At 41.5% G+C, this 60,948-nt stretch overlaps 6 protein-coding genes across 9 annotated transcripts; 2 read left to right on the top strand and 4 right to left on the bottom strand.

Annotated features, from left to right (window-relative positions):
- The first annotated feature begins 12,793 nt into the window (after nucleotides 1-12,793).
- On the top strand, nucleotides 12,794-21,754 carry map2k1 (mitogen-activated protein kinase kinase 1). Its single transcript, XM_079162473.1, has 11 exons — nucleotides 12,794-13,024; nucleotides 18,460-18,670; nucleotides 19,048-19,194; nucleotides 19,406-19,483; nucleotides 19,655-19,706; nucleotides 19,984-20,108; nucleotides 20,459-20,666; nucleotides 20,868-20,929; nucleotides 21,019-21,077; nucleotides 21,188-21,233; nucleotides 21,317-21,754. The coding sequence occupies exons 1-11, from the start codon at nucleotides 12,942-12,944 to the stop codon at nucleotides 21,428-21,430; spliced, it is 1,185 nt and encodes a 394-aa protein (XP_079018599.1). The 5' UTR covers nucleotides 12,794-12,941; the 3' UTR covers nucleotides 21,431-21,754.
- Nucleotides 21,755-21,843: 89 nt separating this feature from the next.
- Nucleotides 21,844-26,009, bottom strand: LOC306698313 (large ribosomal subunit protein uL4-like). Of its 2 annotated transcripts, XM_079162561.1 has the most exons (10): nucleotides 25,100-26,009; nucleotides 24,812-24,895; nucleotides 24,493-24,613; nucleotides 24,277-24,404; nucleotides 23,989-24,072; nucleotides 23,717-23,823; nucleotides 23,350-23,488; nucleotides 22,989-23,054; nucleotides 22,673-22,792; nucleotides 22,568-22,584 (listed from the first exon to the last, which is right to left on the bottom strand). In XM_079162561.1, exons 2-8 carry the CDS (start codon nucleotides 24,886-24,888, stop codon nucleotides 23,042-23,044), a joined length of 669 nt encoding a protein of 222 aa, XP_079018687.1. In that variant the 5' UTR covers nucleotides 24,889-24,895; nucleotides 25,100-26,009; the 3' UTR covers nucleotides 22,568-22,584; nucleotides 22,673-22,792; nucleotides 22,989-23,041. The 2 variants fall into 2 exon arrangements, with proteins under 2 accessions (XP_079018688.1, XP_079018687.1); XM_079162562.1 differs by lacking the exons at nucleotides 22,989-23,054; nucleotides 23,350-23,488; nucleotides 23,717-23,823 and adding exons at nucleotides 21,844-21,970; nucleotides 22,169-22,252 and having other exon boundaries at nucleotides 22,457-22,584.
- An 81-nt stretch (nucleotides 26,010-26,090) lies between these two features.
- Nucleotides 26,091-29,628, bottom strand: rpl4 (ribosomal protein L4). The gene is made up of 10 exons (XM_079162560.1): nucleotides 29,566-29,628; nucleotides 28,648-28,819; nucleotides 28,392-28,498; nucleotides 28,025-28,163; nucleotides 27,607-27,731; nucleotides 27,293-27,422; nucleotides 26,922-27,078; nucleotides 26,634-26,717; nucleotides 26,319-26,439; nucleotides 26,091-26,231 (listed from the first exon to the last, which is right to left on the bottom strand). Exons 1-10 carry the CDS (start codon nucleotides 29,566-29,568, stop codon nucleotides 26,145-26,147), a joined length of 1,125 nt encoding a protein of 374 aa, XP_079018686.1. The 5' UTR covers nucleotides 29,569-29,628; the 3' UTR covers nucleotides 26,091-26,144.
- Nucleotides 29,629-30,142: 514 nt separating this feature from the next.
- Nucleotides 30,143-34,919, top strand: zwilch (zwilch kinetochore protein). Of its 2 annotated transcripts, none has more exons than XM_079163767.1 (18): nucleotides 30,143-30,229; nucleotides 30,401-30,443; nucleotides 30,549-30,641; nucleotides 30,983-31,122; nucleotides 31,253-31,443; nucleotides 31,564-31,643; nucleotides 31,716-31,871; nucleotides 31,969-32,040; nucleotides 32,130-32,223; nucleotides 32,319-32,371; nucleotides 32,459-32,558; nucleotides 32,660-32,739; nucleotides 32,837-32,993; nucleotides 33,130-33,158; nucleotides 33,269-33,372; nucleotides 33,471-33,566; nucleotides 34,012-34,127; nucleotides 34,239-34,919. In XM_079163767.1, exons 1-18 carry the CDS (start codon nucleotides 30,180-30,182, stop codon nucleotides 34,325-34,327), a joined length of 1,743 nt encoding a protein of 580 aa, XP_079019893.1. In that variant the 5' UTR covers nucleotides 30,143-30,179; the 3' UTR covers nucleotides 34,328-34,919. The 2 variants fall into 2 exon arrangements, with proteins under 2 accessions (XP_079019893.1, XP_079019892.1); XM_079163766.1 differs by having other exon boundaries at nucleotides 33,236-33,372.
- Nucleotides 34,920-34,924: 5 nt separating this feature from the next.
- On the bottom strand, nucleotides 34,925-38,976 carry lctlb (lactase-like b; the record flags this gene model as incomplete). Its single annotated transcript, XM_079163768.1, has 14 exons — nucleotides 34,925-35,040; nucleotides 35,219-35,263; nucleotides 36,122-36,185; nucleotides 36,352-36,551; nucleotides 36,653-36,779; nucleotides 36,919-37,196; nucleotides 37,277-37,438; nucleotides 37,537-37,591; nucleotides 37,724-37,819; nucleotides 37,974-38,102; nucleotides 38,199-38,308; nucleotides 38,410-38,497; nucleotides 38,598-38,758; nucleotides 38,850-38,976. The coding sequence occupies 14 exons, from the start codon at nucleotides 38,974-38,976 to the stop codon at nucleotides 34,925-34,927; spliced, it is 1,758 nt and encodes a 585-aa protein (XP_079019894.1).
- Nucleotides 38,977-40,282: 1,306 nt separating this feature from the next.
- snapc5 (small nuclear RNA activating complex, polypeptide 5) lies at nucleotides 40,283-42,544 on the bottom strand. 2 transcript variants are annotated; one of them, XM_079163620.1, is made up of 4 exons: nucleotides 42,406-42,544; nucleotides 41,729-41,947; nucleotides 41,561-41,641; nucleotides 40,283-40,833 (listed from the first exon to the last, which is right to left on the bottom strand). In XM_079163620.1, exons 2-4 carry the CDS (start codon nucleotides 41,816-41,818, stop codon nucleotides 40,648-40,650), a joined length of 357 nt encoding a protein of 118 aa, XP_079019746.1. In that variant the 5' UTR covers nucleotides 41,819-41,947; nucleotides 42,406-42,544; the 3' UTR covers nucleotides 40,283-40,647. The 2 variants fall into 2 exon arrangements, with proteins under 2 accessions (XP_079019746.1, XP_079019745.1); XM_079163619.1 differs by having other exon boundaries at nucleotides 41,729-41,856.
- Between the last annotated feature and the right edge of the window lie 18,404 nt (nucleotides 42,545-60,948).

Genomic DNA, 60,948 nt, shown 5'->3' with positions numbered 1-60,948 from the left:
ACTGGAAATGGGCCAGAGTTTGCTTGCCAGAACTGATCGGACAGGCTGAGAGGAGCTATGCAACATTTATTAAACAGGAGTAGCACAGCATGTGGCTGAGATGTGACATTAATACGTTATATGTAAGTTATCCGTGCAATGTAGCAATAAAGCTGCGTGTACGCAAGTAAACATCTCTGTCTCTGAATCAGATTCCACAGAAGTCAGCTGCATTATATCAATAGAACAAGAAGTACACACAGACAGACAGAGAGAAAATACTATGATGAGGTCTCTTACTGAAAGGTGCCAGAGGCAAGGTATCACACTCTAATAGGCATAACACTACTAATGGACAGTTGAGCACACTGAATCATTTGTCCACTTAAATCATCAATCATCAATCAAATATAGGCAGCCAAATGTGGCATGACCACAACTCTTCCCTGTCTGCATTTATCAGGACAATGATCGTCCATCATCGATCATGCTGCAGAATTTCTGTATAATCTGAATTATGAAAAATAATTAGTGTGTCAGTTAGCCTACTCAGACATACAGGAATAATTGTGGTACTTGGTGATACGGTCTACGTAACAATCTTGTAGCCTCAAGAGGCCATGTTCAGGTTGCCTTTCCTGTTAATTACATTTTTATATTAATATAACAGTATTTAATCAATTTTACCTTTCAAACCTCACACACTGGATCTTTCTTTTGCTAGCAGGTGACATTTCTGACTAAATCGTGTTTGATAACAAGGAAACAATCTGAGAAGTTTCAACACATTTAAGAGCCATGAAATGTTCACACCGCACAGGATGCTGCAAAATGAGTTTGTTTTATAGGAATGGGTATTTAACTTAATTTAGCATATATTAAACATGGCCTCACTCCTTGATCACAGTGCTACGTAACATTTCTTGGGACTTTTATCAAATAAATCACAGTAACTGATTTTCTTAACATTTTAAAACCCTCTTAGTGCCTCTCAGGACCTCTTTGATGCTGTCAAATTAAAAAAAGCATGTTTCTGAGAGGACTGTATTCCGGTTCGTCAGCTCAACAACATCAGTTCATAAAATAAAAGATTAGCCAAAATTGAAGGTGCCCCAATGAATATCTTTGGTTTATCTACAGTATAAATATGTGATTAAATCATTTATAAAACTTTACAGTCGTCAGTCATAAAAGCCGTACAACTCAACGGCAAATGTAAATCCGTGAGCATGAAAAGCATGTGCCTGAGATGACGAAGTGGTTTTTTGCCGTCTAAAGCATAATGACGAATAATAGCCTTATCAACAAAGCACAACACATCCCACCATGCTGAGATCTTATCACTGCTCATTTCCTCAGCTCCTGTATTTTCTGTATCTCCGGTGGAAAATGTGTTGTGTGGTTCCCTGCGCTCCCCCTTGACAACCTAGTCATGTCAAAAGACTCAGGATTTATGGTAACGGTCTTTTCACAAGACAAGAAAGAAAAAAAGTGGCAGGTGTGAGCAGATGCATCAGCAGTATTTGCAAAAAGTCACCAGATTCCCACAAGGGACATGCTTGTCATTAAAACAAACAAGAAAAGAACTGATGAGTGCATTAATCAGAGTGCGGCCAAGCATCGGTGCTGAGCTGTAGTCCGTGGCGTTCCTCCCCAGGAGCGGCTGCACCTGAGGGAGGGGGGATTAACGCAGCTCCACACGGGAGCTTCTGTATCTGAAATCTGCCTGAGCTCATCGTTTCTGCTCCTCGCTAAGAGGCTGTGGCTGGATATCAGGCTCAGGCAATCTATTCCCCTGCAGAGCGTTGGCTGACCGACATCAATGCCGTGCATTGTCGAATTATTAATTAAATGCATGCAAGCGTAATCAGATGCAGACATGGTCAGACCTTTGGGACAGCTAACATAGCATTGAAGCTGAATCTAAATTGCAGATTTCTTCTTATTTTCCAATACCAGCTAGCTTTGCTGTTTTAAAAATGTAGCATCACTTTGCACTTGTTTAACTGTGGTGTGATGCAAATCATGCACGGCCATGACTTTTCTGTACAGTCCAGACAAAGACAAAAATGCCTTCACAGTCAAACGTAATACAGTAGGCTGCAGCATTAATACGTTTACATGGACACATAAGAGATGTGGGTGTAGGCTGTGTTATATTGTTTTTATTCCCTCTCCACAGACGTGCAAAATGTAAATGCCATAGCTTTCAAACGTAAAGCAAAGTCCAGGTTCTGCCACCATATATTTCATTAACTTTTGTTAATGTAGTTGCTGTGGCTCCAGGGTATTTGCTCAATGCTCAATGTACTTTTCCTGAAATAAGATCCATCAGTCAGCGCGAAGCAAAAACAGCTTAATTTGCAGAATAAAGGTCATTGGAGCTGTTACTTTTGAGGGGCTTTGACAGAGAACAGTGTTAAAAACAACAAACTCTGGAGAAACAATGCCTGAAAATATTACAGTATACTGAGGCATTCACTTCACTTGTAGTTCTCAAAATCAGTGTCAAGTTGATAACGCTGAGCTGACTATTATGATTTGCCCTTGTGAACTGGACCCAACCCACTCATTTTCCGACAGCACACCGAATATACTGCTTATCTCAATATGCTGCTGGAGACTCCTCACACTGCCAACAACATATCTGGTCTGTGGAGAAAACTATTTCTCAGCATATATGCTGATGAGTGTTTCCCAAATCTTTTAATTTGAATGTGAATAAGTGATTATTGAGCGTGCATGGGTCCAAACCAGCATCTGATCAAGTGGTAATTGCATTCATTGAATATTTAAAGAATGAATTAGTGTGTCCTCTAAATCCAACAGATACGTAAATTGTACTTACGCACCGTTCTCGAATAGTCTTTCATGAGGTATAATCTACATTGTGAGTGGTTATAACTGTGTAAAATCACATTCCTTCCATGTTTGCCGATAGTACGTGTCCTTGTGAAGTGAGTCTGCCTTCCACAGCCAAACTCTTTTATTAATCAGCAGTAATTAAACGTATCGATTGAGCCAAACATCAGGATTTCCAGTAGAAAGGCTTTACTAGACTGTAAAGTGCACACAAAAAAACAAATGGACAAGCCACTTATGTGCCCTTGAAGGCGCCGTCGCTTTGGAAGAGCTCAGAAAATGAGACAAAGATGTGTCCGCTCACTTCTCATTAAGTAACATCAGAATTCACGGCGTCTCAGAGGCAAACGTCGTCCTTGGCTCGACCAAGAGCGGAAGTCACTGAGGCTGAACTGAGTTTCAAATTTGTCTTCTAGCAGCATGACCTCTCATCCCAGGAAAAAGTTGTATGAAAAGAAATCACAGCTTGAACCAACCCGGGAGGACCACCGGCTGGTATACAACAACAACATACAGATCGCAAGTTTTGATGAATAGACACATTATTAGGAGGGGGAGATAACTTTAAAGCTCACTGAACATGTTACAGCACTTCAGCAAGTGCATGTCATCCCGGACTGACTGAAGCTACAGTATCTGATAAACAACAAATACATCTAAAAGTCTTTTTCACCACTTAAATGTTCTGCACACACAAATAAATATTTAAAAAAAAACATATTCAATATTTTTTGTTCCAAATTTTTCACATTACTTTAAATACATTTTTAAAAATAGTTTTGTAAATGTATATAATAAGGTGAGGAAATTACTTCCTAGACTCATTGACCTCCAGAGATTTGGTGATTTTGAATTGAATAGATAAACTGATGGATTGAGAAAATTACAGTACTTCTTAAGCTAAATAAACAATTGGCTTAGCTGACAGTTGTCACAAAAGCAGAAAACCATGTGGTTATTTATGTTGAGAGAAAGTAGGACAGCAACGACATATAGAAAAGGATTTAGTGGATTTAGTGGACTTGTTTGACAGCCTAAATACACCGACATAAAAGTGATAAATGAAAGAAAATAAAAACGTGATGAGAGCTGTTAGTCCACATTATTTGCTATTCTGAAGTCCATGGTGGTCCAAAATCCCAACTGGCTTTGTTTGTTGCTTCAGTGGATTCAAAATAGTTTTACTCCTTAATATAAAAGACAAACATGAGTTTGCATGCATGTGAATTATTTATTTGTGTGTGGGATTTGTATCGTTATAAAGGAGGGAAAGAGAGAAGGATGTTAAGCTTGGGAAGTGATAAAAGACTAAACGAGAAGCCATTATACACCCAAAAACAAAAAGGAAAGCAGAATTCTTTGTAAACATGGTCTTATATGTATATCGTGTATTCACAAAGTGTCAGTCACAGGGTCAAAACAAAACCTGCATTGCTGTAGTGCCATGGTACATTTATGATGAATGACTTGATGACAAATTGCTGTAATGCGGGGAACCCATGCAGAGCGAGGGGCTACAGTGTATACAGCTTCAACAGGGCAAAACAACAGTATAGGTCTTCAGTTGCTCCAAGTAAAACAAGGTGTGTGTGTGTGTGTGTGTGTGTACCTAATATAACTCCAAGTGAAAAATAATCTTACAAATGCCACACTGGTCTGTTTGTTTTTTCCACAGAAGGAAATCAACAGCAGTAATGATTTCATTATTAAACCATGGAGCAGATCGGCTCATTGACTAATAGACTAATGCAAGTTTGATCAGCTGCTTTAGCTTGCACTCTGTTGTCATCTAGTGGCTAAGAAATGACATAACATACTGCATGTGGTCTTTCTGGACTGAATGAAAATGTTCATCAGAGAAGCTGGATTCCTCTCGCATCCTCGACATTGAAGTACACAAAATTGTGTAAAATGCTGCATGAGAAATGCATCTTTGATTGAGACGGACAAAGTGACTTTGGCGTTAGACAGGCGTCACTTAAATCAATCATAATATTAAATCTAATAATTTAATGTGAACCAAAAAATGCAATATTGTGATCAGCTACAGTCAACTACTTATCAGAAACAGTAAAACCCATTAACATAAATAATCTGAACTTTTAATAAAGCAGTTCAAACTGATTGCTTATGCGTCCCGTAACACAATTCCACATCATTAGCATTCACTGCATCACAACAACTGGCTTTTAAACCTTTGTTTCTTCAAACTAATAGTTTTCCTGGCAGAACATGCAGCCTCCGAGCCGTGCAGAAACAAAAAAAATAAATAAATACATGTCTGCAGAATTATAAAAGTCTCCGGGATGATACAGCCCTTTTCTTTGGCACAGCACGCACATTTCCACGGGATAGACTCGCCAATAGCCTAATTAAATAGAAAGCACAATTTGTCACATCAACCAGCCAACAGCAGCGCTTTGTATAAGCCAAAGGACTGCGCCTCAAGTTACTTCTGTTCATAATAGTACACAAACAAAAATATAACAAAAGCCGTGTCTCTTTTTGACACACATCTGCAAAGCTGTTTATCACCCAGACAGGGTCGATGGTGGTGACATACCTACTGCAGCATCATTAGCCCCCTCTGCAAATTAAATCAAAGCCCTTTTTCGTTCAGTTTTCAGGGGGAAACGCGTTTGAACTCACCCTTCGGAGGACTTGAGATTTGAAGTTATCGCCCTCGAGAAGACAGGGTTCAGCGGGATCACGGTACAACACGGTCTTCCATGTTTAATTAGCGACAAAAGTCAAAAGGTATAGAGGTAGGTTAAAGCAGGTAGTTTGTGGAGTTCAGCGGTTCAGTCCTCGGCGCCGAGCAAGAAGTCATGTGCTGTGAGGGGAGCCGCAGCTGCTTCCTCCCTCTTCTCTCTCGTCTACTTCACTGGGTGAAGCGCGGCCCACTTTAAACTCTGGTGACGTCATGGACGGCGATGCTGATGATGCATCCCCCCCCCCCCCCCCTCCGTCACCCCGGCCCCACACACACACACACACACACACACACACATACACAACAAACATCTCTCTCCTTAGATATAATCCCACAATATTCCCATAACAATTTGTGAGATATTACACAACTTGTAAAATGCACCTTTAACAGTAAGCAACCTGTAGGACATATTCCATGAAAGGTTCTGTCAGTTTGCCCCATGGCTGCAACATTATATGAGGAGAAAGTGGGTAAATTGCCCGGAATGGCGTAATTATTATAATTACATCCTATATTTTTCTGCAAGAGTGAACACTTCAGTTCTCCTCTGAACCAGTCAGATCAGGTAAGGTTTTTCTTCAGTATTCAGATGATTGTTCAAACCCACCCGTACTGACATCTGCCTCGGACAGATTTAAACTCCAGTTTAGAGATGAAGTTGACTGATGCTTTGCAAAAAGTCTTTACAAAGTTAACCTCACACCTCACAATCCCCTTTTCCCAGAATTGCCACGATCCCCCTTTTGATTTTCCACATGGAAGGTTTGGAAATCTAGCACTGAATCTAGTTTCTCACTGTGACATTTGATGGAGGTATATGTTTCTTAGTGGGAGGTCAGAGGCTGTGTGTGTAGTGAAGAGAAAGACTAAGGTAAATGTTCCTTTTTGTGCTACCTGAAAAACATTTCAAGCACCATTTTACAGCATAAGTCCTTAAATATCTTCCGTTTCCAAAGAAACCAACAATGAACTGATCCTACTAACAATATAATAGATTAATTCCTCTCTGCCATAGACCAAAAACTAACAAAAACACATCAATAATCCACTCCGTTGCACACTGTGACTTGCTCTTTATTATAATGATCATGAGCACTTTAGTTTGTTTTAAGTCAATCCCAAATATACTGTTTTGCTGCTGTGCAGAGCACCAAATGTGTGTTAATGTGCAGCTGAAATTAGTACCCAACACATGCACCTTTTACTCTTGTTTGATTGGCTGAAAACTAACATATCCACCTGTTTTAGCAAAGTAAGCCTTTTTATAAAAGAATTAAACTATGTAAGTGAACCTTTTGAAGATATACATCTGCCAGCAGGAAAAACAAAGGACAAATGTGTTGCACACAAAGTAGGAAGTCAGAAAGAACTGAGAGGCGGACTGAGATATTTGGGGTTTTGGACTTTTCATGTATTTTATTAATAAGAGGAAACATATAGTACAACACAAGTGTAAGAGTTTTGTGCAGCGCCTCTGCTGTGTTTGAAACTGTTCTGCCTATATAGGCACTAGGTTCCCTTTTAATTGGGCGCATGCATTTTAATGTATTGACTGTTCGTTTATTCGGTCTTGTATTGATTAGGCCAATTTCTTTCTTGGATTAGCCCATTGACAAAAGGAATGTTAGTAAGTGCTGCTGTTTTATCGCTAGACTTGTGTGTGTGTGTGTGTGTGTGTGTGTGTTTGTGTGTGTTTGTATGTGTGTATGTGTGTGTGTGCCTGAGTATAATTTTGTGACTTTTATTGCATGTTTTCTTGGTTTGTTGTTTGAGTATTTTTCACCATGTATTATGGGTAAAGCAGAACATTTCATGATGGTATTGTCCACAGCTTAATTGATAAATGTTCAAGATCTAAGAAAAGCACACATCCAGGATAGCTCTCGACACTGAACAGATCTGAAGCCTTCTGCAACACCAATTAACAACTCTGCAGCAACTCAAATCTTCTTATTGGCCCCAGCCCAACTCTGCTGAGCCACAAATCTGTATTCAAATGTATTTTTTAACATTTCTTAACCTATTACTTTCCAAGACGTACCACTTTTTCACATGTTGCTCAGTGATTATGTGTAGTGTCAAACACCCCAAATCCCTGAAATAACAATTAAAAATCTTTCACACGTTATATTCTAAATATAGTCTGATCTGCATTTCATTGCAATTAAAACAGGATTAGAACATGACGACACAAAGACAGTGGAAGAGGAAGTAAAACTGTAAAAACATTTCAAGCATGTATTATAAACTATTAGCCAAATAGGCTACTTAATGTATACAATAATACCTTTCCGGTTTTTATATAGGGCTCTTAAGTAATGATTATCTTAGTTATTGATTGTCATAGTCGTTAGTTATTTCCTGAATTAATTCATTGTTTGGTTGGTAGATGTCAGAAAATAGTGAGAAATACCCACCAAACCTTCCCAGAGACCTCTAATGGCATGCACGAAATCTCCGTGTGTTTTGTATGTTGAATCTTAATTTGTAAAGTAGCCTAACCAGTAACTATTCCTGCACAATTTACACTGAAATGAACTACAGAGGCATGAAAAGGCAGTACTCAAGTAAAGTGCAAGTACAGCTCAGATGTGTACTTAAGTACATTAGTTGGGTATACTTAATAACTTTACAGCACTACATTTGAGTAGCTCTGAGGTGGATGCTGTCTGTGTCTGTTTGCTTTGGGTAAATTCAACGTAGTCCATGCTGCTAAACCAAACCTGCACTATTCCCGGCGGTGTACCCCACTTGTGTCTCTGTGCTCATGTCTCAATCGTTTACAAGTATTTGTTCTGCCTCAGAACAGCTGAACGTTGGACTTTTGTTTTTCGGGCTTTATCAGAAATGTGTTTGCAGCCACATTCGGCAGTCCTCTGTGTGCCGTCTTTGGCACGGCTCCAGATGAACTACATATGCCCTAAAGTAAAACAAGACACAGTTGCCTTTGCTTCTGTATTAGCCCGCTGTAGTTATCTTACCCAAACAGAAGGGCCCGGCTCCACCTTCCCGTCGCCACTGGCTAAGCGACATTGTGCTCTGTATGAATGAAACATGAAAATCCATTACACCGCCCAAGAATCTGCAAACAAAAGATTATTTATTTTATTTTGGTAAAATCTTCTCTTTAAGTTATTTGTATTTTCCCTTCTTGATTTCTCCCTAATGTTCATGAATGTTGTCTTTGACAGCTATCTTTAAGAAGTCTGCTTTAGTCTGCACCTGAGTGGACTCCATTCTGAACAGGAGGCCACTCAGCGATGTGAATTTCATTCTGTAAAAGAGATTAAATTGAAAAACACTTGAAGAGGAAGTCTGTGTGTTGCATATGATCACTTTGAGATAAAGAAGGGGATATCAAACAAATGAGATTCAACCACTGAATACAAAGGAAATAGTATGCTTATTAATGTAAAACAGTTTCTCCAAGCAATGACGTGCAACAGAGTATCCACTTGTCTACAATAGCTGTCCCATCCTGTGGCTAAATTTGTGTCTTGCACATAATTTGCATGTTTGGGACCCCAACTGTTGGCCTCTCTCTTCAGCCGGCGCAACTGGCTGCTGTTATCGTCTGCTTCAGAAGCTGCCTTCGTGGCCTGCTGTAATCCCCGACCACAAATCCCTGACTCCCCAAACAAAGTGGTGGTGGATGAGGCAACAAATCCGCAGCATCAAACAAGACATGGCGTATTCTGTTTTTACTGCACTGCTGCTTGTCCTCGATCAGTGCATCTGAGTTTGTTCCTTTTATGTCTCATCTGCTGTCTCCTCCAGACGCAGCAACATCTGGGGAGTAACAAGTGGTGGACTGAAACTGAGTGATGGTTGTTGTAATTCTCAGTGATTTCTGACCCTTTTGCCTTTCCTCTTCTGGCAGTTAAAGGATCAGTCCATCCAAATCATTTCAAACAGTAGAAAGAAAGGCTTGAAAAGAAATGTAGATATTTTCATGTGCACAATAGGAAATGTTGAGGACATAGCATTCACAAACATTCAATTTGCAGCTGATTAGCTAAATAATCATTATGTATACAACCATGGATTCAGATAAGGATACTGCACCGTCTACACACAGTGTGTGTGTGTGTAAGCACAGACCGCTCAAACTATTGTTGGAGAGTTACATCAGCATCGCAATACATGCAACCAGGTGATACAACTGTGTAATTATTTGAAATTATGTTTAACATTAAAAATAAAAGTGGGAAGCCAAAAAATACCATAATATAAAGCTGTGGGGTATTTGTTTATTTCAAGTTTGACAGCAAAGATGAATGCCTCCCTTTGAAATTGAGGCAACATCTGATTGGGTTCAACTGAGTTCGAAGCAGAGAGAAAATAATATTTTATTTCTGCTGCCACTATACATTAAAATGGAGATGATTGTAATTAATTTTGTGGTGTTCACAGCTTTGAAAACTGACATTTTGGAGCTACAACAGTTTTCATTCAAATATGTTGACAGCAAGGTTCCAGAGGCACTGACTCTGGAAAGAACTGTTGCTGCGGAGATCCCAGATATGTTAAGATATAAGGAACAAATACAGGAAAAATACCCCACTTTGAATAATAATTTGAGTCTGATAGGGTTTTGTCCACATAAAAGACTCAATCGCTTTGTTAAAAAAATCGTAAAATTTAATTCGCTCCTCCACCCTCATCGAAAAAAATCCAGAATCTCTATTATTCATATCAAAAGAATATTGGACCCAAGATTTCAGTGTATGCCCTGGAGGTTTCAAGTTTCCACATCACACTCATGAAAGCTGCTGGACCAGGACTTACAAAACGAGACACCACAAAACCGTGCTCATACGTACGCATCAGATTAAAGGTGAGCACAGAGACACGTTCCCCCTTCAGCACATGAATGTGTAAACAAACTTGGTGGAACTCCAACTGAAGAAATACAACCAATACTCATTTTTGATTGGAGGAGAACTATAAGTGTAGCGCAACACAAATTAAATTGCATTCATCTCATGTGTTTTGTGATGTAGGAGAAATCTCAGTGACCGATTTATCTCAAAACCTCATGGGTAAATGAAACCAATCAATAGAAGTAAACAAATAATATAAAATATTGTAGTTTCTTGAATTGATCGCTTTGAATAACTGCAACACCTCCCACCGAGGATGGAAGACCCCTTGCTTACAGATCAAATATGGTGGAAAAAACGTTATTTTTGAGAGTATAGATCAGTGGTTCCCAACCATGTCAGCTTTTATAAAATATCTACCGTTCTTGCAGCTCCTAGACCCCCAGGGAGGAAAATCACTGGTGTAGATGTTTTATGGTCCATTGGGGGGACCGGGATTGTAGTCAGGTCTGATATGCTCGAGTGCCCACAACCCAATTTGTCAAAAGCAACTTAGAATTCACACGGTTCCTGTTCATGGGCTCGAGACAGGACACGACCAATCTTTCCTCTCTGTCAGTCTTGGTTTATGGAGAAAAAGATGATTTTGGCAGTAAGATGCTTTTGGTAAACCAGGCACGGCTCAGTGGCCTTGTGTCTGTCAGGACAATGTGTAGAGACTTCAGAGCAGATTGTAAAGATGGCAGCCAGTTTCAAGTTGGGCTTGATGACTAATCTGCAGGGTACGGTTAGGCTGACAGCTGACACATCATTCACTAAAAGGAGGGAAGGTGATGGGCTCCTGTCCAAAATGTGAAACCATTCATGTGGTGGTTCTGATTCATCTTTTACACAGAGGTCGAACAGCCTGACTGATACAGTATGTGTCCTAAATTAAAGAGATCAGAAAGTCTAATAAATTCATACATTCTGTTCAAATCGTTGAACATCAGAGATTAATCCTAATGAAACTGAAAGTGTATAAATGGTCAGCAGGGCATTGATGGAAAAAGAGAAGGAAGTTCGGATTGTTGAGCATAAGTCTGAGTTCCTGTAAAAATCAAACCGTGTGCATAATATAAAAAACAGCTTCTTTTAATCCTCTCAACAGCCACAGAGAGTGTCAACAATAATAAAAGATACCAAATGTGTAAAGGGAAGTATTAAAGAAGGGAGGGTATTGCTGCGGGTGAAATCAGACAGTGAATCCTTTGTGATTTGGGACTGAAATACAGAGCCTGCACAGAAAATCCTCACAGGATTTATTGTTTTATTTGAAGTTGTTTTGCATAAAATGGTGACTTAAATGGTGTCTGTTTATTTTCCATGGATCATAAATGTATTCCATCATAATTATATACAAATTACGTTAAGTCAATCACGTGAAGTGGCCTTCAAATGTGTTCACATGAGTCTCCTTCATTAAAAGTATTTACACTATTCCCATACAAATTACACACAACTCATGAAAGTAAACTCAGATTTGATGCCCTTCACATTTAATTTTACTAGGACATTCTTTTGGGCATTTGATGTTATTCTAGATTTTGGATAATTAAACATTTAAGGGAATATAATGGTGGGATGAGAGATCCTGAATAAAATATTAGATTTTATGAGAAATATAAGGTTTTCAGCTTTTTTATATTGCTTTGATTTTCCTCATTGTTATTCAGTGTTAAAACATCCAAATGTGCATCTCATTTCTTTTGATCCACATGAAAACATACAGTTTTGGGCTAACGTTATTGACTCTGACAAGACAATCTCGTAGCTGTTAGAATGAGGAAAGCAAAGTTAACACATCTTTGAGTATTCATTATACTCCAACACAATGTTTTATTCTTTGCTCCACTACATCTATGTGTCACGTTTAGTTACCAGTTATTTTGCAGGTTCAGATTAATAATACAAAATATTATCCACAAATAAATTATGATGTAGGCTTATTGTTATGGATAAAGATAAGACACTATTAACGCTTTGATACAATTTGCAACTTACCAATGCAGTATAGATATTAAAGTATAGGCATATTCATATCAATGAATAAACAATTACAATGTAATTATATAATTTGCATTATTCTATAACGGCCTATTCTGCATAGTGAGTATTTTTAATTGTTGTACTTTAAGTATAAATTGATGCTAATACTTTGTACTTGTATCGTAGTATTTCTACACTGTGGTATTGTTACTATCATCTCCACCGCTGCTGGTAATACCACCCATCACCAGCAGAGGGGGCGCTGTCCCAAGCACAGCCATGCTGTCCGGAAGACGAATGTAAATATTTGTGTGACGCTGCATCTCCCCCCGTATCCTTCACATCCACCCATTAACAAGAGCATCAGCCCCTCCAGCTCATGGCTGCACAGCTGTGTGTCTTATTCTGTCGGTCTCTGTCGAGTAACCTGACTGAGTCCTGTTGACACCAGAGCTCTTCTTCTCCGGGGCTTCCATTCATTCTGCTGGAGCTCGTGTCTTTCTGCAGCAGCTTGTTTCTTGTTGAGCTCCAACATGCAGAAGAGAAGGAAACCGGAGCCGATCCAGCTCAACCCGATCCCCGATGGAAACACTATCAACGGTACCGGAGCCACAGAGTGAGTGTCAATATGCATCAACTGCTGATGTGCAGACTAGTGAATGGGTAATATTGATAAGTGCGCTCTGATCGATCGTTTATGTCGGATTTACGTTCAATAAATATGCTATAAAGGCTCGTGACAACTGCAGTAACATCGAGGTAACTAAATAACTAATTTACAGTGTGTGTAAGCTTTTGTCTTCTGTTTAATATGAGACACAGGTGTGTGTGTAGGTGTGTGCGTGTGTGTGTGTGTAGGTGTGTGTAAGTGTGTGTGTGCCTGCGCACGCCCACTCACTGGTTTACACTTTCATTGTAATCATTCATATATTGAGATGTTTGTCATAAAACGAATAATTCTTTATAAGTTCCCAAATAGTGTAATCTTTAAATATATCTTATTTAAAGACCACATCTTCAAACAGCACTGTTGGTCAGACTAGATGTCCAAAACACAAAGCACTGTTGCTTGACAAATGACTCACATGATTGATCAATTATCATAATATTTGCAGATTCAATTTCTGTCGATAAATGCCAACAAATAATCAATTATCAATTTTTTTGTTTTGTTGATCAACTTAATCGTTCCATGTACTGGCTTACACTAAATACTGCAGCTGCGAAAACTTTCCAAAAAAAAAAATGAATACATGAATACATTCAGACATCATCATAGTCACAGAAGACATTTTGGCATGTCATAGCAGGAACAGCACATCTGTAATTATTAACTTTATGACTGCATTCCATCTAGCTGAGCTAGATCCTGCGTGCTGCTGGCATGACACGTGATGGAACTGAGCCATCGTTAACGAAATTAGTATCACCTGTGTGTCTGCCATGAAACAGCTCTAAAGTGTGCGCAGCTCTCAGGTCACCTCCTCGTGGTGTCATGGTGTCCACTTTGTGTGGACAGTGGTTAGTCAGAGCTTGACCTTTGCAGGGAGGCAGCGTGTAGAATAGTATTTCTGTGTGTTGAGAGAAGTTTCGCGTCGGCCTGTTCCCACCACCGTTAGACATAAACACAGTGATGGAGATATTAAGTTGTTGTGACTCCATGCTCTAGTAAAAGCGGTCCAGCAACAAGCTGCAGGATGAGAATTACATAACATGTCATCCCCTCGCGATGGCTGCTTTTCTGATGTGATGTAGAGGTGGAATGTATTTCATTGTTTCATGGTGAGATCATACATCTGAAGGCCATTTATGTCTTCTGCAATGAATTACTTCAAAAGTAATAGACTCAAATATAATTTGTCACTTTCGTAAGCTCAGCATTTTAGTTCAAATTCATAGAGCTGCAGAATTACTTTCAATAAATCTGCCAAGGTTTTTCTAGATTTACAGAGTATTCGTTTGGCCTATGTACCGTCGGAAAACAGGGACAAATTCGTAAAGCTTGGTGACGTCTTCCAATTGCTTTTTTTTTGGACTGACACAAAACACAAAGATGTGCAGGTTATTATTGTTCAAGATAAAGAAAAACGGCAAATTCTCCAATTTAAGAAGCGAGAACCCTCACAGGAGGAGTTGTGCCTCGGCGTTGTTTTTAAATGACATAATGTTTGTCTGGAGCTGAGCTGTAACGGGCGAGGAGCAGCATGTCGGGATGAAGCAACAATCAGGGAATCTGAATCACATATTTATTTAAGTCTCTGGAGGGAACTCCCAATGTCTGTGTGTAATACTGCTGTATTGTGCGCTGTGCCTGTCAGACTGACACACCGCTGACAGAAAACCACGCTGCACCACTTTTCCATGGAAAGTTTTATCTGCGTCCACACGCTCGGCTGTCTGAGGCTCTGAGGGAAAACAAATCCCATTTCAGGCCAGTGATGGTAGATGACGGGTCTGCAGGCTCACAGTTGTTCCTCACACTCTGGACACATTTTGTTCCTTAACATTGCATTGCATTGCACTCCTCTACACCCGCAAGAAAAAGGAATTGGGGGTTTGATATGTGATAGTTATGCAGTCACATTTCAAGTTGAATTTTATTTAGATAATGATGAAACTGTATGTCAGATACCACAGGAACCAAATACATTTTACAACCAATAGGCATCTGAACTCTATGTATTATGGAGAAGTTGTATGCATAGCCACTAACAAAGTCCAAATGTCAACCAGGACAAATTGTAATATTTCCTCATTTGAGCTATTCAGGAGCTTCAAGGAACCAAAAGGTGGAAGGGTTGTTATTTGTGGAGAGCTGGAGCTTTGCCAAACATTTGCAGACCAGTGAAGGCGAGGACTGAATTTAAAGAACCAGGCTTCTTTGCTCCACACGTGGTCTAATAGGATGGGTGTGTATGTTTTGAGCTTGGAGATTGGAGGAAGAGGCATATGTGGGTTCTTACAATGTCAAACTAAGGGATATCTTTGTCTGGGAGCTAGACTTTTAATGGCAACAAAATCAACAAATGAGGCTCCCTAATGGTGTTTGCAGTTTGTCAGGACAGGCGTTTTATATTTTGTCTGATTGTGCCTCTTCTCAGCTTACACCTTCATCATTCTTATCGGTACACTGAGTTTAATGACCTCATTTGATTATCAGTGTATACTCCATCCAAAAGGCCCTTTTTCACAGCAGACATTTTGATTTGTCAGGTGGTACTTTTAACATTATAGATGTTCTGTTTAAATGGTAAATGGACTCTGTGCTTGTATAGCGCTTTTCTAGTCATCCGACCATTCAAAGTGCTTTAACTCTACATGTCATCGTTCACCTATTCACACCCATTCCTACACTAATGGCAGGGGCTACCATGCAAGGTGCCACCTGCACATCAGGATCTACTCATACATAGCCATTCATACACCGCAGGAACAGCCTTTTGGGGTTAAGTGTCTTGTCCAAGGACACATCGACATGGACTAGGGGAGCCCGGGGATCAAACCGCCGATTCCTCTGATTGAAGGACGACCCTGCTCTACCACTGAGCCGCAGTCGTTTAAGTGTCCCAGTAAGCCGTGAAAGCAAACCAGGCAGCAGCGTTAGAGTGAAACCGCTAAATGGAAATTAACCAACATTCATTTAAACATCTGCACCTGTGGTTTTTACTACTGTAGGCGTGTGTTCTGTAAAAAACGTACCGTAAAAGGATGTTAGATAGCAATGATCCCGGATCCCATCCAGTCTCATAATACAATACCAATATTATAGCTTCAAGTAAAGAAAACCCAGCCGCTGTTGTGAATAGAATGAGGGGACAAAATGATCAGAACAGATACATAAATTAGCACATTATTTGCACAGGTGTTGCATATTGGGTGCAGAAGAGCTTAATGCAATCGATGAGCCTCTTATTGAAACCAGACTATTCCACTCTGGTGAAAAGGAATTACAGCCGGCAAAATGCTCTCTCAGCGTGAAATGGCTGGCAGCCATGGGAGTAGTGTACTGAGTGGCCCACATAATGCCAGCCAAGCATGTAATATTATCAGAGGAGATCTGAGAACAAATAAAAAACAACCTGTTCTGGATAGACCTCTTCAGGCAATTTGCCATTTGCTAAAATCCTGGATATGATCCCATTACTTGAATTAAAACTTACAGAATAGGCCTGCATCTTTACAGCTTTGTTATTCAGGAAAATGTTGTGGTTCATTCTTTTGCATAGGCGTGCTGTGTTTAGAGAACTGAATGTGCAAAAATAAAATGAATGATTAACCCATAGCACATATTTGACCATAGTTTGAGATGCTGATTCCTCTCTGGTTGGATAACACTTACTTTATCCTGTTTTACCACAAAGGAGTCGCTACTTATTTACTCTAGACCATTTCACAACTACCAAATATGTCCCAGCTTATTTCCTGTTGCAGTGATATTATGTGAATGACATAAACTGCCAGGAAGTAAAAATGGACCAAAGCTGTTGCGTAGCAATGCAATTCCATAGATATGCACGCTTGGTTGTAAAAGCATTAGTTCCCTTCACTTTAAACACTGTTAGTGGTGCCTTCCTTGTGATACATCAAACTATACTATTCATGTGCATTTTTCCTGAGTTTAACTTATGGAAATCAGTGTTAGAAAAAGCTACAATCAAAGTCCTCTGTATTAAACAAGCAAGGGTGTAATGATGACCTATTTCCCTTGTGAACATGTGAACCATGTTATAGGTTTGTTGGGAAAACAGCAGATTCACAGCAGTCTTAAAGGGAGGCCTCACAACTGCAGCCTCTTCAATTGATCTGGTTTGATTTACTTCAGTTTAATAACTAATAATGTCACAGAAGCCTCACTGCAAAAACAGCGATGCCATCTTCTTTTCCGGCGCTTTGTGGCAAACTGTGTGAATATTGTGTGTTTTGCATTTAAATTCCACTAGGTGTCCTTGGGCAGTGGAGCACAAAAGGCCAGCGTCGTGCTGACTTCGTCCAGCAGTGTGTAGCTGTTGTAGTCCCTCACACTTACGTATTGTGTGGAGTGTGTTTCAGGCTGCTCCTCCAGCCTCCTCCACCTCCAGCTTTTGTCGACAAAGCGCCCACGCTACCAACAACCGCCTCAGAATCAGCACTTCGTCTCCATGGATATGCAGGCCTTCTCTCAAAAATAAAAGCACTTAAAGCCTCTCGTTGCTGTGTAGTGGAGCGGCAGAGAGAAGAGCCTACTTCCCTGCCATAGCTGCTCTCCACCGAGTCGTGATTAATATTCAAAAATGAAAAAAAAAAAAGCATAATTACCACTGAGCAAGAAGAAAACCATCTTATTATCACCAGATAAGGGTGCAAATATGAAAGACTAGCATTTAAATTACAGATTTTGTTAAAAGCTAAAGATGGAACACCTTACAGCCTGCAGGCATATGAAATATCCGTGCATGCTTTTGTTTTTTTCTTTAACTTTGCATTATGAAACCCCAAAATACTCATATTTGCCTCGTTTCCATCAGTCTGCATAAACAGAAATCTACTCTTGTTGGTTTTGTCCCCGTTTACATCTAACCAGTTGAAATAACATGGTGACTCATTGGTCTTCACATCACCTTCTATTCAAGGGAAGGAAAAGGGCTTTGAGTGGCTTTGAGTTACAGTACTGCAGTGTTTGGAGACAGTGGAGTGGGAGGGGAAGAAGAGGTCAAACAGCAGCGTTTCAGAAGCGTTTTGCTCCACAATTGATTTCTCAAGGAAATGCATCGCCATGACAACAGCGCCAGGCGAGCGCCGTCAGCGCTCGGAGGATCTCTGAGCTTCCTCACACGGGTCTGGGAAGAAACACTTAAACACACCCTGCGACCCTTTCTGTCTTCCTGCTGGTCAATTGTAATTGTTCCCCCAAGTAACGTGCGCTAGTAGCTGTCATACGAGGCTCTATCTTTTCTCCGAGGTTTCAATAATATGAGAACATCCGCAAAAGTTCTGTCTGAATGGGCTCAAGGGCCTTTCTGTTTACAGAATACATGAACAATATATCATCTTTCTCTCCATCTTCCTTCTCAGAACAAATTTGGAGGCACTGCAGAAGAAACTAGAAGAGCTTGAGTTGGATGAGCAGCAGCGGAAACGCCTGGAGGCCTTTCTGACACAGAAGCAGAAGGTGGGAGAGCTGAAGGACGATGACTTTGAGAAGATCTGTGAGCTGGGTGCCGGCAACGGAGGAGTCGTCTTCAAGGTCTCCCACCGGCCCTCTGGTCTGATTATGGCGAGGAAGGTAAGCTGTGGCCCTGAAGGTTTGTCGTAGGAAGGGCTTAAAAGCTTTCAGAAAGCCACTCTGCCTAAACTTTATCTAGTGGAGATGTGTACAAAGGAACTGCATACATGATATATAATAAACATAGTTCTCTCCTTCAGTATGTCAGACAGGCAATGTTTTTTTACAGGCATCATCAATGTTTGGTGTGGAGTCAAATTTGTCATTTTCCAGTATTTTGTGAACATAAAATGTGGATTAATGAAACAAGTCTTTTTTTTTTTTTTTGGATTTTAACATATGTAGTATATGATGTTCTGTAAAGATTCAATCTCCTATTATTTATGCTCCGTGTGATCTGAGAACATAAATACAACCTGATGTCTGCTGTGTTCCAGCTGATCCACCTGGAGATCAAACCAGCCATTAGGAACCAGATCATTAGGGAGCTGCAGGTGCTGCACGAGTGTAATTCCCCCTACATTGTGGGCTTCTACGGAGCTTTCTACAGCGACGGAGAAATCAGCATCTGCATGGAGCATATGGTACTCATCTTTAATAAGTTCTGGCTCCCAGTGTGTTTATACAGCATTTACTTTGAGTGCCGCTTTACAGACGGTGCTGACGGGGAAAAAAATCCTTCCATGTAACTCATTAGTATTGAAAGAAACTCATTTCTGTTTAAATGATGATGTTGAATTTCAATGAGTGCTTTCAGTAGATGCTCTCCATATTTCCCCTCCCTGCTGGCTGTAGGACGGTGGCTCCCTGGACCAGTCGCTGAAGAAGGCGGGCAAGATCCCAGAGCAGATCCTTGGCAAAGTCAGCATCGCTGTGGGTAGCGCCAACACCTCGACTGCCAGTTCCGTGCTCTGATCGTCCCACTGCAGCTATATTTGTTTTGTTCTTTGGATATAAAACTTGGGTCATCACTGAGCTAATACACTGTGACTTTTAAATATTCTAAAATGACACTACGCTGATAAGCAATATTTGTCTTTCCAGGTCATTAAAGGGCTCGCCTACCTGAGGGAGAAACACAAGATCATGCACAGAGGTCATTAACTACTTAATTTACTAAAAGATATAAGGTTTTTCCCTTTACAAGAACTTTACATTTATTAATGACGACTGTGTGCTTCAGAGTATTGAAATCCCTATTTGAGATCGTTGTCGCTCTGTGTTGTACATATGAATGATGAAATTAAACGTAAGACACAGAGTGCACCACATGCACCGGGCCTTTGCAGCAGCCCCTTCTTTTGTGCTTACTGTTCCGTGTTAAATACGTGCCCGCCATGTCCTCCTAAATATACCGCATGTCCTTCTTTCAGACGTCAAGCCTTCTAACATCCTCGTGAATTCCCGCGGTGAGATCAAGCTGTGCGACTTCGGAGTGAGCGGACAGCTCATAGACTCCATGGCCAACTCCTTTGTGGGCACCCGCTCTTACATGTCGGTGAGTTCAAATGGACGCACTTTCCTGCTGCTGTCATTCACACATTAGCCTTTCCCATTCCGGTTACAATTGAAGTGTCAGATTTAATGTGGTTGGCAACTAGCGTCCCCAACTTTGATGACTCTGAAATGAGCTCGGACGAGCTTTATACACAGGCTTCATGTCAAGCATGGACTGTGTTTAAAGTTAGCCCTGCATACTGCACTGGAACATGCAACAATCAAAAATGTCACAAACCACTGTTAGCAATGAATTTCAGTTTTTAGCCTGTTGTCTTTTGCTATGTTTTCTAATTATACAATCCACTCGTGGTTGTAGTAGTGATAACATTGCATGTGTGTGTTGTGCAGCCAGAGCGTTTACAGGGAACCCATTACTCTGTTCAATCGGACGTCTGGAGCATGGGTCTGTCCCTGGTTGAAATGGCAATTGGGCGCTTCCCAATCCCACCGCCTGATGCTAAGGAACTGGAACAGATTTTTGGCTTCGCAGTAGAAGGGGAGGCAGCCTGCAACGAGTCCTCCCCAAAGCCACAGCCCCCCGGGCGACCAGGCTGCTGTAAGTCTGACATGACACTGGTTTGTCCTGTGATTATGCAGAGTGGCCTTCTCTAAATATTTCAAAGTCTGTTGAAATATTTCACGAAGAAATCAATGACAGCATTGTCATGACGTGACATCTATTAGTGACCTGGAGTGATGAGTGCAGAGGACGTAGTGAATTATTAAAGAAGCTGAAATTATTTTTTTCCCCCTCCAGCTTACGGACCTGACAGACCACCTATGGCTATATTTGAGCTGCTTGATTACATAGTCAATGAGGTGAGTGTGCCCGTTATACGACCACATCCTAACATACCGTTGCCACCAGCTTCATCCAATCAGTGCTGACTTCATATTTACATTTTCAGCCTCCACCAAAGCTGCCCGGGATATTTGGCTCTGAATTTCAAGACTTTGTGAAGAAATGGTATGTAGGAGAAATAAATTCACAAACACCATTGGAATATCCACGTCTGCCCGTCAGACTTGCTGCCACCTAGTGGTTTTAAAATGCACTACACTCTGTCTCCATTGCAGTTTGATTAAGAATCCTGCAGAGAGAGCGGACCTGAAACAGTTGATGGTGAGTGTTCAAACTTAGCCGCATGCTCGTTCTCTGAATATTTTTTTTCACTTTTGTTGCGACCGTACACCTTTTTCCTTCAGGTGCATTCTTTCATCAAACTGTCTGAAGCAGAGCAGGTCGACTTCGCTGGCTGGTTGTGCAGCACCATTGGACTCAATCAGCCTGTGACACCCACCCACGGTACAGCAATGTGAGGCCTGTTGAGTTTACTACAAATCCCACAGTCCTCTGATGAATGGGTTGGTATGAGTAATAGATCAGTTTATACTGATCACTAAATGGGTTTAAAAGTTGTGCAATCAATAGTTGTATTAGTGTACAAACCTACATGCCAAGTGAAATTAACTGTATTGAACAAGTCCTTGGGCTACATTGCAGGCCTGCCTGAAAAGCCATCTTTTTATAATGATCGAATAGTTTAATCACGACAAATGCTGCTCAACCTGTGTGCTTGATATTCCTCTTTGCCTTGTGTCCTTCAACGCCAACAGATTAAAGTCTTTGTTAGCTTATGTGAAATAAATGGTCTTGTGAATTAAAATTTTGAATGACAGGTCTGACTCGTACATTTGAAATCAATTATTTATTAAATCACTGAACTCTTGTCTGCAAGTATAGAGATTTAGGGTCATGCTTGAGGATGGCATGACGTCTTGCCGTACGGGTTCAGTTTGAGCATTATCCTCAAGTTCTTCAGAGGATTCTTCTCCAGTACTCTGCGGTTGATCGTCTTGCTGTAATGACAGAAAAAAAAAAAACATCTTAAAATTGTGAACTTCTGCTTCGCTACAAATTAGTCACAGACTTCATGTGTTGCTCAGGACTTCCATATAATCAGGATTCAGAAACACGGACCTGAAGTGGGAATATCATCATAATTGACATGCTGCGTAAAGATAAATGTTAAAGAAGTTAAAGTGAGCAGTTCTTACGTTGGTGTACGAAGAGCTTTCTGGATCTCCTCACTCTTCAGAATCCTGCTCAGGTCTGTATTGGTCATCTTGTGCATGGGAAGGCTGAAATAAATAAGGTATTGAGAGTTTAATTCATCATGTTGTAAATTATGAAAATAGTCAACTGACAAGTCGTATGATGCTTAAACTCAGAACTTCTTTAAATATCACAGAGTTTCAAAAACACGGACCGAAGTGGAAGCTCATCACTGATGTGATCGACAGGTTTGACTTGTGCAACAATGAGGTCGCTTCTTAAACACTCACTTGTAACCAGTCTTCAGGGAAGCAGGTTTACGCCAGGTGCCGTACAGCTCATCCAGCTTACGGAAAGCGCTCTCAGTCCAGATGCAGATCCCAGGCTGCTTCTTGGGTTTCAGCATCTTGGCCGTGATCTATAGAGAACAAGCAAGATTTCAAAGTCATTATCAATAATTTAAGGCAACAAGTTTTGCTTCCAGCATTAGCGTTTGTGGTTCTTACCGTAGGGTCATGCTTGAGGATGCATGACGTCTTGCTGTCTTGGCATAAGGGTTCAGTTTGAGCATTATCCTCAAGTTCTTCAGAGGATTCTTCTTCAGTACTCTGCGGTTGACCGTCTTGCTGTAATGACAAAATATAAAACATCTTAAAATTGTGAACTTCTGCTCAACTACAAATTCGTCACAGACTTCATGTGTTGCTCAGGACTTCCATATAATCAGGATTCAGAAACACGGACCTGAAGTGGGAATATCATCATAGTTTACAAGCTGCTTTAAAGATAAATGTTCAAGAAGTTAAAGTGAGCAGCGCTTACGTTGTGTATGAAGAGCCTTCTGGATCTCCTCACTCTTGACCTCTGGGATTTCCTCAATGCGGTGTCCTAACAGACGAGAGAATCGTGTCAACCACCTTCTCCTCATCTCGTCACAGACTACAGTGTTGCCCGAGCTTGCTCAGAATTATAGACTCATCAATACCTCGTGACAGCTTAAAGACGGCAGGCAACCGTCACTGTTCACAGGCTCAGACGCAAATTACACCATCATGGCAAGACAAACATTAAACTACTTTAAAAATAGTAGCAGTGTAAATACGCAACTATGAGTATTTCATTATAGAAATATATATACATTGTAACAAACTGCTTCTCATTCTTGACAAATGTTTGCGCTTACCTTTGGCCATCACGAGAGCAGGAATAGCAGAGGCAGCCACAGCGGAGCAGATGGCGTAGCGCTTCTGGGTTGTATTGATTCTGCGGTGCCAGCGACGAAAGGTTTAGGTGGGGGCGAACATGCGACCTCCACGACACATCTAGACCAAAGTCAAGGAGGTTTACTACTACTGAATGAAATACAAAGTACTGATCTAATACCTGCTCAGACTCAATGTTCTTCAGCCATCTGTGCCAGCATATGACAGCAGGCATACCGTCACTGGTCACAGAGTCAGTCGCAAATTACACCATCACTGCAAGTCTTGTGCCTGTCCTAGTTTTCACAATATTAAAATGTAAAGCTGTAATTTTGGTCACAAGGATACATTTCCAAAAGCACCCTGGCCAGAGCGGTGAGTACCACCACCCCTCACACGGGGGATACGAGCGACAGCTCTTCCGGTACCCCAAGACTCTGCACTGGTCTGGTGGCCTGTAAGAAAAGAAATACACCTAAATTACAAACAAAATACAGACTTTTGAATGCACGAGCTCGCCATCTTAAAATATATTTTTTTAACTATGATGGCCAGTCATGGTGAGTGTGACAAGCTGCGTAAAAATAACTGTTCAAGAAGTTAAAGTGAGCAGTTCTTACGTTGGTGTACGAAGAGCTTTCTGGATCTCCTCACTCTTCAGAATCCTGCTCAGGTCTGTGTTGGTCATCTTGTGCATGGGAAGGCTGAAATAAATAAGGTATTGAGAGTTTAATTCATCATGTTGTAAATTATGAAAATAGTCAACTGACAAGTCGTATGATGCTCAAACTCAGAACTTCTTTAAATATCACAGAGTTTCAAAAACACGGACCGAAGTGGAAGCTCATCACTGATGTGATCGACAGGTTTGACTTGTGCAACAATGAGGTCGCTTCTTAAACACTCACTTGTAACCAGTCTTCAGGGAAGAAGGTTTACGCCAGGTTCCGTACAGCTCATCCAGCTTACGGAAAGCGCTCTCAGTCCAGATGCAGATCCCAGGCTGCTTCTTGGGTTTCAGCATCTTGGCCGTGATCTATAGAGAACAAGCAAGATTTCAAAGTCATTATCAACAAATTAAGGCAACAAGTTTTGCTTCCAGCATTAGCGTTTGTGGTTCTTACCGTAGGGTCATGCTTGAGGATGGCATGACGTCTTGCAGTCTTGCCGTACGGGTTCAGTTTGAGCATTATCCTCAAGTTCTTCAGAGGATTCTTCTTCAGTACTCTGCGGTTGACCGTCTTGCTGTAATGACAGAAAAAAAAAAAACATCTTAAAATTGTGAACTTCGGCTCAACTACAAATTCGTCACACACTTCATGTGTTGCTCAGGACTTCCATATAATCAGGATTCAGAAACACGGACCTGAAGTGGGAATATCATCATAGTTTACAAGCTGCGTAAAGATAAATGTTAAAGAAGTTAAAGTGAGCAGCGCTTACGTTGGTGTACGAAGAGCTTTCTGGATCTCCTCACTCTTCAGAATCCTGCTCAGGTCTGTGTTGGTCATCTTGTGCATGGGAAGGCTGAAATGAATAAGGTATTACGAGTTTAATACATCATGTTGGAAAACATGAATATAATCAATTGACAAGTTTTATGATGCTCTAACTCAGAACTTCTTTAAATATCACAGAGTTTCAAAAACACGGACCGAAGTGGAAGCTCATCACTGATGTGATCGACAGGTTTGACTTGTGCAACAATGAGGTCGCTTCTTAAACACTCACTTGTAACCAGTCTTCAGGGAAGCAGGTTTACGAGAGGTGCCGTAGAGCTCATCCAGCTTACGGAAAGCTCAGTCCAGATGCAGAAGCGTCCGACGTGACCACCAGGATCGAGCCTCAGGAGGTTGTTTGTTCTGCATTGATGCTTTCATGACAGGACAGCAATTAAACACTCACGGGTTGAATTATCTAGTTATTTAAAAAGTAATTTAGTCTATTCAAAACAGATATTCACAGATGCTAGAAGATTCAGAAACTAAAGGACAGTTTTACTGCCCATCAATGTCATTTAAGTTTGCAATACCTACTGCACATAAAATATACATTGTTGGCATTAAGGACCATTAAGATAATGTACAACATTTAGCAAACAGTGATGACTTGTACATTTTAACAAATTACATACCTGAGATATTGCAGAAGACTAGGGTGTAGATGGTCCTCTGCTTACGATCTGCCTGAGACTCATCTTACCGTTACCAGCACAAAGGGCTCTTTCCACCACGCACTCTTTGGCTTCATGCAGTCATCGAACTGAGGAAGAGCAGGTCGACTTTGCTGGCTGGTTGTGAAGCACCGTTTGACTCAATCAGCCTCTGACACCCACCCACGGTACAGCATTGTGAGGCCTGTCGAGTTTACTACAAATCCCACAGTCCTCTAGATGAATGGGTTGGTATCAGTAATAGATCAGTTTATACTGATCACTAAATGGGTTTAAAAGTTGTGCAATCAATAGTTGTATTAGTGTACAAACCTACATGCCAAGTGAAATTAACTATGTATTGAACAAGTCCTCGGGCTACATTGCAGGCCTGCCTGAAAAGCCATCTTTTTCTAATGATCGAATAGTTTAATCACGACAAATGCTGCTCAACCTGTGTGCTTGATATTCCTCTTTGCCTTGTGTCCTTCAACGCAAACAGATTAAAGTCTTATGTGAAATGAACGGTCTTGTGAATTAAAATGTGCAATTACACATCTGACTCGTAGATTTGAAACAAATGATTTATTAAACCACTGAACTCTTGTCTGCAAGTATAGAGATTTATGCTGTGGGTTTGGCAGCTGCTTCCTTCTTAGGCGCTCCCTTCTTCCCAGGCTTCTTCTTGGGTTTCAGCATCTTGGCCTTGATCTATAGAGAACCAGCAAGATTTCAAAGTCATTATCAACAATTTATGGCAACAACTTTTGCTTCCAGCATGATTTTTTTGGTTCTTACCGTAGGATCATGCTTGAGGATGGCATGACGTCTTGCAGTCTTGGCGTACGGGTTCAGTTTGAGCATTATCCTCAAGTTCTTCAGAGGATTCTTCTTCAGTACTCTGCGGTTGATCGTCTTGCTGTAATGACAGAAAAAAAAAAAACATCTTAAAATTGTGAACTTCTGCTTAGCTACAAATTTGTCACAGACTTCATGTGTTGCTCAGGACTTCCATATAATCAGGATTCAGAAACACGGACCTGAAGTGGGAATATCATCATAATTGACATGCTGCGTAAAGATAAATGTTCAGTTAAAGTGAGCAGTTCTTACGTTGGTGTACGAAGAGCCTTCTGGATCTCCTCACTCTTCAGAATCCTGCTCAAGTCTGTGTTGGTCATCTTGTGCATGGGAAGGCTGAAATAAATAAGGTATTACGAGTTTAATTCATCATGTTGTAAATTATGAAAATAGTCAACTGACAAGTCGTATGATGCTCAAACTCAGAACTTCTTTAAATATCACAGAGTTTCAAAAACACGGACCGAAGTGGAAGCTCATCACTGATGTGATCGACAGGTTTGACTTGTGTAACAATGAGGTCACTTCTTAAACACTCACTTGTAACCAGTCTTCAGGGAAGAAGGTTTACGCCAGGTTCCGTAGAGCTCATCCAGCTTACGGAAAGCGCTCTCAGTCCAGATGCAGAAGCGTCCGACGTGACCACCAGGTGCGAGTCTCAGGAGGTTCAGTTTGTTTACGTTCTGCAGAGTGATGCCTTTATAATACAGCACAATAATTAAACACTCACGGGTTGAATTATCTTATGGCACATTTTTCAATACAACTTTGATAACCACCGATGCCAAAACATTCAGGACTAACGGGGCAGCACAGTGTTTCTAGCTATGGCATTCAGGTTTACAAGAACTACTGCATATGAACTATACATTGTTAGTTATTAAATATTAAGAGCTCTTATCTCCATTTACCTGGGATATTTCTGAAGGCTTTGGTGACCCCGGAGTCTTGGTTGTAGATGATGCATGGTCCTCTGCGTTGGATCCGTCTGCGATTCCTCATCTTACCCTTACCAGCACGCATGCGCTGAGAGGCGTAGACCTGAGAATAGAACATTTACATCATTGCTATACACCATTAAAAAGACACCAAGTAAAGCCTAATATACTAAACTTTAGCAATTGTCACAGGCTGAAATGTTACCAGTTAATCCTACTGAAAGCAACAGTCTAAGATCTTTGTGCAGAGTTAAGCCAACAGAGAAAATGTGAAAAGTTTAGATTACCTTCTTGATGTCATTCCAGGCTTTCAGCTTCTTCAGCAGGAGCACTGCATCCTTAGTTTTCTTGTAGCTCTCAACTTTGTCTTCAACCACCAGCGGGACCTCTGGGATTTCCTCAATGCGGTGTCCTAACAGACGAGAGAATCGTGTCAACCACCTTCTCCTCATCTCGTCACAGACTACAGTGTTGCCCGAGCTTGCTCAGAATTATAGACTCATCAATACCTCGTGACAGCTTAAAGACGGCAGGCAACCGTCACTGTTCACAGGCTCAGACGCAAATTACACCATCATGGCAAGACAAACATTAAACTACTTTAAAAATAGTAGCCGTGCAAATACGCAACTATGAGTATTTCATTATAGAAATATATACATTGTAACAAACTGCTTCTCATTCTTGAAAAATGTTTGCGCTTACCTTTGGCCATCACAAGAGCAGGAATAGCAGAGGCAGCCACAGCGGAGCAGATGGCGTAGCGCTTCTGGGTTGTATTGATTCTGCGGTGCCAGCGACGCCAGGTTTTGGTGGGGGCGAACATGCGACCTCCACGACACATCTAGACCAAAGTCAAGGAGGTTTACTACTACTGAATGAAATCACAAGTACTGATCTAATACCTGCTCAGACTCAATGTTCTTCAGCCATCTGTGCCAGCATATGACAGCAGGCATACCGTCACTGGTCACAGAGTCAGTCGCAAATTACACCATCACTGCAAGTCTTGTGCCTGTCCTAGTTTTCACAATATTAAAATGTAAAGCTGTAATTTTGGTCACAAGGATACATTTCCAAAAGCACCCTGGCCAGAGCGGTGAGTACCACCACCCCTCACACGGGGGATACGAGCGACAGCTCTTCCGGTACCCCAAGACTCTGCACTGGTCTGGTGGCCTGTAAGAAAAGAAATACACCTAAATTACAAACAAAATACATAAGATGTTTTTAATGCACGTGCTGAGTCGCCATCTTAAAATCTTGTATTAAACTATGATGGCGAGTCATGGTCAACAGGCCAGTTCAATGAGGACGTATACACTCACCTGCCAGTTCACTGACTGCATAAGGCTGGCGACTGTTCTTGCGCATGTTGGTGTGCACAAAATTCACAACATCAGGGCGAATTGGAGCCCTGAACACAGCAGGCAAGACAACATTCTTGCCAGCAGCTTCTCCTTTCTCGGAGTAAACCGAGATCAGGGGTCGGGCACAGGCCTGGGAAACAAAAGCAACATTTAAAACACAGGTAAATATATATGTTGGATTTGAGAAGGTAATGAATACTCTTAGATGCAGTGGCTTTGGTCGGGAGAATATCAATAAATACAATGTGCTTCGAACAAGCCATCAGATCTCCTGGTGTCTAGGCCAAGAAACTGTTAACCAACTTAAGAAAACAGTTTGATCAAACTCGGTGCAGCTTGTACGTCAAATCAGGTGTACCTCATATTTGACTATATCAACGGGGACTACTCATTAACATTACGCATTTACACATTGTCGGAAAAATCTGCTGCTCCTAGCTTAGCTCGTTTATGCTACCGTGACTGACTTTAGCAAGCTAGTCTAACACGTTGCGTTGTCTTATCACAGATGGCGTTAGCGCTGTTAAAGAGCATAACTACACTTAAAAATACCACACGTGATATTTATGTCAAGAAAATATAACATATGATGCCCTGTAAATGTGTCACAGGTGCTAAGCTACGTGTTCCTGATCTACCACTTTGGCGACAGACACACGTGTAACTGGGTTGAATTACTGAGCTAACGCAACATATCCAAAATGGCTCCTCGTGTTAGCTTCGTTAGCCGGGAGCTTTCCCACTCACTGCTCTAATAAATCTATATTCAAGCTTAGCACAGACACCGAACCAAGGTTTATTTGATAGGTACACATCAAGAGACATAGCATACGTATTATATAGCGTCTTAATAACGAGCTGAGTGTATTTTCTCACCATTTTCAGTAATTATTTTTCGGCTCGCCGGGAACCACACTGCTCACGGTATGGCGGCCACAGTGAAAAAGGAAGTCGGTACGTTTCCCTGAATGCTTTAAGCCTCCGCCTCAACGAATATCACTTCCGCCGACTGATGTTTTTCACTATTGTTTTGCTCACCACAAAAAAAGATATATTACAAAATGTATATGATTGAATCAAACAATTGTGTTCGCAGTGTCAATCAAATGCTCTCAACAAAACTGTATTACATTGAGTTGCTTCAAATGGGACTATTTCTTTACGCCATGTTGGCGCAGTATGAACGTAAAGGCGGAACTATTTTCTAAGAAACACTTTCTTTTATAAAATATTATTTTATTTAAAACAAAACATTTTACATTTCATCTATGTTGAGATCATATAAACACTTTGCTGACTTAATTCGTTATTTTCTGATGTATAAACGTATAACTGATAGAAATGATGACCTGTGACCCCATGACGTCACCGCCCGAGTGAGCGCGCGACAGTCAAAACATCAACAGTAGCAACCCGTTTACCTCTGTTAACTTTTGTATTTTATCCATGTGAATCGCTCTGTAACAGGCGGTCTGTTGTATGATTGTGTGATGGGCTCAACGGTGGTATCCAGTGCGAAGGAGTTTTATAATGTTCTTCGGTGAGTTTACTTGTGGATGCTTGACGTAAACGAACGTTACCAATTGTTTAGCTTTTTATATAAAGTGAAATGGACGAGTTGTCAGCCTTTAGCTTAACTTTACGTGTTAGTTATTCGACTTATCTTGCCGAGGTACGGTTAATTTATTTGTGTGTTATGTGTTGATCGAAGGTCTCTTCAAGATGAGGAAGGCAACGACTCATGTACATATGAGGTAATTTGATTTAAGTAAAATCCATCGTAATATGGTGTATGTATGCATATGTATCTGTGTTACACCGTAATGAATAATGGTGTTTCTGTATCTGATTGGTTTTAGGAGGACATACAGATGTTAAAGATGAATGGAGACAGAGTCCCTGTGCTGAATATGTACTGTGGCAACCAGCCAGTCTTCATCTGTGAAAAAGCTGTGAGTAAAGTGAATGCTGTAAGCACTACACACGTATTACTGTGTAACATGATAACTTAACAAACACATGGACATTGTCTTGCATTTTTAGAAGTCTATGATTTCATGGTGTATGTGTCTTCTGATACATCAACAGTCACTTAGGATTTTTTTGACATGTTGATGTTGGTTTGGGATGGCGTACATACCTTCATAACGTAAAAATAATTGTTTATTACAACCATAGACCATTGTAAAGCAAAGGATATAACTCCAGATACCCGCAGGTAGCCCTTTTTATCATACAATTTTATTAAAACACCTCATTAACTAACTTTGTTTTTATTTCTTGGTTTCTCAAGGTTCCAAAAATATATGAACCTGATGATCAACCAATGACTGAAACATCAAACTGCGCTGACAACGATGATGCTGATGATGCTGATACCAATGCTCTCCTGACAGAATTGGGACCACAGCCGCTCACAATCATGAAAGCAAGGTGACCAACTAAGAAGTTTAACTCTTCATCCAAATGACTGAAGTGCACAGAGTAGGATTACATTACCAGTGTAACTAATACACTGTTGATGACAATCAAAATGCTTTTTTCTTTCTTTCATTTTTTACAGGCAGTTGCTGTCTTGGTACACATTATCTCAAAATGCTAATGTGTCATCTGTGGACAACAACCCCGCCTTACACCCTCTATGGGTGCGATGTGACATGTCTGATCCAGCTGGAACAACCTGGTTTGGAGCTGAAACGGTCTGCATGGGCAATCGAGTGTCTGGTGTCAAATTATACTCTGTCACCTGCAAAGGTAGGCTTTCAATAATCCATCCTTGAAACATTATCAGTATAGTGAATATTTTTTTTCACAACTCCTGTGTGAGTTTTGAAGTTTCTGGCATTTGCTTTGTTCCAACTTACATTTTGTTAGGCTCAACTGTGGACAAAGGATCCCTCGTAACCTTAGACGAGCTAAAACATGAGCACAAGAAGAGGCACCACTTGTCCTCGGTGAGTGTGCATCCTTCCTTCTAAGTCAATGTGAATGAATGTTCGCTCACTTACATCCGTCAATGCTTCCAGATGGCAATCAAAGGCAGTGCCAGGTTCAACTTGTTTGGCTCCACTGTTGTTGAAAACACCATGATTGAGTCACAGAGTAGTGTCACGGTGGATTTCAAATGGAGTCATGTGGAGAGTATCCTTGAGACCCCACCCCTGTCCTCTATAGCAACACTGGTAAGAACCAGTCATTCACATTCTAAACAGACTCTTAAATACTGAATAAATTGGTGCATTTTGTGTACTTGGCTTGATTATTTCTGTTCATGTGCAGAATATCAAAGTTGCCAGCGGGGACATGAAGAGCCCAATGAATGAGATGTACAGGGAGCTAGAGTTTCTTCAGGTTGGTGTCCCACAGTGATCTGACATGAATGACCGTGGGCAACGTCACACAAATAGGCATCGAAATATCTCCGATTCCTGTTATTTCAGACTCTTGCTGATGGTTTGAGAACTGGTGAGACTGAATGGGTGGAGCCTTTGGAAAGCCTGTCAGCTGTAAATCTGACCAAGGCCTTCCTAGAAGGTATCTGCTTCTTTTTAAATCAATGCACATTTGCTACGATTTAATGCTAACAGTTAGTTCAGAATATTATTTAGCTTTTTTCATTTGTCTTTCAGAGCTTCAGGATACTGCAAAGACACTACAGGACCAGGCTGCCAAAAAAGCTAAGGTATGACAGAAGAAAAGGACTTTTCACAAATTCATTCATTTCTGAATACATGTGGTAGCTTTCTTGCTTCTTCATCTTTTCTTAAAGACCGCAAAGCCTAAAACTGAGACCGCCGACATTTTCAAGTCTTTCTTGGAACGAGGCGATTTGGATTTTGTGGAGCAGCTGTGGGTTCGGATGAGAAAGAGTGAGTCAGCTCCTCTATTAAGGACACTAGGACTCACTTGATTTAGAATTACAAACGGACAATGACAACCATTTTCCTCCATATTTTTTTTTTCATTACAGGTGTGACTTCATATCAAGACATTGGAGACTGCCTGAAATTGGTCACGGAAGCTCTAAGATACGGTGACATCAAACCTTGGGTATGAAATGATGCAGCGCTTTAAAACTGTTTATTGCCGAGAAAAGATTGAGGGATGTTTTGTGTAAAAACATTTAGTTTTGTGTTATTTCCTCTAGATTCACAGAGACAGCAGCAGCTCCCTCAGCAAGCTCATCCTGCAGTCTTACCACCAGCAGATTGACCATGTGTCTCTCACAGGAGTCACCCCTGTCCACATGCTGCTGGAGATGGGTCTGGACAAGATGAGAAAGGATTACATCAACTACCTCATCGGTATCCTCTTAAACATCACTCTGAAGCTCCGTATAACTCTGTGTCCTTTACATGCGTTTCAAAGTTTTACAGTGATGTTGAAAGCACAAACTTTGCTTTGATATTCGACTATTCTGCTCTTCGTTTTTCCCCTCAGGTGAAGAACTGACGACTCTGAACCACTTGGTAAGACGGTTTTACTGACAACTATTTTGTGATGACTGCTAACAAAATATTCTAAGTTTAAATATTTTACTCCATAGTGTTATTACCTGAGCACAGAGGTCGATCTGCAGGAGCAAGTGATCCGACTCAGAAAACTGCACCATCTGCTGGAAATAATAGTGACCTGCAGTACTTTCCTGGGCTTGCCCTACGACCGGCTCTTCCTTCTCACGCAGTAAATGAATTTGCCTTTTTTTGCCAGTAATGTATAAGAGTGCAAAATGTTCTTTCTCAAAGATGACATTTAAGTACACACTTTTTCTTTCCCCTTAGATCATGTTTGCAGCACTACAAAACACACCCATATGATGAGGAGCATGAATTCAAACTGCAAATCAAACCCGCACTGATCAGCCATTTCTACCAGAAGTAAGGAATACAACCCTTTGCACACTTACTGCTTCATTACATCCGAAGAAAATGGTAAACTAAATTGAGACGTTTGTCTTTACGTTAATGTTTTTAACACAAAATAGTCATTTGTTTCACCCACAAAAGTGTCGACAAAGTGAAACAGAAAGTAGGAGAAAGGTAGTGCGAGTCATTTTCACTTTGCGTCAGATATGATTTGATGAATTTAAAAACTGGCCTTTTTTATTTGACAGAAGCAAGTCGGTTGTATTCAGATGTATTCAAGGGGTTTGTTGTGCTTAGTATTTTGAGAAACACACTTGCTTCCACACAGTTCTCCTTATGTGGTCATGCGTGTCTGCCTGTGATTCAAACCCACTGTATCCTGTGTATTTTTTGATCACCTAAGTGCCAACTGTGAAGGTCTGAACAGGAGCTATTGTCTCATCGTTGTGCTCCACAGAGAGCAGCCGGTCCTGTGGGGGGCTGAGGTGTCCAGTGGCCACGGTTCTCGTGAGGTGAGGACATCCGTACAGCTCAGTGACAGACCGCTGGTGGATCATGTTATCTTTGAAACAGGTGACTTCAATGCGCCACTCTAAAATATCGTACATGCCATATAGTTACAAGTGGTTGTTATCCCAGTAAAGTACAGATAACATTGTTCTTCTTTAACTGTTCTGTCTTTAGATTACCCAAATGAAACCATGAATGGGGACGGTGAGAATCCTGCCTTCTTCTCCACCACGGTGTGCTGTAGCCTCGTCAACTTTGCCTGAATTTACACAGAGCACCGCTTAAATACAAAGGAGGTGTTAATTGTCATTTTTGATGTTCTCATCAGCGATTAACATGTTTTAGAACTAGCCAAATTACCTTATACTACATCACAAAGTGTATGTTTGTGTTGATATACTGTCATTTTGTCAAAATGTCTTGAATAAAAAAACGTTGAGTCCGTTCCGTGACGCTGCCATGGGTTTTCTAAATGCATCTTTATTATCATATTTGCTGATTTGTTTTATGTTCAATATAGCAGTTGAAAGACTGTTTTTGCTGAACAACTCAAAACACAAAGTACAATAGATCACAAGGGCTGTTTGCAATGGTAACATTCCACAGCAAAATTGCAATAAGAAAATCCAAAATGTTGCAGGGCTATCCACACTGTTTGAGTGTCTGGTTCTACATTTATTATAAAAGGCTAAACCAATGTTTTTACAGCACTGTATGCACATCAAATTAATGAAGTCACTAATTCTCTTGAAATTCAGTTCAAATAATGTATTTATGTTCACGCATGATCCAGTAAATAAATGAAGCACTTGCAGTATGTGTGTGTATTGATGTTTGTGATTGTAAACATGCACACATGTCTAGTTCCGCCTCCGCAGCAGGAACATAAGGAAGACGGCGCTGAGCAAAATAGAGAGTGTGCAAACAGTGGGAACAACAATTTCAGTTACCATCTCCATGTGGCTGGTCAAAGGGTCTGCAATGCACACACACACATACATACATACATTAACAAATCACCAGCATTATTACGTAGTTCAGACACTGCTCACGAAGCGAGTGACGATGCTCAAGCACAGCACTCAAAGGGTTAATATTTGTCCCCTAAATCAAATCCTTTATCTCATTTATAGTGAGCATGAGTGATTCCTTACCATGTATAAGTCTTAGAATATTGGCAGCAGTACTCCGCTGTTCCTCTAATAAAAAAAAAAAGAGAAAGTACTCAAGAGTTGATTAACGACACTTTAACCCTTTGAGAACTGCATGAAGCTACCGGGGAATATTTCATGAAGCAGCATTTTCACCGCCAGACAACTTTTTAAAATCAAATCTTCGAAAATGTTTTTTTGTTATCGCCAGACACCAACTGGCATGTTCCATAACCTCATGTTGAATCTTTGATTTCTAAATTGAATTCTAATACATCAGACAGTTTCATATATAATCCTGCTTTGTGAAACACCCTGTGGGCACAAGTCCACAGATAAGCTTTATGCTTATTGAGTTTTTGTCAAAGCTGGTTTGCAGATTGGATTTAAGCACACTGGTAAAACTTCAGATAAATGAAGACATAGTTGCACACTGTACGCAAGGAGTACAAGCTGGTTTCAGAGGCATGTCTTAGTGTTAAACTGCAGAGGCTTATTCTGTTAGTCAAATTTAATACAGCACAATCACAAAACAAACAAAAACGGACATTAATGGACGACATGTACCCTCAAGTTCTAAACTTCATCATGCACTGGCCAAACCTTTGGCATTTCTGCATGTTCCTTGGATTTTCTTCTAGCTGGGGGGCAAACAAAGAAGAAATCTCAGATATTCTGTCAGAGATTATATTAATAATTATTTTTAGCTAATAATTTGTTCATGTGTTTGTCTGAGGTGCAGCAACACATATTCAAGTCAATTCTTGATCTTACTTGCATTTCAAAAATATTGGCAATGTTTTGGATATTTCTTTTTATCTATAGAATCTTTATTTGTTTACCCCAGCTAGTTGTTCACCACTGATCATTGATACACATGGACAGGAATGCTCTAGACAAACTGACCTGCAGCTAGGAGCTGGTTGCTTGAGGAACACATCTCAACCGCCTTCCTCCTCCAGTTCTCAACCTGCAGGGATTTACAATGCAATCGCATATGATCACTAGAACGAGTTTTCTTGTTGCACAATAGAGCATTAACCAATTAATCTGAATTTTTTTAGACCATTATCTCAAAAGTGTGTCTGGAAAGGATGAGAGGCAGGACTTTGTAGTGACCACGTTATGTCTCTTACCTCTCTCTGATTGGGAAATCCATTGGAGCTGATGACGCGTTTGTAAAACTGGACAGAAGCTTTGGGATAGCGGGGTTTGTTTTTGTTCCTGAAGTCCACGTAGTACAAGCCAAACCTCTCGGAATACCCTTCATCCCACTCAAACTTGTCCAGCAGGGACCATGCGGTGTAGCCCTTCACATTGACTCCATCTTTGATAGCTGAGTGGCACCACAGAGAAAGAGTTAACCGCAAAAATTGGATTGAACTTTGAATACATTTTCCCCAAATGACCAAACAAGACATGTACGAGCCCATTCACCTTTCAGCATCTCATTGATGTAGTCTTTAAAATACTGTATCCTCCAGTCATCACACAGTTCTGTGCACAACAGCTTCTCAGAGACTCCATTCTCTGTCACATAAATCATTGGGTTTCCGTACTGAGACTAGACGGGGAACAAATCAATATGCAATAAGTTGCCTTCATGTCATTTAAGTAGGGCTGCAGTGTGCTAAGATCATTTCAGCTTCCACACAAACGTCAACAAGCCTGTTCTGCATGATTCACTATTCGCCACAAGTCACCTTGACAAAATTGAGCAGGCGTCTGAAACCCCACGGCACAGAGTAGAGCCACTCTGACCCGGGGTCAGGCCATCGCGGGTCAACCAGCTCAGCCAGGTCACGGTCAGTGAAGTAACTGCTGCTGCTACGAACTGATGGGTTGTTCTTTTGGGTGATGTAGCGGGTGGTGAAATGACCGATGCCGAGGAAGTCACACGTCCCCTTGATGTAGCTCTTCTCTTGGGAGGAAAATGTGGGCAGGCGGGACGTCCCGAGGCCTTGTTGATTACTCTTCCTTCCTGCACACACAAGTAGTGATTAGTTAATTCCCCAAACACCAAATATTACTTCAAGATCAACTGTTTACAACTCAACTTACCGACGAAGTCTTTCATCACTTGAGGGTAGTCTCCATGAAAGATGGGTGTGGCAAACCAGCCCAGGTAGAACTGGACATATCTCTCAGCTGCTTCAATGTCTTTCTGGTTGCTGATATCCACCGGCTCTCCCCAATCCCCAGACAGAGAGATGCCAACCAGACCTGCAGATGAGGACAAGAGCTGTCAACACTACGACAGACGGTGCTGTTGAGAGGCAAATGTTGAATTAAGTTACTTTCAAGAGTTTGACCTTGTTTACCTTTTTGTTTCCCTCTCCATTGTGTATCATAAGTGTGCCAAACTTTTGCATGTGCCTATGAAAAAGATTACTATTATGAGTATGATTTACATTTCAGTTCAAAGTGGTTCATGTTTTTTATTACTGACTATATATATATATATATATATATATATATATATATATATATATAAATACGTTGTCTCACCTTGATTATGTGATGGGCAGCTCTGTATGCCCCTGTTCCTCTCAGCCTCAGTCCAGGAGCATGCTCACCAGTCTCATAGCCTTCAACTGCTACAGACTGAAGCAGGTTCGCAGATTGTGGAGTATTAGTGTGATAAGAGTACTTATAACTGGTAGAAACATATTAATCCAAGCTCTATAATGAAGACGAATCATATGTTACAAGGCAGGCGTGAATGTAAAACCTGCAAAATCATTGATTTTCAACCTACCCATGGATTGTTGAAAGTCATCCAGTACTTGACTCGTTTGCCAAATCTTTCAAAGCACAGGTTTGCAAATTCATTGAAATGGTTGACCATGCTAACATTCTGCCATCCACCATATTTCTCTTGTAAGACCTAGAAAAGCAAAGAGTACATTAACTCGGTAAAGAAGAACAGTCATGTAATGCAAAAGGTCTTAAATGAGGGATTATCAGTGTTTTGCATACCCACCTGTGGAAGATCCCAGTGATACAGGGTAACAATGGGAGTGATCTTGCTCTCCAACAGGTGGTCAATCAGCTCATCATAGTACTGTATTCCTTTTTCATTTATATGGTCAGCTGCAAATAGTATTTAAGTGTCGATAGTTTAAGCTGTTAACAAATTAAATCATATATGCCAGTTCAGTTCCAAAAGGCTTGAATTACCAGCAGTTACTTACACTTTATGCCAGTGGGGATGAGTCTAGGCCAGGATATGGAGAAGCGATAGTGGTTAAGCTTCAGGTCCTTTATCAGAGAAACATCATCCTGTACAACACACACGCAGTGGAGTGAAATATTCAGATTTATTTTCGACCCCCTCTGTTCTCTCTATATCTCTCAGACACATCACACCTGATCACCCCACCTTGACTTTGTGGTAGCCCTCACAGGAGGAATCCCCGGTGTCATTTTGTTGGATTTTGCCTTTCTTATGACTGAACACGTCCCAGATGCTCAGTCCTTTTCCGTCTTTGTCCCAGGCTCCTTCTGTTTGATAGGCTGAACTTCCGGCACCCCACGAAAATCCTAATAAATACATACATGGCAACAACCAGATGACCAGCTCTTAAAATGTACTGCCACTATCCCACTGAGCAAAAGAGCAATTTTTGTTTACCAGCTGGAAAAGTGCCATAATAGAAGGAGCTGTGGCCGTTCTTTGTCCAGTCGAAGTCCTCAGCCGAAGACAGACACAGCACCAGCACAAACACATGACACACACTGAATGCACAGCGGGGCAGCATGGTACTCCTGAGCCTGCAGCACAGTCACTGTCTGGTTCTGCTCCAGTCTCTTACTGTCGTTTGCACACAGAGGAGAACCATTTAGCATCACCTCTTTATCACAATAACAAGCTTGGTCTGCAGAAAACATATTGTTGTATCTAAGACACATATACACACACATGCTTACACCTTTCTTTTCTGAAAAATGTGGATATAGTCACTGTCATCAAACGGTCTGAAAGCATCCAATATGATGGACTACGGGGGGTCCTGCATCCCTAATGCAGAGCCAAACACCCCTTTTCAAACTCAATGGAGTGTGAGCTCATCCTGCTGAGGCAGACAGATCCCATACAAACTACGGTTTCACCTCTGTAAGCAAAGTTAATGTCAGAGAGGTTGATATATTTACAGTGCACAATCACATGACATTGGATGAACCTTTCAACACATGCAGACTTTAAGTCAATATGGGAACTTTTATTTCCTTATCATTTGACAATGATAAGGAAATTAATGCCATTTGTTACATTGTCATGGTTGCTTCCAGGCACTCAGGAGCATATCACATGCCAGTTTTACAGTCTATTAATCCTGCAATCGGCGTGATACATATGCTTTATCATGAAATGCTAAATTGAAGACATTGCATTATGATACATTTTGGGAATATTAAATCAGAAATATGGTAGACATATAACCTAAAAAGTCTCAAGAATTCCTACGAATTATGAATACTAATTATTAAAAACAGTCCTGTTTACCTTTGTTTTTTTCAAGATATATAATTTCTCACAAAAGCATTTTCGTTTAAGTATTCCAACTGCAAATTATCTTTTAAATTATTCCTGCACAATCCATAACCATCGCTCTATAACATTTGATTCACTAGGTTTGATGTCCGATTACCTGTGTGCCTTATGAAGAATTCATTTGCAGCAGGTGCGTGTGCTAGAGCTCAAGTCCCCGGGTGAATGGGAGCTCTCCTGTAACAGCACAGCATGTAGAAAGCTGAATATATCTATTGGTGCAATCTCTATTGTATGTTGCCTGTTGTAGCACCACCCTTCTCCAGAGCGGTCCCTACTGTCACTGTAAAAGCTGGCCGTATTGTGAGGCTCACTGTATTGTTTTAGCTGTTTAGAAAATGCTGAATGGTTTGCCGGTAGAAAGTGTTTGCACTGCATTACCCGTTCGCCTGGATCAGGTTAGGACAATTCGACATAATCGAAAATCTGATTCATCCTCTTAATAAGTAGACATTCATCACATCTGAAAAACAAGTGTACATTGTAAAAGATGTCAGATCAGTCAGGTGAACCCTATGCAAAACATTTTATTTTGTGCTTACAATTATCATCTCGTACATACACGCTATCTTCTTATATGGCCCAGCCATACATTTTAATGCTAATCCTCGAAATGCAATATGTCTAGTAAACTATAGGCACCTAATAACACTGTCTTACTGCATTTTAGTGAGACACTTCTCACAAAATTTGACACATGAATTCTACCATGTTGTGGATGACAAGCCTGGAATCACGCACAGGAGAGGGCAATGTTAAACTGTAAGTGTAACTCACTCCATCCAAATAAATTAAACTCCATAAGTGATAAACGGGTAAACAAATCAACAGATGTCCGTTTACATGTGGTTCTTCTTCAGTGGTGCAAATATTGAGAATCTCAGTAATCATCCTCCTCCTCGTCGTCCTCAGGCGCAAACCCAAGCTCATTGTCATCTTCTTCATCATCATCATCCTCCTCTTCATCCTCCTCATCATCTTCCTCCTCCATATCAAAATCTACAGCAGCGTTCAGTAGCAGTTTGGTTTGATTGATCTCGCTCTCATCGTCGAGGTTAATATGAACCTGAAACAAAGAAAGCAAATAATAAACATGAACCTGTTTGACATTAAAGCTTAAAAAAAAGCAGGAAATCTGTGTGCAAGACAAAACTTTAGAAACAGTTATGAGAACAGGAAACATCCGTCGTAAAATATTATTATGTTATTTACCATTAATTTGGGCACCAATATATTTTGATGACAAAACAAAGCTCAAGTCAAAATGGGAGTGCACGTCTAGCTGGAGCAGTATGTCTTTATAACATCATCAATGTAGTAAACAAAGTAAAAATCCTATTATTTACATAATTCAATATCTCAATCGATGAATGACACAAACAAGCTTCCTTAGAAGGCTCATATGTTTCTCATTAAAACAATCAAACCAAAAGCAGTCCCAAAATATTTTAGTCAGTGCTTTTGCATGCACCGGAAGAATCAGCTTAGGGATTCAAAGTGACAGGACTACGTATACCTTGGTCCTACTGTACGTAAACTGGGGCCTTAAAATAATCAGATGAATGCATGTTTACTAATCTCCTATCTTAAGGTTATTAGTTTGCGTTACCTGGCCTTTGTGTAGAAATATAAATGCAAGACTAGTGCAGAGTACTAGTAGTAGAGAATACATCTGATCTTCAATTTCAACAAGCCAGCTTAAGTGTGAATTAATCAACAAACTATTAATGAGAATATCTTAATATGCGCGTTTAGCATGGTTGTCCCTGATGTTCTCTGTGGCAGTGCTTCACCTCAGTTTCTGGGGAAGATCGTTGAGGGTCTCCTTCTTCTGTTTGAGCACTAATGATCGATTTCAACGCCCCTTCTTCAAACTGAAACACAGAGTGAATACACAATATGTAAACCACAGGGACCACAATCATTGCCACAAACTCAAGTCTGTGAACTCTCTCGCTCACCTTCAACCTGTTCAGCTGGTCTTGTAGCATGACTTTGATTTTGAGGAGAGTCTCCTCTTCCTTCTTCAACTCCTGCAGACGGCTGTGCATCTTTGCTGGTGCTGCTGCAGTCAGACCATTCCTCAACACTGAGAGGCAAATGATCAATAGTCAGGGAGACAGTGTCACGCCAGATTTGATGTTGATTACAAAGGGGATGAGGATGGCAACGTTTTCAACCTGTCAAAATGTGTGTGTTGGACAAGCAAGTCACTTCAATCTTCAGGAAACTCATTAGGAGTCTAACTAGTAACGCTATGCTAGTCCAAACTGTGTGGAATACGACGGGAACGGTTAGCATTAGCTAGTTTGCTGTTTCATCCTCTTCCTGTCCCACTTATCTAGCGATAGATTCCAGACAACAACATGACAATTCATCAACTCTGCTCCTGCCACTGTAACGTTAGTGTGCTACAATGTTAGTACTTAATAGTAAAATATAGAAGTGCTTCAATCATATAAGTATATAAAGATCAACGCTTGTGTCAAATTGGAAAAAGTAACGGTTTATAAACGTGTTACTGCTAGCTAAGGAAAAACAATGTCGCTAAATAACGTTAACTTTAACGTTAGCGGTAACCTTAACGTTACCCCCAAAATAATCTCCACACATACAAAAATGAAACTCAGCCTTTTACCTTTATTTATAAATTCTGCCTACAGCTCCATATTAACGTGGAAATCGGTGATGAACAAGATAACGTGCTTCCGACAGCTTTTGTTTTGAATTCCGATAGCGGAGCTGTTATGCTACGGACACAGCTAACGCTACTAGCTGAAGTTTGGTTCCTGTGGTTAAGCGGTCATATCCGGATTTATTGTTACTTTAAAGACTGTCGGAAAAGTCATAACGTTGGTGTCAGGTACGAAGGGTGTGTCAAATAGGACGGTGTAAGCAGTATCTTTGTTTCTTAAAACAAAATCTATTCATCATAGTTTTGTTCTCCTGTTCATTTTGATGAATGCTTGCTTTCAAAAATAATCCACAACATGCCTTTAAAGATAATCCAAAACTCACATGCCTTTAAAACCAGAAATCCCACATCACGAGAAGCACCTAAAGGCAACGGTAACAGTAAAGCAACTTTGACTTTGTCGACATCTTGTGGTCAAACGATGGTATTGGCCGCCTTCTCCTTTGAGGTACTCCTAGCGGCACTGTAGGGTTACCACTCCCGTATTGAAAAATGAAATGCACTGTTCCTTACTGGGCGCGACGTGTCCCTTATTGATTCATACCATACTCTAATTAACACAATTGTTTTTATATCAATGGCTGGCAGTGGGGAAATAAGTACTATGATCAGACCCTTTACTTAAATGCACCACAACAATGTAAAGAATATTAGTCCTACTTTAAAAATCTTAGTGAAGTAAACGTATTGCCAGTACAATGTACTCAGGTATCAAAAGTGTTACATTTATTATATTATTTCTGATGCATCAAGGTGTCTGATGCATTTTAATGTGGAGGTTAAGGTGGAGCTATAACGACAATTCACTCTTGGGTAGTTTACACTATAACTACATATTTGTGAGCTTATTTGTTGCAAATGTACGGTCTTAACATGCCCAGTAACTAGTATCTATAGCTGTCAGATAAATGTAGAGGAGTTAAAGTACTATACTCGAGTAAATCTAGTTACTTTTAACCTCTGATGACTGGCAATGCATACTGGTGCCTTTTATAAGGTATTTATGCGTCAACAATTTGGGGGAAAGATAACAATAATGCGGCTACAGTTAGAATTTTCTCTATTTACAATGTGTGAAATGACAATGTTAGAACAATGTGACAACGTCTCTGCAGTTATGAACCTCCAGAGAATCACCAAGCTGAATCTGCTGCCCACAGGTGGCCAAAAATAAAATAGTCATTGCAGGTTCAAAGCTATATTACATTGTGATGAACACAATACAAGTTTAGTCATATCGCTATCAACATATATATATACACGTAAATATGCTTGATAGTTATTTTTGTGACTCACTTCATGAACTTGACTGTATTGGGGTTTTTTTGGTAACTGATTTAAATGCTGAGGTATACTTTATGCACAATACCACACTGGGTCTGTGCATATAACATCTGCCATTGATCGGGTCCATTCATCAACTGGAGCTTTAAATGTGTTATAGTCATTGTCATTCTTTGAGTGCTTTTTGCAGCTAATGTTTTCCAAACATATAGGTGCCACTATAGTTATGGTCAGTGATACAAACCTTGCCCTAAACTATAAGACACCCAAACCTAAATGTATTTACCCCAATCAAAGGTTAACCAACCATTAAAATTAGCCATCCATGAGGAGACAGCTTCTGGCCATAACTGTGGGAAGACATATTGTTGCACTTGTCGTTACTCATTGATTTAATGTGTTTAAATAAAAATAAAACAATGTTCTTGAAGTAAATCAGATGATCTGTCAATAAAAAATGACAGAATTTGACAACAATGCAATTCAATATTCCTCCACTTTTACTTCCGTGCCTGGCTGCCTGCCTCGTTCCTATTGGTCGCGCGGGTTCTCCGTCACAGCGCGAGGCGCAAAGGTGCACTTTCGACGCTTTCCTCATAGTTACGTCATAACTGATGACGAATGCCTGTAGCAGCTAACGAGTTGTTCAATTCTTGTCAGGGTTGTTACAAAGAAAGTCTGCACGGCATTTTGTGCTGTTGCTGGTCCCAGCTGAATAGTTTGTGCCACACAAGCCAAAATATCAGGCAAAGCTATGGCTCACCTTGAGTGCCTGTAGGTAAGTAACGTTAATCTGTAGTGGTTTGAGCAGGTGGACATTAATGCTAGTTAGCCAGCCGTGCTAATTAATGTGTATTAATTTAGCTTTTTCTTTCTAGTCGTTTATCAACGACCGTCTTCTTCTTGAAAAGGTTTGAAGTGGCAGGTGTCAACTTTACGGCACTAGGAAGCCTAATTTGTAACAAATGTAGTTCATGGTGTTAGCCTCCACCATAAAACACAAGGGTCACACTATTGGAAGCCAAAATGGCCTTAAAAGCGAGGCCTGCTCGCTACTTCGCCAGACTGTGAGCTGGCTGTAACTGAGCTAATAATATTCAAGGTGTATATTTTGCCTTGCAAGGTTGCAAACGTGCTTTGAGAATACATTTTGTTGGAAGACAAGACTTTTTGGCTATTTGTCAGAGTTTTTAAGCATCTTCAAGTATGTTAAGGAGGCTGGGATTTATGGTACAGAAACAACTGTTTTCCATGTTTGCTCAGTGTGACAGGGATGGAGCAACCCTCCATGTTTATTCAAGTATCTGACCCTCCCCATCAGCAAATATTCAGCCGCCTTGCATATTACTGAGAAAGCATGCAAGTGTCCCCTAAATCCCCAAACCCTCATTACACTGAAAGGGAGCAAGTAGGCCTAACGTAGATAACTAATTCAGTGAAAACTTTAACAAATCCCAGATGGAACTCATTGATGTGAACAAGATCTGAAACAGCTCTTAATCAGTCTTCAAAAATGTTAGAAGAGCCCATTAGGTTCTTTATAGGATTCCTTGACTAAGTCCAACCAGATGTGTGAGTTGATAATCACAGCAGGCGGGCAGGACTGGAGACTAACAATGGAGCCCAGCCGAAAGGAGAGACGTAGCCTACCTGTCTCTGATCACACACACATGAAAGCAGGACAGCTGTAGCATGCAGGGTCCTCAAATTTCCTAAATCAAAGATCTTGGTGTGCTAGGCAGACAATAATTTAATGTGCTGAAAGATATTGCTTGACTGATCATATAATTGCTTTGTTTTAAATATACTGTAACCAAAACTCTTTGATTATTTTCACAAACATTGAGCTGTACTCATGTGCTATTTTATATTTTATCAAGATGAGAAGTAGCTCACTTCATTGCTCTTGTGTCTGTGAATCTGCATGTTTTTTTGTTTTCTTTCTCACATGTAGACTGCACTGCTATCTTGATCTTTATTGGGCCTATTATTTCACTTGGTATAAAAACTGTATGCTGTCTGTCTGTGCTTCAGGTGAGAAGCAGTAACACCGTGCCACCGCTGACCCAAAGCAGGTTGAGCTGACAAGAGGACGCCCGCGTGTCTCTGATACAGGTCAGATATCAAGTATAGTTCGTCAATACTGCTCTGAATTGTGCTCAGGTGTGTTCAAATATATAGATTTTATAGTCAGTAGTGTAATTATTTTTTAATACACGTATTCTACTATACTGCATCATACAATGTTGTAATTGTTTAGGGGTAAACTGTAATTAAAACATCCAGTACATCGTTGACTTTTAGAGGACTCATTTCTATCGTAACGATACATTTTAAAACTTGTTGCGGCTTGTATGTAAAATTAATAAGTTGTGGCCCTTTTAATGACTGTTCAACTACATATTGTACACCGCATTCAGAAGTGAAATTAAATATATAATGCGTCATGATCTTTGCAAAGATATAAGTCATTCTTTAGGGAAATAGTCAAGATTGGAATCCTTTGAATTTGTGTCTGTCACCTTATGGACTCATTACAGCACTGTACATTTTGCATGTTGTGGTGTGTGACCATGTACGAGAACATTATTGTTTTGCGAGCCAAGCTCCTAGTGAGCCTTGGGAGGGTGAAACTGGAGCCGTGTGTCAGTGTACTAGAGACCTTAAGGATTTGGGGGTCAGACGAATAGGTACTCTGAGGCCTGCGCCCCACTATCACAGCTGCCACCCTCCCAGCACAGACACGAGAGGCCCCCACTCTGGCATGAGGCTTTTTACTTGGAGCTGGTTTCAGCAGAATGAAAGTGACGAATACTGTGCTGTTATCATTCAGCTCTTTCAGAGCTACAGTTGTTTTTCCTTGTCATCACGGAGACTCTGCTGCTGCTACATGGCAATTTGTCCCCCAATCAAAGCGCTGCTTGCCAGGGACTTGAGCCCAGTGCTGAGGCCTGGTGGCAGCTGAGGTCGGGGCTCAGTCGCCGTACGTGCCGCCGCCAGTGGTGCATGTGCAGCGTTTGAAGGTGGTCCCACCGTCTGTGGAATGCAGTGCTGGGCGTGTTGGACGAGGGGCCTCCCAAAAGGGAGAGGGGAGAGGGGGGGGGGGGAGGAGGCTGGGAACACGGAGAGAAAGAGAGAGAGAGAAGAAGGGGGGAGGGGGGGTGACCTTTAAACAGTGCCGTCAGGAAGTTATGACTCAATTTTCAATCGTGGCAGTAAACACAGAGTAAGAGCATGGAAAAAGAGGAGGGATGACAGATGTAGAAGGAGAGAGGGAGGGAAGAAGATGATACAGATTGTAAGCTGATGCCAAGAGAGATAAGATTGTAAAACAGCAGTGAGGCGTTTGTGAAGTCGGCGAGCCACCGGGGAATCATAGGTTCTCTTGCAATCACAGCTGAGGAGAACTAGGCCAGCATTGCTTGTCATTGGCCTCTGGTTCAGGAACAAGGCGCCCACTCTTACAAGAGCTTTGCTCTGAAATTTGCTCGTGTCAAACAAAGTTGAGCATTTTAGCTGATGTTTTACACGACTGTGATACACTATAGGTCACGCCGTCTATAGGAGGTGAAGGGAAAGGTGGGGGTGGCAGCTCCAGGATGTTCCCTCTTAAACGTTACAATGATGTGGACAGGAGCCTCAGGCGCCTACAGTATGAAAGGGATGCGGAGGAGCCTTTGTTTCATAGGAGCTACCTTAACCTTTACATTTCCTGTGCTCAACTCCCACACAGACACATTCATGCAAATTGTCCCGCACACGCAGCGAGACAAATGTATTCAGAGCGCATTCATTGTAATCAGCACAATCATCTGCACGTACACAGAGACAGAAAGGTATACTTTGGTGGAGAATACGTGGATGTGTCGGTGTGTAAATATCCTCTCCATGTAAGCGAGGATGTAAAGGAACGGTCCGGTTTGTCTTAGATCTGTGCGTATTGAAACTTTACACACTAAATCCGTTAGCTGCTTAATCCCAGTGGGCATGCTGTCACTGCATCACAGAAGATGATTGATAATAGTGTTAATCACCAGATTACACACAGCAGTGTGGTACGATCCATCGTGTGGGTTTTGTCTATCGACACTTATGTGTGTAAGTGTATGGCTGGGTGCCCAATGCAGCTATGATGCTGTCCTAATTTGTCAAGCAAGTGTAGTAAAAGCCAAGCAAACCTGATCATTGTTGCCATCAGCAATCTATTATCTGAAGCAGTTGCGTACCAGAAGACACTCTTGGTTCTGTGCCCTATTCATGACACTCTCAGGAAAGCATATTTATCCCATCTTCAGATTTGATTTCAGTCTGCTTCTGTGGTTTCTTGTTTGGCTTTTATCCTTAAACTGATCCATCCATAGAGGTTTAAGTACATTCAGTCAAACTGGAAAGGATGTGCAACATGTTGTAATTCCAGGGAAGTGAAAAAGCAGAGTGACAGTGGTGGAGGTCTGGTTCTCAGGCATAAGTCGGACGCGTAGGAAAACTGAAAAGGGGCTAAAAGCGCTGGCAGATCCTGGATGTAAGGCAATCCAATGTAACCACAGCAAAAGGCTGTTGACTTAGGTTGAGCTAAATCGAGGGAGATTCTTTATGTTGCAGCCCGGGGAATGCCTCAGATCACGGCATGAGGTTTGGGCCCTGATATGATGTGGTTTGGTCAGGGATGGCAGGAGGGAGTTTGGGGCCGGGGCTGAGGAGAACGTCTCTGTCACAGCTGAAGTTTGTAAACTAATTGACCACCCATACACAGCACTGCCGCTCCACTGGCCTTTCTCTCAAGACCGACAAACAAACCAAGAACTCAAGAACACCTCCACCAGACGAGGCCCACTGACAGTTGTGTGATTAATTACATTTTCCTCTCTCACTCTCTCTCTCTCTCTCTTTCCTGATCCTGGTGTATTAGTCTGCGTAGTTCACCTCCCTTGGTACTCTAAGTTAAACATCCTTGTAATGTCAGACCAGCCAAAAGGAAATCCACTGTTTTCCTTTTTGCTGTCGTTTTTTTCTTTTCATAATGATTCATTATTATTAAGTCTGCAGGCTCATTTTTCTCTTCTAGTGAAACCTTTTCAATCTCAAATATCCCACTGCCTGGTTACAAAATGTGGTGAAAGATGTTTTGGAGAAAGGTGAAAATAAACAATCCTTTTGACCCTATTGACCACAATGCAAAAACAGAGAAAAAGTTGTGAAATAAGGCTCCGTACAGCACTGGGAAAATGAAAGTCTGAGGTAATGATGCCAAGGACGAAGGTCAAATGACAAAATAACATCAGATTAATCCCATTGGACCGGCTGTGCTCAACGGCTAGATAATAGAGTGTAATCAGTGTTTGTCTGTGTGGGACTGTTTGTCATGTTTTAAAGGTAATTTGCAGGTTAGAATTAGTTCCTTTTGGGCTCAATGTTTTGGCTGGCATCCCAGTTGTAGATGGTGAGGGACTGGGCTGTTCTTATCATTTCATCTAAAGCAAATATTGACTTCAGAGCTTTGGGCATTCCTCACATTCCTCATTGAAAGACCATAGCACAGGTACTGCACGGCTGCCTTTTCCTCCTGATATCCTCACTCTCATTAACCAAGCCCTCTCCTCCTATTCTACCACCTCAGCCGGAGGCACGCAGCGACCTATCGCATTCCACATGGTCATAGTGATGTTTAAAGAGAACGCTTATTCTCTGTCTTTCTGAGGGTTACATGAGAATTGATACCACTCTCACGTTTGTTTGTTAAATATGAAGCTATAGCCATAGGACAGTTAGCTTAGCTTAAAATGAAAACTGGAAATGGGAAACTGGTTGCTTGACTCTGTACAAATGTAACAAAATCCACCTACCAGCAACTCTAACGCTCACTCAGCTTCATATTTGACAGATAAATAAATAATGGTATCTTCTAATTTAACTCATGATAAGAAAGAAAATAATCGTATTCCCCAAATGTCAAACTGTTCCTTCTAAAAATTTGTAAAATTGTAAAATTAGTACTTAAATAGATAACTAGGCCATTTCCATGTCACCTAAATGGTGGCATTACTTTGTGAGTATTGTTTGATTCCCTTTTGTGAAGTCCATGTGAATGTAATGAAGTGATGTCAGCCGTCAGCTGTGAGGATGGCAGCCTATGCTAATAAGGCGGAGCGGGCCCATTGGGTGGAGGAATGTGTGAACACAGTGACAAAACCATTTATTTACAGGCACTTCCACCGTGAGGTCTAGCACCCGCAGCCCAAGTGTAACCCCAGGGAAGACACAGGTGCGTGTGAACGTTGTAGCGCCAGCTCTGCTCACTTTGATCGGCCGACATGAGAGCTCTCCTGATCGCTAAAGGAACACCACCCATCTTGTCTGATATTCTGACTGCACAAACTGAGACATTCCAGATGTGTGAACAACCCGTGACAAATGATCACTCTTTGGGTTTTCAGCTCTCACATGTTGTGGGCTTCTTGGCACGGTGAGGTGGGTCTAGGCCTGAGAGTTTTTCCTCCCGCTCTACAACTTCGGTAACTGGAGCGGCACCACAGAATGTGGACAAAGTCCTGGTGTGGATTGTTATGTTAGAGAGAGCCTTTAGGGTGGGGTTATGAATTAATATTGACCTTTTTTCAACACCGGACAGCCTGCACTCAGAGCACTGACAGGACTGAGGGTACAGTGTGTGTCATTCAGTTGACTGTTGACTGGATTAAATCAACTTGAACAATACAGATCATAGGCACAGCACAAATGAAGTTGGTTTCATTTTAGTTTCAAACCATAACCCTTTGAGAAGAGAGAAGTGAAAATAACATCTATTACTGCCAGATTACTCACAGCATATTAGGGGGTGATGTTGGTCTTGAATGGATTCCAACTCTGCTCCAATTTCTTCTGCGGTTGCATGAAATATGTCCTTTCCTTAATTCACAACTGGAGTCATGAGGTGTGCTCCATGTTTTAAAAGGCGTTATAAAAGCTCATTGACTTCTCCATTTCATTAAACAGGCCTTGCACTGTGCCATGACTGATGTCATTGTACCGTTTCCTGTCATTTTTCAGATCCGGCTCTGTTCCACATGCCCTTCTCCAAAGTCTGTCCGGTCAAAACCCGACATGATGGATTCTTTTACACTTCATTAGTAGCTTTCATCAAAATTCCATTGAATGATGAAACATTGGCTGAGTACTGTCCAAAGCAATCAAACCGCAGCAAAAGAACCGCTCGGTCCCCTTGGGACATAGATTTCCCCAATGAACTGACGACATTTGGTGTTACATGAGAAAAAAGGCCTGCATTAAAAAATGTTCTGTCCTCATGCAGTCACAAATTCAGAGTTTTCCCTATAAAAGTTTGCTTCAGGCATTTGTGTCACTCAAAACTATAAAGATTCTTGTTTTTGCACCAGCACTGTATGGAAGAAGAATATAGATGAACACTGATTTCTACACGGCTTGATTGTCTCTCTGCAGTCACTGGTCCAGTGGATGCAGTTGAAGTCACAAGCAGTATTTGCATGAAGTTGCCCCTTCCCCACTCATGCCTTTGCTACACTCTGGTGCAAATGGAGACAGCAGATTTAACAAGAATGCTTCTTAGATCTTAACTACTCCTGTGTGTGTGTGTGTGTGTGTGTGTGTGTGTGTGTGTGTGTGTGTGTGTGTGTGTGTGTGTGTGTGTGTGTGTGTGTGTGTGTGTGTGTGTGTGTGTGTGTGTGTGTGTGTGTGTGTGTGTGTGTGTGTGTGTGTGTGTGTGTGTGTGTGTGAAAGCTTGCACATGTTCATGTCTGCATTTGATGTACTGCTAGTGGGCAGATCGTAATCGCACATGTCATGTATGACCAGCTGTGGCGTGTCTGAGACGTTGTCTGATTAAAATCCAGACACACAGCTTGATTGAAAGTGGACGCCGGATCTCTTATTAAGTCACGTAAAACACTTTAATGGGGAGAAAGTGATGAATCAGTCGTTTTGGAGCATTACATTGACTGGCACTGACATAAATCCTTTTGGTGGACATTGTTGGTGGGAAAACATGATGTGTTATGGCTGCCTTAATGTACTACATGACTGTGTATTTATCTTTTCTATAGCTGGCCTGTGTTGAAGCAGTCCTCCACGACTGCGGGTTGCATTGTGGCACTATAGAGGAAGTGTTGTGGAGGGGCTGTGAGGGTGTTACTAGGCAACAGGGTGGGCAACTTGGCGTAATGAGCGCAGGGCTCAGGAGCTGTCTGCTCAGTGTTCCAGGTCCTGACAAGAACAGACAGGCTGGCCTGGGACGGCCTGCGTGGAGCTGCCACAACGGCCACCTGCTCACAGCAATCATCACCAACGCTCCAGCCAGCCACCGATACAGCATACAGACCCAATTAAGATCCCCGCATGTCCCCCTCCAGCCAGCCATCACTAACACTCCTGCAAGTCTGACAAGGCGGCCTTTTTTCCCCTTAGCAAATCTCTAATTAACAACGTTGGTAGCGGTGAGGCCCGGGCTGTACAGAGCTGCTGAAAGGGGCCGGGACTCTGCTCGGGTAATCAGCTTAAATACAGGTTTATTTCCTGCCCCCCGTGCCTCGCTACTTCCAGCAGAGATTGCATTCTTTTATCTGTTTATCTCCAATTTCCTCTGACTTGTAACGTGTCTCCTAGACACACTGTCACCTCCACTTAAGGCCGGGCTGGCTGCTCCTGCGATCAGATGGTTTCAGAGCAGTGATCAGAGTTGGTTTTGGCAGGACGTAGCTCTCAACAACCTCTCTGTCTGTTCCATTACTGCCTTCCCACCTCCTCTCCCTCCACCCCCCACCTCACTGAAGGCTTCTGATCTGTGCTGCAAAAACATTACTAAACATTTAAAGGATCAAAGATTCTCATATGGAAATATACCCTTTCTCCGGACGATATTTAATCATTTATAGTTTTGTAGAGACGTTATCTTCTTAAAGATAGAAATCAATCACAAAGTTTTGTTCCTGTAACTGGCAAATGTCATATTTTATTTTGTTGAAATGAAAAAAAAGGAAGGGAGAAATGATATTGTGGAATGACCTCATTACCAGAGCCGGATTAAGAGAGCTGTGTGTTTCAGCCGAGAGCAGAGGAGGTGGAGGAATTTCCTTTCAGTGGGGAGGTGTTATTGTTGGAGCCCCGTGCAGTCCTGTGCTGGATGAAATATCCTCTTCCCCAGTTTGGGATTGACTCGTTTTACAGGACCGCCACTCTTGATTGTAGGGAATTATACCTAATCATCTGTCTCGAGCAATTCAGACAAAAACAATACAGATTGGTTTACATTAGAATGACACATTTAAGGGAAGAGGTCATCTGTATGATTAATGAATACATTCACTCTACATTTTATTTTTCATCCATGCATCATATGATGTCTGTAATGTGTCTTTTCTGGCTTTTAAAGAGAGAAAAGTTGGCTGTCATAAGTCAGTTTTCCAAAAATGTCTGCTTTTGGACTTGGATGTTGCAATTTGTTCAAAATGATGCAGTATTGCACTCTGTATGAATCATTTGGGTACTTCAAAAGACTTTTGATTACCATTAAAAGAATAGGCCGACTGCATTTTCTGGATGTTATTTTCTGTTCTTTTCCCAGAAACGTAATTAATGGCATTCATTGTGGAGGACATAATGTGTTCTTTTTTGTTTGTAATGAAAAGAGTTAAAGCATTTTTTGTGCTCATTTAGTCAGAGCTTATAGACAATCTTCTCGATAGATATGTTGCTACATGATATTCGTTAGTTTGCTAAAATATGTTTTCACTATTGCTCTGTTAGTTAATGGTGCATAATACTGCAATTTGTTCACATCGAGACAGTGCATGCTGGGATTGACTTCAACCCCCTTGATCCTAAAACAGTTTCAGCTGTAGAGGAAGTAGATGGATGGATAGTTCAGAGGTTCAGCAGCAGAGGGTGCTGTTTATCAGAAGGGGTGAACCCTTTTGTAGCATGTTTGTGAAGACTGACTGCAATAGATACAAATAGTGCGCATCTGTTGATATTTAATTGATTGAAATATTTTATTTCTTTTAAATGTTTTTGTTTTCACCTCCAAAAAAATGGCTTTTGTTGTATGGTATTTCATAACAGCCACATCCAGTATTTCTTCCTCAATATTGCTTTTCACTGTATTTATAATTGAAGAATCAAGATACATGCATCACCATGCTGCTGTGTCAGGCATTTGGTTAAAGGCGTTCACTGGGATGGAGGATGTATCAGTGCGAGCCGGGTAAACCCATGACAGCTCAGGTGTTGGCTGACAATCTTCAGGGGGTTAATATCAGATAAACCACTTGAGCAGCACCTGGACACACTTCTCAGATAAGACACCATGCAAACACACTAGTTCCTGTTCACGCAACAAGACAGCCTACACTCCAGAGTTCATCTTTCCATTGTTTCTTTTTTTCCTCCTTTTATTCACAGATAGCAATTTCCATTTTAAAATGTTGATTCAGTTGTATCTACTGAATAAGATAACATGAAGAGCCGCTTATTCTTGCTGTTTTAGTAATTCAAGACACTTCTTGCTTCCAGTAAGTTGTGTAATTGGGTGAGCTTCATTGCTTACCACACATGGAAACTTGTGTGCTGCCCAACACCCAATCTGTTCCTGTATAGGCAGTGGTTTCAGTGCAGGAGGTTCAACAAATACCTAAATGGGGAGATTTCAGTGTGGGGCTGAAGAGAGGCAAGCCTTACCTGCATTAGGTCATAGGCTGAAAAAGGAGGGAGGGCGTCAGTCACCACCTCAAACCCCCTGCACTCTTGCTAGCCCCTCCATGACTGATCGTTCTGAGCATGCAGATTTTTTTCTGTCGTGAACAGCGAATTTGTGGCAACAAGTTCCCCAGCCGGGCTGTGAAGAGGGGAGGAATGGTAGAGGGGGTCTGTCGTTTCTCCGGCTGGCCCTGGACCAGCAGGGTCTACGTTGGTGAGTCTGGTCTCTAGGGCCCTCGTCTCACTTAGCCCCTCAATATCCCTCTTTCTCTCTGTGGGGCCAGGGCTGCTCTGGATGAAATTTCAGCAGGGGTATGAGGGAATGGTTCATGGAGTTTAGCACCTCCTTAAACATAGGCAAAATAAATGACTTCTCCTAATGCTCTAATTGGTGGCAGTTTGATGATCAGGTATCACCGGCCTTCAGGGCTGAAGCACCTCGTTGTTTTACTACAGCTCAGTGAAAGAGCCAGTCTGTACCTGTTGCTTCTGGGATTTTTTTCTTTCTTTTTCAAGTAGGTAGGGAAAAATGCTTGGTAGCATGTGGTCTGTCGGGTTCTCTGAACTGTCTTTTTTTTCCATGAAGTCAAAGTAAAGCATTTGACATTTTAAGTTAAGCCTGGCTACTGATCTCTCCTCCTCAAAATCCCTACCCCCTGGCTGGGATCTGCGTGTGAATTGCCAATCAAATGAGTGGCTTAAAAATGGTTCAGCCTCTCTCGCTCTCACTCTTTCTCTCTCTCTCTTTGTGTGGTTTGGTAGGTGACCGTTTCGACTCCTTTTATAGTTGGTCCCGTGTGAATTTTAGAACAAAGAGAGCGAGATGTGGATAGAAGCACCTGTAATCTAGAAAGGCTTCCTCACTTTTCTAAATCTCTGTTCCTTCCTCAGACGTTCTGCTGCACCAACAGGCAACAAGGCCCATGCTTACATAGTAGATGTGTGTGTTCAGCCTTGCCAATCAAGTTGTCTTGCCAAATACATCCATCACACTGCAAATAGCCAAACTGACTGAATGAGACAGTTTCTGACGTCACTGAATGGCCACAGTTACGTTAAAAAAAGAATCCTTTGATCACTCCAAGATATGTCTATCCCCTGAGGAAGACACAGTTATCATGCCAAACCTTTTAACCCGTGCTGGACTGGGCTTGCTACACTGCCTTGTGTATGAAAGTAAACTGAATTATTAATCAATGAATCAAGCAGCTGAATCTGTGCCCAACACACAGGCTGATGTAGCTTAAACTACTGTATACTTATTCTCTTTTGGGAATAACCAGATTTACTGTGTTACTAAGAAAGTTGTCTGCTTCATGGTCAGTCCAGACTGTCGCATACTGCTCTTTAAAATGCATCGTGAGCAGTCCTGCTCGTCTTTCCACAAACATCAAATTCCTTTCTCTAATTGTTTAATGGTTCACAGGAAAGTTAAAACCTCTTAGAGGCCGTGTTCTGACTTTAGAAAATAAACATAAGCATCATTCTTTTGTCGCTTCACCCAAAGAATGTTCTTAGTGTGCTGTTTGCAAGTCGAGTTTGCCCAGTTGCCAGCATGAGGAAAAACCTCTACATGTGAAGTGAGGACAGGGGTACATCGGTGTCAGTTTGTTATTGTACTGCATGCCTCATGGCTGCAGCATGTCACTTTCCATCACTTTCCCAGGTTAGCCCTGTGTAAGGCTTTAGGCTGGCCCGCTGTTTACAATACCTCCCATTCAGCCTGCTGCTCCTCAATGAAATTTCTATTTATAGAGGCCACTGGCGTGCAGAAAGTCATCTGCTTGTTCTGAATGAGGTCTGGTGGTTTTGACAAGGTTAGCTGGATTAAAGCATTGGGGGAGGGGAGGGGGGGGGGGCTGAAGGACAGGTCACAGGGGCTGGTTGGGGTGAGAAGGCCACCACGAGAAGACTGGCTGCCTTCATTGTATGTGATGGTCAATGTCAGCACACTATTTAGTTAAATGCTGGACATGTGATGTAGCTGACTTAGCCAAACATTTACTCAAAACCCAAACTCCAGTTTTATCCCTTTAATGTGGCGTTGGTGTCTGCCCTTCACCCACGCTGACGCCAAGTATGCATAGATTTCTGTTCTCATGACGGGAAGTCATCGTAAAGTGAGGGCTGTTACAACCAGTCAGCACTGTCATGGACGTTGATGTAATCATTTTGACAACACTGCCCTATAGATGGCCTTAAACGCAGCCAATGGCTCATTGAGAAAGAGGCATTCTCCAATCAGAGGCCAGCGTTTGTAAAAGTGAGGCTTTTCAATACGTGAAAAATATTTTTGACTGAATCCAAAATGTTTTTGACTGATGCACTAATGACCTTAATGTCTGTTGTCAGTTTTCTTAAAAGTTCATTATTGTGCCTGGGGTCCTTTTGGCTAATTTTGCTGTTGAGGAAATGTTTTCAGTCGAATTCAACGTGGCAGAATAGAATGGGGGGAAAAAAATGTCAATTTCCTTAATCCTTGCGGAGTTTTTCCCCTTCTGTGTCTTTGTTTTGATTCCGTGGTGTGTGATGGTGTTTCCCACACAGTGGTGCTGCAGCCAACTTGTCCTGCTCCATTGTGCTCCTGGCCTCTCTTTGAACCTGTACAGCTATAAACATGGCTAAGTGCTCTCCATCAGAAGCGGGCTTGCAGGAGGACAATACTGTGACAGGAATTCGCTGTTCACTGTCTCCAGCCACACACACTGGAGCAAAAAGGAGAGGGAGACGAGAGCCTGGATGAGGCACTTGAACACAGCTCAGTTACTACAACCTCTGACCCTTGAGACAAATCTAAGCAGAGATATCTGTCAGATTTTAGGAAACACACACACACACACACACACACACACACACACACACACACACACACACACACACACACACACACACACACACACACACACACACACACACACACACGTCTTCATCTGCCTCCCATGTTCTTTCAACCTCAAGCTATTATCTCCCCCGAGCAGAGTTCAGCCGAACCTAAACATAGAACTGATCTTTCTCTCTCTTTTAATATCGAAATGGAGCCTCGTGCTGATCTCTGTAAGCTGCTGATTTGGTTTCAAAGATTTGGCCGGCTATCTCCGCAGTATCTCCCAGAAAAACATTTGTCAATGTGTGGTCAGGATAAGCTGTGTTGGGATGAAGTGCAATGAATGCCAGTGTGGTCGTGTTTGGACAATTTAGCAAGGCTTCAGACGAAAAACCCTCAAAGTCATCTAAACATCGAGACTCCTAAACCTCCCAGTCTCTCACGGTCTTGACTGAGTGGCTATGATAGACCGTCCCTGAGACTACTTAAGACAGATACTATTCCAGACTAGTGGAGAACTTTGAACAGTTTATGCCATACAAATCAGTGTTTTTTTTTTCTCCACTCTTTAAAAGCCTTAAGTGTGACGTTGTCTTTTGATACGCCGAGTGCCTTGTTTTCTCTTACATGTGTATTTTTGTAGTGTCCCCGCTCTGAGCTTCTCCTCTAAAGCCACAGCTCCTCCTGAGCAGAGACCCTGCCACCCACACAGCTCCGATACCATCTTGTGCATAAACACAACCAAAGGGGTCTCTCTCACACACATATACATACATATGAATACATACGCGCATACGGTGGCTGAGAGATATTGTAAGATAATGTCTTGGTCGACATTTTCCAGGCATTTTGATTATCACGTATCGGTTCCTACCTGAAACACCTTGTCCTGCACCATGTTGATTTTGTTGACACAAATTCTGGCCCCAACGGGAGCTATTCTGATTCCTAAGTGAGGGTTGAGACCTTCCCTGTCAGCGTGGGGTTTACTCAGATCAGAGAAAGTATCATTTAAGACTTCAATTAAGGCCTCCACAGCCCTTGACTCATTTTCCACTCTCTAATTTTTCTAATGGCTGGGACATGAGGCTGGGAGCAGCACAGCCAGCTCTGCACTGCTCATTAGCTCTAGCACCGCCTCCCGCGCTGCATTTAACTTAATAATGAGGCCAAATGAACAGCAGCCCTGGCCTTGCTCCAGGTGCAATGTGGGTGAGAGTGAGGGTCAGGAGGAGGGGAGGGGGTGTACCTGGCCAGCTGAGGGGCCTCCTTGGTCTTAAATGGCTGTCTACTCCCACCCATTCACTCCCCCAGCACCCACTGTGCTCATTATTTCTGCAATCTAAAATCTGCATACTTCTCTCAAACTTTAATCTGTATAATTGCCTTGAACCAAAGCATACAAACATTCAATACATTTGTCCTCAGGACTGGGCTAGATGACACTAGAGCGAGGGTGGAGGGAAGAGATGTGTGTCAGAGGAGGGTGCTGTGCAGGGCGGGGTGAGGTTGAGTTTGGATGGGTGGAGAATACATGTCCTCATCTCCTGGTGTGCGGAGGCTGCACAGCCGTGGTCGTCCTCCAGCTCAACCCTGTGCCAACGTGGGTGCTGCCAAGGGCTACGTGTTAATGAATCCAGGGAGCCTGGGAAAGAATACAAGCAGGCCCTGGATGACGGACACTTTCTTCAGTCTACGCCCTCACTCATGATTTATTTTTTGTCCTGCATCATGTGTTTCTTGGGTTAACTTTTGTCTCCAGCTCTGGCAAACATGGCTCTGAGTCATTTTGTATCATTCATACAATTCTTACGAAACCAACAAGTAGAAAGTGTTTGTTTTATGCTGCAGAGAAAAGAGCATCGTCATTATGCATTCTTATGCTTAACCATAACTTATATCTTTGAATCCCAGCTCTTATAGTAGAGTAAACCGAGCTTGTGCTTCTCATATATTATCATTACATTCAAGTCATAGTTAAGCATCTGTTTATCCAAAAAAGAAATGGTCTTTGAAAAAACGTCGTTTTTTTTTGTCGTTTTTAAGGCATTTCCAGAATCCTCACAGACTCTTTCAGTACAAAATATTCAGTTTTCTCCAAGATGGTACTATGTTTCCGATCCAGGTAGCAGCAATTAACATGTCTCAGTGCTTGTTTTGTACAGTACAAGAACAATTAAAATATTTTGAAGATTTAAAATAATGGAAAGTAAGACCAATTGTAATATAATATAAGATAATTAAAGTTTTTGAATTTGGGATCATATTGTGCAAACTGGCGACCTTCTTTGTTTGAAATAGGAAATGATCGCAACTTTGCTTCTTTTAATGCAGCAGACAGAATATTTTTTTTATTTCTTTTGGGATTCTGCAAATGCCTTCAGAACAGCGCTGAGTGTTTGAGTGTTGTTAAACAAACTTATGGGTTTTTAAAAGATTGGCTGGTATTTCTTTTTCAGAAAAATGGATGCTCAACTCAAACCTAAATGTCACGACAACATATGAGAGGCAAAAACAGGAGCTAATATTCGCACTTCAACGGGATCTTGCTAACATATTGTAGAGTTTGCTTTTTAAGGCGCTTTAGGGGGCTCATGGATAGAAATCTTAATTGGACACAGACCGTCTAAGACAGTTTTGGATGTGAGAGAACACCAAACTCAAAGCAGCAGTACCCTTTGTGCCAGGCGATGACAGCATCTGCTCCCCAGAATTCGCTGCTGCATGTTGTTCAGAATATAGAGTGTATTTGTTCACCTGCTGAAGTCCTGGCAGCCAATAACCTCCACCATCAGCTTCCAGTGAGGTGGTCATGTGATTTCTCTCCTGCCACCATACCCCTGATGTGAACCCTGACCTTGTGACAAGGCTAATGCTAATTCCCTCAGCGGAGCGTTCAGGAAACAAGATCCCATTTTCTCACTTACGTGCACTCTGTGTCGCGACAGGATGCTCTCTATTTAGAAACCCATGTAATAGCATGGATTTAGACTGCTGTAATGCCACGGCACACTTTAGACTTTAATACTGTGTAGAGGTGATGGGGGTGATGCATACATCAGGATTTGATTTAGTATTGGTTTGTGTTAATGTAATTTATTCTGACTCACTTCAGTCAACAGAGAGGAAATGACCGCGCATGAATTGAAACTGACTCTACAAACGCAAAAAAATCACTCACTGACTGCCTGCAGAAAGAAAATAAACACAGATAATTTTTGTAAATGAAGAATGACAATGCTATTGGACCCACTCCTTATGTAACTGTGTGGTTTAGCCTTTTCTCTGTAGCTGGATATGTGCATTTTCCATGACCTGGTTTTCGACTGGCAAGTGGCCTGGCACATTGTAGGTAATTGTACAATTTTCCCCTCCGGGTAGATGTTGTTTTTTTAACCAAAGCCTTTGATATTCTGACTTATTTTTATTCAAGCTTTTAATGTCTCCCAACAAAATCGCTCAGGAATACATTTGCATCTCTGGACCATTTAAAATATGGGTGTTTCTCTTTACTGAGAATACGAAACACTTGCATAAAGTCATTGGATGACTTGTAGGAAAACATAAGCTAAGTAATATCCAGCACTAATAAGGATGAAAATATTGAGTCTGGTTGACTTTGAGTATCACCGCTGCCAACAACTGGGTGCCCA

Source organism: Pholis gunnellus (genome assembly GCF_910591455.1).
Source record: "Pholis gunnellus genome assembly, chromosome: 7".
Lineage (NCBI taxonomy): Eukaryota > Metazoa > Chordata > Actinopteri > Perciformes > Pholidae > Pholis > Pholis gunnellus.
The sequence above is the reverse complement of the archived record's forward strand: the minus strand, read 5'-3'. Positions and strand labels throughout refer to the sequence as shown.

Coding starts and splice junctions, on each gene's coding strand:
- map2k1 (XM_079162473.1), top strand. CDS start 12,942: ATGCAGAAGAGAAGGAAACCGGAGCCGATCCAGCTCAACCCGATCCCC. Junction 19,484..19,654: donor TTGGCAAAGTCAGCATCGCT/GTGGGTAGCGCC, acceptor TTGTCTTTCCAG/GTCATTAAAGGGCTCGCCTA. Junction 21,234..21,316: donor CGGACCTGAAACAGTTGATG/GTGAGTGTTCAA, acceptor TTTTTCCTTCAG/GTGCATTCTTTCATCAAACT.
- LOC306698313 (XM_079162561.1), bottom strand. CDS start 24,888: ATGCACAAGATGACCAACACAGACCTGAGCAGGATTCTGAAGAGTGAG. Junction 24,073..24,276: donor TCCCTGAAGACTGGTTACAA/GTGAGTGTTTAA, acceptor TATTTATTTCAG/CCTTCCCATGCACAAGATGA. Junction 23,489..23,716: donor GCCAGGGTGCTTTTGGAAAT/GTATCCTTGTGA, acceptor ACTTTGGTCTAG/ATGTGTCGTGGAGGTCGCAT.
- rpl4 (XM_079162560.1), bottom strand. Junction 27,423..27,606: donor CCTGGAATGACATCAAGAAG/GTAATCTAAACT, acceptor TTCTATTCTCAG/GTCTACGCCTCTCAGCGCAT. Junction 26,440..26,633: donor AAGGCTCTTCGTACACCAAC/GTAAGAACTGCT, acceptor CTGTCATTACAG/CAAGACGATCAACCGCAGAG.
- zwilch (XM_079163766.1), top strand. CDS start 30,180: ATGGGCTCAACGGTGGTATCCAGTGCGAAGGAGTTTTATAATGTTCTT. Junction 31,644..31,715: donor AGAGGCACCACTTGTCCTCG/GTGAGTGTGCAT, acceptor CAATGCTTCCAG/ATGGCAATCAAAGGCAGTGC. Junction 32,559..32,659: donor GTGGGTTCGGATGAGAAAGA/GTGAGTCAGCTC, acceptor TTTTCATTACAG/GTGTGACTTCATATCAAGAC.
- snapc5 (XM_079163620.1), bottom strand. CDS start 41,818: ATGCACAGCCGTCTGCAGGAGTTGAAGAAGGAAGAGGAGACTCTCCTC. Junction 41,642..41,728: donor ACCAGCTGAACAGGTTGAAG/GTGAGCGAGAGA, acceptor TCTGTGTTTCAG/TTTGAAGAAGGGGCGTTGAA. Junction 40,834..41,560: donor GATCTTCCCCAGAAACTGAG/GTGAAGCACTGC, acceptor TCTTTGTTTCAG/GTTCATATTAACCTCGACGA.